The sequence below is a fragment of the Neoarius graeffei genome, chromosome 2 (genome assembly GCF_027579695.1).
Source record: "Neoarius graeffei isolate fNeoGra1 chromosome 2, fNeoGra1.pri, whole genome shotgun sequence".
Taxonomy (NCBI): Eukaryota; Metazoa; Chordata; class Actinopteri; order Siluriformes; family Ariidae; genus Neoarius; species Neoarius graeffei.
The window spans coordinates 97,151,007-97,223,095 of NC_083570.1; the positions used below are offsets into that span (position 1 = coordinate 97,151,007).

Consider the following 72,089-nt stretch of genomic DNA (forward strand, 5'->3'; position numbering starts at 1 on the left):
CCACCTCAACACTCATTTAATCATTTAACTGGGAGTTATGAAACACCAAGTTCCCATTGCTGGCTTTTGTAACCAACTAGAGAACTCTTGCTAAAAAAAAAGTTATTAACATGGTGATATTAAAACACAACTAATTAGATGAGAGAAGTGATCTGTTCCTCACTCCTGCTGAAACAGGAAGCACTAAGTCTCTGATGTGATGAGTCCATGCTTGAATTCATGCAATATTAATTCTGAGAAACAGTTAGATAGCAGCAGAGGTGGAAAGCATTTAGGAAGGTCGTGTTTTATCAAAGTATATTAAATAAAAAAAATACATGATAAATAATAATAACAACAATGTATTCTTCGGGCCCTGTGATGACCTGGCGACTTGTCCAGGGTGTACCCTGCCTTTCTCCCATAGTCAGCTGGGATAGGCTCCAGCTTGCCTGCGACCCTGTAGAACAGGATAAAGCGGCTAGAGATAATGAGATGAAATGAGATGTATTCTTCGACAATTACCTTTCCCTCAGACCTCTGAAGTTCTCACTGCAAAGCTCAAACATTAATTCTTGTCTTTACTTTATTTATTCATTATATTTCTACTACAGGGGTGGCACGGTGGTGTAGTGGTTAGCACTGTTGCCTCACAGCAAGAAGGTCCGGGTTCGAGCCCCGTGGCCGGCGAGGGCCTTTCTGTGCAGAGTTTGCATGTTCTCACCGTGTTCGCGTGGGTTTCCTCCGGGTACTCCGGTTTCCTCCACAGTCCAAAGGCATGCAGGTTAGGTTAACTGGTGACTCTAAATTGACCGTAGGTGTGAATGTGAGTGTGAATGGTTGTCTGTGTCTATGTGTCAGCCCTGTGATGACCTGGCGACTTGTCCAGGGTGTACCCCGCCTTTCGCCCGTAGTCAGCTGGGATAGGCTCCAGCTTGCCCGCGACCCTGTAGAACAGGATAAAGCGGCTAGAGATAATGAGATGAGATTTCTACTACAGTGCTGTTGAAGTCTCTTCTGATTGACCAGAGATAACGGCAGCTCTGACAGTATTTCCATCTTCCTTTCAAATCACTCGATGTACTGATTTATTATATCAGATATTTGAATGAAAAACTTGATACTGTGAAGTTTTCTGTGAAGGAGTGTTTCATAAATTTCAAGCATTTATGGAAGGAATCTCCAGTGTCAGCATTCACAGTAAGTGCTAAAGCTGTAAATGTATTTATTTATTTATTTATTTTTGATGCAGAGGGCTTTGCAGTTGCTAGGTAGCACACTTGTAAGCTGCATTTGTCGTCTTAACTTCAAGCAAGCGGTGTGGGAGAAGTGTGACAAGTGAATGACTATTTGTGTCTGTTATAACAAGTTATAACAGGAAGTAAATGTGTTTCTTGGGTGTTCCACTGCATTAAATGTAACTATAAATTCATAAAGTGTACATGCATTTGAGTAAATAAATTTAATTGCTCGCATTGGCAAGTTGCTGAGGTGCCAAAGGAATAAAACACTTCAGTACATGTCATTATGGGGTGGGAGAAAACAACAGAAACTCTGGTCCACATCTGGACGCCATCACATCACATCACATCACATTGTAGCATTCACTATATTTACAACCCCAAAATATTCCATTTTTTTCCCTTATTCCTACTAAGCTGTTTACATAGCGAATGAAAATGAATGTTCCACTAATATTCACATTTACGTGCAACCGTCCATACACCGATTGTTGTGTACAACACACAAAGCTAACTGTAAACAGGCAACAGGCTCTAAAAACCCCAAATAAGAAACATATTCCAAATGCACTGTATACATGTCCAAAGAATGCCCCTAAAACCCATATCCCACATCTTAATCAGAAAATGCTAAAACAGAATATGCCGTTTACATGACCCGTATCCAATCTTGTAGTACTCGAGTCTGACTCGTGCCCTAATTTTAAGGACTCGTTTCTCGACTCGGACTCGGACTCGTGCATTAACTGCACAAGTTCGGACTCATAAATTGGAGACGAGGACTTGGATTTTTTCTTTATTTTTTGTAACGTCATAATAATTAGGCATAAGATATTTATATCTACATTAATTCTGTAATAATTTCGTGCAAGGGTGTCATACCTGCGCACCTTGGCACGGGCATCAGATAGACTCTTGGACGCGCTCTGGACAGCGTGCATGCCAAGCAGACTCTCACACGCGTGCTGTAAACTCACACCTGCACAGGATTAAGGTGCAATCAGCGCGCCTATATAAAAACTGTGAAAACACACTTACTTTGCGAAGTATTGAGTTGCATTGCTGACACATTACCGAGCCTTATTTCCTTGTTTGGCTTCCTGATCCCTGATTTCCTGTTTCTCATCTTTGATCCTGCTGAGTCTATGATAGCCTGTTTGTGCCTCGCTCGACCTATTACCTGTTTCAATTTTACGATTTTGCCTGCTGTTCTGGATTGTTTACCGTCTTCACTTGTATTAATAAACACACCTTCTGCACTTACATCCATTTCCCAACCTTCTCTGACAGAATACTTCACACTCCCTGACAAAGAGAAGCGCATTCACCTGTTCATACGTCATGTTCAAGAACAAACTAATGTTAATGGCACTGAAACAGCCACCATCAAATGGGGTGGTTGGAGTGTTGGACTAGGACTCAGACTCCAATTAGACTTGACTCAAATTTTTTTTTTAATGACTTGGACTTGAACACTGGGGACTCGAGACTGGACTCAAGGTTTAGTGACTCGACTACAGCGCTGCCCGTGTCTAATTCTGAATATTGTCGTATTTGGAATAATATTGGGATATTAGTGTGCATGTTAACATAGGTACTGTTGATTATTTAAATAATATTGGCTGGTACTGGTATGGTATGGTAATATTGGGTACTGGTATGGTACTTATCTTCGACTCGTTCAATATCGTGCTAGCTGAATTAAATACATCCGATATACCATGAAAAAAGCCATCCAATATTATTATTATTATTATTATTATTATTGGGTGGCACGGTGGTGTAGTGGTTAGCACTGTCACCTCACAGCAAGAAGGTCCTGGGTTCGAGCCCCGTGGCCGGCGAGGGCCTTTCTGTGTGGAGTTTGCATGTTCTCCCCGTGTCCGCGTGGGTTTCCTCCGGGTGCTCCGGTTTCCCCCCACAGTCCAAAGACATGCAGGTTAGGTTAACTGGTGACTCTAAATCGACCGTATGTTTGAATGTGAGTGTGAATGGTTGTCTGTGTCTATGTGTCAGCCCTGTGATGACCTGGTGACTTGTCCAGGGTGTACCCCGCCTTTCACCCGTAGTCAACTGGGATAAGCTCAGGATAAAGCGGCTAGAGATAATGAGATGAGATTATTATTATTATTATTATTATACATACACATCCCTTTCAGGTATTCAATGTGTCTTTCACTTTCAAAATTCTCTCAAAATCTTCTGTATTTAACAAAGCAAACCTGGCGGCTATGTTTGTTTACAAATTGTCACAGTCGCTTGCTAGCACGGACGTTTTACATCTCTGATGTGTGATGTCATATTATCTTGACAACCATGCAATATCATAAACCATATTCAGTGTTCATTCAACATTGCGTAGAGTGATGTAATACACGTAGGATAAGCGATATGCTAACAATATGTCATGCTATCAAACCAAATGAATGGAACCTGCTAGAAGGGAATAGGATACATGTTTTTATTCCATCGAAAAGTATCCTGTATGTATAATAATCACCGATAATTGCAAGATCAGTAATGTTTTATTCCTTATATGAAATTAATTTGAGTATTCAATCGTATTTGGGCGACAACCAATTATCTTTCGGTAAGTACTGCTTATTCTTCTTACATTCCCTAAGTAAATTAATAAATAAATCTGATTTCATAATAATGAAGTTTTAAGAGAAAGTTTAAACATTAATCCTGCCTTAAATCGAATCTTAACCTTTATAACCTGTCCTACAAACTGAAGTTATAAATTTGTTTATGAAAGTAGATCACATGCAGTGTGTGGGTGCAATCAGTTAATTATTGAAATTAAGTGATCAATCTCATTAAATCAGTCTCATTAAATTTGAAGGTTAATAATTAAAATGAATCAATCCCATTGAATCGTTTACTTTGACTCATTTGAATTGAATCATACCATAGAATCAGTCTCATTGAATCATTCAAGTGAATCATTTAGTGAATCATACCATTAATCCTGGATAAATTACCAAACAGCTAGATTATGGTATATTTCCAAATTATTATTGATCACTTATTATATTACATAAATCTGCACCTTTTTGAATTCTTTGAGAGATTGGGGACTTCAGATATTGTTCACACCAACAAGATGAATACACACAGCTTTGATAATAAATGAATTTATTATACAAAGATAAAAATAATAATCAATATATACAAGCAGTGAGGTGTATATATGTGTGTGTGTGTTTATGTGTGGTGTGTGTGTGTGTGGCCTAGCTTGTTGCTAGCTAAAACAAAGGAATGTTATCGAAATAGAACAAAGGATTAGCTCTGTTGCTAATGTGTGCTTGTGTGTGTGGGAATGACTTGACCATGTGTTTAGCCTCGTGTAGCTAACTACACATGGTGGAGGCCTAGATTAGCCTTATGTTGCTAGTGTGTGTTTGTGAAAGGCCCTATGGCCTAGCTAAAGTGTGTTTGTTAGGCCTGGTGAGGCCTACTGAGCACGTGTTGCTAAAGACAAAGGGAAGCTGTAGCTAACCCACTAGCTCATAACCATACTGAATCCACTGAAATCTTGATGAGATCAAGATGTATAATAATGAAATTAAAATGTTAGTAAGAATAAGAGAGAGAGAAGCATGCACAGCCTGTCTATTAAAACAATTGAGATTAAAACAAAAACAGAACAATTCAACACGCTGCATGTTTAACAGTGTAACAGATAAACCTGGGTTTAAATTCACACTATTTCAATAAAAGCAAATTCCTAAGACTATCTTAATTATGCCCAAATGCCAAAATCTTACTTAATCCTGCCTTTAGCAAGATATGAAGAAATATTCGCCGGTGTAGTTTTGGGCCTTGCCGTTGGAGCACGTGAGCCGCTCGTGATGGAGGCGTAGAGAACTTTCTGGTCCAGCGGAGCACTTGGGTGGTTCCCGTGGAAAGCAGAGGATTCTTGGTCCGAACTGCAGCGTTCGTGAGGAAAAGTCTCTGATCAGAATAAGATGCACAGCGCTTTTGAGTTAAAAAGGATTCAATCGCTTCTTAACTTTTAACTGCCTGGGCTGCAGTCGTGACGTCACTTCTAATACGAATAAACTGGTTGTAACTCAGGTTGAGTTTAAAGATCGCGCGACTCTGGAGTTTACCTTGGCCAAGGGTAAGAAAGAAAATCGCGCTGAGTGATGGATCTTGCAAGAAAGAAAGAAAAAGATGTCTTTTTGGTGGAGAGCATCTCTTTTGTGCGTCTAGATTCCTTGAAATCCAGACACGAGAGACAAAGATGGAAGCATTGTCCCATTGTTTTATGCTTCCCTGTATGCAGCGGTGACCCCGCCCCGGCATGACGCAGGTCAACGCGGAAGTGGCCTGATGGGAAATGTAGTTTCTTAGTGGAATGTACCTACAAGTGGGAGAAATTTTTTTTAAATAAACACAATATCTAATTCAGTTTAAACAGTTTACATTTTGAGTATTTAAAATGCAGGTAATAACAACCTTTATTCAAGTAATTTTTTTGATACCTCTGTATATTAATAAGTTTAGACATGGAGATCATTCACAGTTCATCTTCCAGTATCAGACTGTATTAGACCTGAAGAGCAAAGGTACCAATGCAGACAACAAAACAGACATATTAAACACAAATCTTTCAGAAAAAGTTAATTCTGTTATTTTGGGACAAATTACTTCAAGTGAAAAATTCATAAGTGAATAAAAATCTCATATAAAGCATGTGCAAGTGCATCAAACAATACTAAAAAATAAATATAGTATGAGCATGCTTGATCATAAAAACACAAAAGGACAAAATAAATACACAACACAAATCTCAGATGTCTCTGCACAGAGTTCTCTTTGCTCCTCTTTTGTCTTTACAAAATAAACAGTGTCACAGTTTACAGTCTTCATCAAATAATGTGTGTGAGAATATGCTAAATATGAAGACTGTTCCATACACACAACAAGCACACACACACATGTCCTCAATGTGACATCTCCTCTGCAGAACCTGCACAGTCACTTTGTTCTGTTTTACTCTTCTCTTCATTAGAGTCTTTATGATCTCCATTCATGCAGGGTTTCCCCTTATCTGCTGCTTTCGTTTGTGTGTTTGAGCGGCTCTCCTGTATGTTCTCAGGGTTCTGTTCTTCACTCTTTTCCTTGCTCTGCTGTGCAGGGATCTGTAAGAACAAGGGCAGCGCCAATTGTTCTTTGGTTAATAAGCCACGCTGGTCATCAGCCCGGCTGCACTGTATGCGGGTCAGCATCTCCACCAGACCTGAAAGACGACAAGATGGTAGAGATTCAGCAACAGGGCACAAAGAATGATTTGTGAATTATGAAGGTTTCTACTTAGTCCATCACTAGGTGACACTCATTCCTCAGTGTCAGAACCTCACATCCTCAATAAATGAGAATGGCTGGTTATCTATCCATCCATCCATTATCCGTAACCACTTATCCTGTGCAGGGTCACAGGCAAGCTGGAGCCTATCCCAGCTGACTACGGGCGAAAGGCAGGGTACACCCTGGACAAGTCGCCAGGTCATCACAGGGCTGACACACAGAGACAAACAACCATTCACACTCACATTCACACCTACAGTCAATTTAGAGCCACTAATTAGTCTAACCTGCATGTTTTTGGACTGTGGGGGAAACCAGAGGACCTGGAGGAAACCCACACAGACACAGGGAGAACATGCAAACTCCACACAGAAAGGACCTCATCGGCCACTGGCCTCGAACACAGAATCTTCTTGCTGTGAGGCGACAGTGCTAACCACTACACCACCGTGCCACTCGGCTGGTAAGCTAGCTCAATAAATTCCATCACTTTGGTCATGATTCCTTAGCTTTCAGATGGCTCTTGTAATTTTGGTATCGGTTAAACGTGGTCTGGACAGTTTGGTGCCTCATTGCCTCTGTGTACTATCCATCTAGTTCTGCTAGCTTTTCTTACTCACTGTACTTGTTTGTATGATGTAAATCTCAAGTGATTGCTTTAAGACTACTCAGAAAGCCCAGCCTCCCAAAAAATGTCAGTAAAATGCGACAATGACCTTTAAGAGAAGAGAAGCGGCTTTGGGACCAAAAGGTCACTGGTTCGATTCCCTGGATGAGCAGAAATGGCTGAAGGGAAGATTTAATTTATTAGCTTTTGCCATAGCAATAGATAGATAGATAGATAGATAGATAGATAGATAGATAGATAGATAGATAGATATGTACATACATTATGGCTGGGAAAACACTACAGCTCGCACCAATTACAGTGGCCCCCATCTATCTATATAATAAACAGCAAAGTTTGTTTGTTTGCTTGTTGGTTTGTTTGTCTTGAACTAACGTCACCATTTCTCGATGGATTTTCACCAAATTTGGCAAGTAGGTCCGGGGATGACCCAGAATTTTTTTCAGATATAAACAAAATTCATGTACTGGCCCCAGGGAGGTCCCTGGGGGGGCACAACATCTGCCCATCCCCTCCCTCAATGCCTTTCATGTTACATTTATCAATACAAACTCTCGACAGAGCTTTACTAAACTTGGCACGCAGGTACAGGAAATAGCCACAATTTGGCAAAACTCAGAAATTCCATATTTGGCCCCAGGGGGTCCTCAGTGAGCCCCTGGGTGGTGGATGTTTGGATTTTTGTTTGTCTTGGGTTAACATCAGCATTTTTCGACGGATCTTCACCAAATTCGACATGGAAGTCTGGGGGCAACCCAGAATTTTGCAAAACCCAAAACCTTCTTTCTGTGAGGCAAAAGTGCTAACCACTGCACCACCATGCCACCCATTGAGCAAGGCTCGTAAGCATAACTGCCCACTACTCTAGGTATTTGTGCTCACATACCCAGATGGGTTAAATACAGAAAAAGAATTTCACTGTGCTCTAATGTACATGTGACAAAGGCTTAAAATTCCCCAATGAAATGTTTACCAATGTGTCTGTTTTATTCATCACTAGGTCATTCGCTCAGTACTTTAGTGAATCTAAATATCAAAATATCTCCCTGCAGTATCACACTCCATTGTCCGTCATCACATGGTTTCAATAGGCTTCAATAGCATATTCAACTATACTGTGTTTTAAATGCAGCAAAGCCAAACACTCATTGGACAATAGGCTTTTGAGCTTCACTGCGAGTCCAAGAGTGCTTCAGGGGTGGGTTTTCATAGCCAGTGTCAATCACTGCAACAGTAATGAACATGATAGACATCTCCAACTTAAACATATCAGCACCAGTCAGTCAACTGCAGGGACATGGATGAGGCTTTTTATTCTGCTACAGTGTTAAATATTGTAAACAAATTCTAAGTATAATGCTCAGTTTGATTATTTCAGGAGCTTAGCTGCTTTTTAGTGAAGGATGGCAGTCATTGTTAATTAGTGGTGAACCATGACTACCGGTACTGTATATAGCTGGCACTCCAGCTCAGCCAAAACTTAGCCAGACACACTAAAAAAGCAACAGGGCAAAGGATTTTGCAAGGGATTAGCGGCAGGCTGCCAGGTCGCTCCGCTGTATGTAGCTGTCAATTGATTTTAAAAGTAACTACGTAAATTACACAGGGAAATTAGTATTTAAGTCTGAGTGAAAAATACTGTGGTGAGCATGCATGGAAGAAGAGTCTGGAGACAGAAATCTTAGTTTCTCGGTCGTTAGCCTGTGCTACTTGCTCTCTATAGCACTGGCTTGACTGCTTTATTAGCATTCACTAACACTACTGATAAACACTACACAGTGAAGGTGACTTCACTGCTGCGCCAACGGCGCCGACTCATGGTTAAGTTCACGCTGGCCTTCAAGAAGGTGTAGGGTGATCATTTTTTGGTCCCTCCCACTATAAATCAAAATCCAATTGGTTAATTCATCTGTCACTTCCTACACAAACATACACTTCCATGGCCTTCTGTCCCAGCAATGAAGTCCTAGCCAATGAGTGAGCAGCTCTAAGCTCTTCTCAGCCTAGAGACAATATTTTTTTAATTTCCCTGAGGGAACCCACCCAAAGGGATCAATAAAGTTCTATCTAATCTAATCTAATCTAACAAACAAAAAAATCTCACTGGTAACTCTAATGTTTTCAGGACAGTCACCCTTTCATTTCTGAAGCAAATTTGAAAGAAAATGAGGCCGAATTAGAAGAGAATAATTATAATGAAATTATGAAAGAATGAAAGCAATTAAAAAATTAAAGAAATTAAATATAGCATTTGAAATGTTGATATGTGTGGGCCTTCTCTGAAGGCCTAGAAAGCCCTGACAGTTCCCCTCTGTTGTTAATACTGTTGACTTTAAATTTTTTTTTTAATGTTTTTTTAATGGTCTTACTTAAGAGGTGAGGGTGAGAGAATTAAACACTAGTGCAGAACAATGCCTGGGACTGATTTTTAATTCAGATGTCATTAAGCAAAAACAGATCCTTGCATCTGTCTTAGTATAGTTGATTGGTTGACTAGTAGTGCTGGGAATAAGCATATGTACCGCTGGTCTTGTCTGGGGACAGACAGCCATGCTTCTCCCATTATAAAAACCACCAGCTTCCTCTGGGTTAGTGCTGTTAAAATTCTTTGCTTTGCTTCCCCTAAAGGGCGCAAACAGCACTGGCTTCGTCTGAAACAATGACAACTGACAGGCTGATGACGTGACTCACTTCAGTGGACACTTTTTTTTCCCTTTCCCCCCTCAGCACATTTAGCAAGACCTGACTTGTATTTTGTGTCATTGATCAGCCAACTATGAAAAACTCAGACTACGGCAATGTATGCTAGCAGCAACTCTTCTCAATGCTAATTACAAAGAACCAAATGTTAACAGTCTCAATAGCAGCAGCAGAAACAATGTAAAGTCTATAGCAGCACAGTGGTGTCTTTAATGTTTATTTGGCATGTAATGAAGAAGAAGCCTTTATTTGTTACATGTACACTCAAATACCTCCTCTGCATTTAACCCATCTGAAGCAGTGAACACACAAGTGAGCAGTGGGCAGCCATGCTACAGCACCCAGGGAGCAGTTGGGGGTTAGGTGCCTTGCTCAAGGATACCATGATACAGAGGGAGGGGAACATGCTGTTCATTCACTCAACTCCCCTCACATTTTTCCTGCTGGTCCCAGGACTCAAACCAGCAATGCTGTGGGCCCAAGACTGTTTCTCTAACCTTCAGGCCATGGCTGCTACCCAATGATAAGTGAATATTGATCGTACTTACCTTCCATCTCATTTTTGGGCTTGCCACTCATTCGGCCTCGTTCTATAGCTGGACTTCCCTTGGCGTCACCTTCACCTGAACCGGGAGCAGCACAAAATAAAAAACACTCAGACAAGTGACACTTTACACCACCAGAGTAATGCTGATGAAACATGTACACAGACTTTATAGCATGAAAAATCTTTGATACATCAATATCCAATAAAAAAAATGACTCAGTGCCTAGTGCTGTTGGTCTAAAAGACTTTAGAACAGTTTTGAAGTAACTTTCCTGAAGGAAGGGTTTGTCGTTTACTCAAAAAGTAAGACCACCAAGTCTTTGCTTTTGCAGCGCACATTTAGGGATGAAGGAAGCTCATCACTGGATTTGGTGTGGAGAAGCCGCAGTGTAATTGGATGTTAAGGATCGTTACAAGTAACGAAGTGACGAGCCTGGCTTGCAAGATTAAAGTCAGGCATGAGGGCCTGTCTCAAAAAGGTGCAAGGGTTCTTTGGTTGCTGATTCTAGGTTCTTCTGTTATAGGGTTCTATATAGACAGATTAAAGGTCTCATCTCATCTCATTATCTCTAGCCGCTTTATCCTGTTCTACAGGGTCGCAGGCAAGCTGGAGCCTATCCCAGCTGACTACGGGCGAAAGGCGGGGTACACCCTGGACAAGTCGCCAGGTCATCACAGGGCTGACACATAGACACAGACAACCATTCACACTCACATTCACACCTACGGTCAATTTAGAGTCACCAGTTAACCTAACCTGCATGTCTTTGGACTGTGGGGGAAACCGGAGCACCCGGAGGAAACCCACATGGACACGGGGAGAACATGCAAACTCCACACAGAAAGGCCCTCGCCGGCCACGGGGCTCGAACCCGGACCTTCTTGCTGTGAGGCGACAGCGCTAACCACTACACCACCGTGCCACCCTGCAGATTAAAGGTTCCTCAGAGAAACCAACTTAAACTCTTAGAAGCTAGATGGAACGCTTTTGGCCTGTAAGGCTATGAAGTGCGTTTGTGAGCTGAACATTTACGCATTTAAAGATTTACAAGCTAAACACATGAAGACAGGAGAGCTGACGAAGAGTAAAAGACATTCAAACTGACCCCTTGCACATGACATCACACGTCACATGATAATTCTACCTGGGGGTCAAACAGACACTGTCTTTCGTGTAAGCAAGGCTTAATCTGTCTTAAATATGTTTCATTTTTGTGCCATTTTTGGTTGTTCAAATCGAGAAATAGATAAAAGGTATTACCGTCTCCCTGTTATCAAGAAAAATGTTAACAAAGAAAAGCAAATGCTTCAAGAAGAATGAAGAAATGAGTGGTTAAAGAGAATATGATGAGAGGAGCTAAGCCTGAAAACTCCAGTGAAATTCACGATTGTATTTAAAATGTATTTTTAAAAAATAGAAAGTCGGAAGTGAGGATGGAAGAGTTTACTTAAGAATCTCGTTTTATTTTTTCTGTTCGCTTTCGAGTTAGCTTCTTCATGAAAGTGTTTGATTTTCTTACAGGTGAAGCAGCTTCCTTATTCGACACAGAAAACCCAGATTGGTTTTAAACACCTTGGACATAACTCAGTAAAAAACTCAACAAGGGGCGACATGCATGATATATCCTGAAAGAACAGAAAAGATTAAGAGCAGAGAGCGCTGAAGCTTTGTTTCTGTTATCAGAGGAACACAGTCCTGTGCAAAATATCACCATGGAGCCAGAGTGTAGTAATGACCCTACAGTTCGAGAGAGTTCGACACAAACACACTGAACTTTACAACAGCTGCATGCATATGAAATGGAAATAAATCGACTGAGTCAGGAAAAACTGTTTTGGATAAAATTGTTACTGTCCATTACACACTGATCAACCTGTATGGCTCAGTTGTGCCTTTTGAATTGAGTATAAATGAAGAGGGAACTGAACATTAACCATTTATTGAAATTATTATTACAAGGGTGATTATAGTTACTATATGACTATAGCTACAACTGGAATGTGCTGATTCTGTTAGTGTTTGTAATTATTGGACCATCCGCTATTAGGTGAAATTAAAATTAAATCTTACAATATTGTTTCAAAGTTTAGAGCAAGATATTTTTTTATTTTACAAATAACACTTCAGATATTGTTTTAACAAAAATAAGTATCACTGTATAAATGATAGAGTGCAAATAGCTCTGTAACTTGATGTCCTTGGAGTTGCTGAGTCATGGAGGGGTGGGAGGGAATACCGTCCAGCCCACAGTTCAGGTTGGAGTCCTTTGAGAGTAAATACTTTGGCTTTCGCAACACTCTGTTCCCAAAAGCTGATGTCGGGAAAAAGTCTTTACACAAAGAAGGTTTTCTTGCTTTTGTAGGGTTTTTTTTTTTAACTGTTCTTGACGTGTTGGGACTCTTTGGGAAAAAGAAGGTATATTCCAACATGTACAGGGTCTTGCAAACGTATTCATCCCCCTTGGTGTTTGTCCTGTTTTGTTGCATTACAAGCTGGAATTGAAATGGATTTTTTGGGGGTTTGCACAGTGGCGTAGCCAGGATTTTTTACATGGGGTGGCAAAGGGGGGCCAAGGATATACAAGGGGTGGCCATGCTGTGACTAAATAAGGGGGCGGGGTCCTCCCCCGGGAAATTTTGAATTAGCTAGGTTTCCTGATTTCCTGTATTAAGCTGTATCTGGTGGCATATCTGGTGGCATATCTGGTGCCTAACTCATGAACAAAACCCATGTGAGCCAAGAGGTCAGAAATTAATGTATTAATTTATTTATGTAACATAAAGCATCTGCAAAACAAAGAAACCATCCAACTTGTTTGCTCTAGTTAAGCATCAGGATTTTAATGATCACTACTAAAATGCAAAAGTAAAAACTAAAAGATCACCTGTCCCAGGCACCTGGGAAGTAGTAAGGATATTAGTCAGGCTTGAATAAAGAGTGCTTTGCTCAGGAAAAGGAAAATACTTGTATACTTAACTCATACATACAACATATGTAAACACTTACAACATGTTGTGATATTGTCCATTGTAAGTACTGTACAAACTAAATGTGTTGAGTTACAAAATGTGTGTGTGTGTGTGTGTGTGTGTGTGTGTGTGTGTGTGTGTGTGTGAAGAAATGTTACATGTAAATACAAAAATGAAGTGCATAAGTTGTGTGTGTGAAAGAGAGAGTGTATGTTCAGTGTGCATGAGTGTTGTGTGTGTTGAGAGTGCACGAGTGTTGTGTATACCAGTCAGTGTGTTACATGTAAATATAGAAATGTAGTGCATCATGCATGAGTGGTGTGTGTGTATAAGAGAGGGTGTGTGTTGAGAGTGCATGAGTTGTATCTTATAGTGAGTGAGAGAAAGACATAGTGTGTGTTAAGAGAGTGAAGTATGTGTTCATATATGAGTGAGAGAGAGAGAGAATGTCAAGACAGTGCATGAGTGTTACATTTAAATATTTTTTTGCGCATGAGTTGTATGTCTGTGTTGAGAGTGTATGAATGTTACATGTAAATATAGAAATGTAGTGCACAAATTGTGTGTGTGAGAGTGAGATATACAGTGTGTTAAGAGAGTGCATAAGTGTCGTGTATGAGTGAGTGTGTTACATATAAATATAGAAATGTGGTGCATGAGAGGGGTAGGGGGAGAGTGTGTGTTGAGAGAATGCATGAGTGTTGTGTATGTATGAGTGTGACAATTATTCATCAATGTGTACCTCCACCAGTAACACACAACATCTCTATATTTTCATGTAACAGACAAACATTAACTTTAAAAGTTGTATTCTGTGGTTAGAGTGAGCAAAGTGATTCACAGACAGCTAACTTGCCAACGTAATTTTCTCTTTTGAGTCATACAATCAAAAACCACCGACGTTTTGCGTTCTATCAATCTAGTATCTATCTATCTATCTATCTATCTATCTATCTATCTATCTATCTATCTATCTATCTCTCTATCTATCTATCTATCTATCTATGTGTGCACACAGCACAAATCCCACTGTAGCCGGATATCTATAAAGATGCATATTTATCTATACGGTTGCATTTACATGTAAACGAAGGTTTCAGTCACTGAAAATGGATACTTTCGAAAACTCCGGGCAAAGTGGAGATTTCTGGAAACTCGGGAGATTTCTGGAAACTCTGAATTGTCTGAGGACAGAATTGTAACTGTATGTCTACAAAGTGAGAAAACTTGAAGAGAGTACAAGAGATGAATAACTTGCATCCCAAATTAATCGCACGTTCACGTAGTTCGTAGGTTGTTGTGCTGTCGGACTAGAGCATGACTATCTGATACCACCTGCTGCTTGAACACGCGAAATGTTTATGCGCTACGGTAATATGCATCCCCGCAGAAACCAAATAGGCGGAACAAAAATCCAGCGGGTGGAACTAACATTTTGTGGGACATATCGGTTTTATAAATTTTATTGTCCGGCCCTGGGGTGGCCAGGGCGGGGCCAAGGCGTGCCCTGGGGTGGCCACGCCCCTCGGCCACCCCTTAGCTCTGCTCCTGGGTTCGCACCATTTGATTTACACAACATGCCTACCACTCTAAAGGTGTACATTTTTTTTTTTATCGTGACACAAACAATAATTAAGATGAAAAAGCATAAATCTGGAGTGTGCATAAGTATTCCCTCCCAAAGTCAATACTTTATAGAGCCACCTTTTGCTACAATTACAGCTGCAAGTATGTCTCTATTAGCTTAGCACATCTAGCCACTGGGATTTTTGCCCATTCCTCAAGGCAAAACTGCTTCAACTCCTTCAAGTTAGATGGGTTGCACTGGTGTACAGCAATCTTCAAGTTATGCCACAAATTCTCAATTGGATTGAGTGTTATCATTGGTGTCTTTGTTGCATCTCTGATTAACGCCCTCCTTGCCCGGTCTGTGAGTTTTGGTGGGCAGCCTTCTCTTGTCAGGTTTGTGGTGGTGACATATTCTTTCCATTTTGCTATAATGGATTTAATGGTGCTCCCTGGGATATTCAAAGTTTGGGATATTTTTTATAACACAACCCTGATCTATACTTCTCCACAACTTTGTCTCTGACCTGTTTGGAGGCTCCTTGGTTTTCATGTTGCTTGCTTATTAGCATTGCAGAATCAGGGTCCTTCATGAACAGGTTGATTTATACAGACATCATGTGACAGATCATGTGACACTTTGATTGCACACAGGTGGATCTTAATCAACTAATTATGTGACTTATGAAGTGAACTGGTTGGACCAGCTCTTATTTAGGGGTTTCATACAAAAGGGGGTGAATACTTATGCACACTCCAGATTTCTGTTTTTTCATCTTAATTATTGTTTGTGTCACAATAATAAAAAAAAAAACAATTTGCACCTTTAAAGTGGTAGGCATGTTGTGTAAATCAAATGATGCTAACCCTTCAAAAATCCATTTTAATTCCAGCTTGTAATGCAACAAAACAGAACAAACACCAAGGGAGATGAATACTTTTGCAAGGCACTGTCGCTAATGCTAACGCTAGGCCACAAATCTGCACCATCACTCCAGTCATTTCAAGAAATTTTGTACAGATCAGAACCGCTAATAAACTCTAATTTCTGCATATATCTATCCTTTGCTTCTTTCTGACTAAGATTATCCAAGTAATCCGGTAGTAGAGCTTTTTTAGCTGTAGTTTTCTTCGGACAACAGCAACAGATGCCGGCCATCTTCTCTTGGCTTCAGTATTTGAATAGTATGTAAGCAAAGTTCGCTTTTCCCCCAGGTATAGGGTAGCGATGGTTGTTCACGTAAATGTGATGTCAATGCAACCAAAAACCAAAATATCAGTTTTGGGGTCTCTGATTTCTGACTCACTTTTGACTCGATCCAGACAGAGAGTCTTGTTGGCCAGGGGTAACAGACTGCCGTCCATGTTTAAGGGGTCTTTCGATCCACTCTGACAGAACGACAGAACATGGTTATTAGGCATCACAGGAAATGATTACACAATATAGAACTTCCAACAGTTACAGCAAGTGTAATAAAAAAAGTATAAAAGCAGGTAATCTGCAAATAAGGCAGAATTTAGAAAGCTCTCACAATACACACCACAGTGATGACGGCATCCTGTGGTCGGACATGGTGTTTCTGTAGGACAGAGGAAATGGCATCTCCCAGAGTCTTACTCGATTTGGCCACGATGCCAATCGTCTTCCCTGTGAACACGATCTCCAAACTACACATGCACACACACACATACACAAAGGAAATTATATCACTACAAAAAGCTAGCATGTGGAAATATTTTCAATACCATCAAATCTGTCCATTTCTCAATATGCCACAGCACTGTTGAATTCTTGAATCTGATTGGTCCATGGGTTGATTCATTTTCTACGGTACAACAGCAGCTTTTCCAGTAGTTCTGACTGAGTCTGTTCAATATAAACCTTACATTCTAATGCATTAGCATTTCCATTACATATACAGGGACTTCCAGGACAAATGCTCTACATTATCAGCTTTAATTTAGAAAAAAAAACCACACACATGTATAATTATTGACATGGTGAAGTTTTCTGTGAGGATATATAAAGCTGCATCTTTTCCAGTTTTCCCATCATGTCTTTGGGGTTTCTTCGAAACATGACAAGCTGGATTTTAGCATCAGGGTGGGGTGGGGGATAAGCGACTGCTGAGGGAATGACTGTTTATAGCTGCTATAGCACAAGTGATAACAGGAACTAACTTTAGTTCAGATGTTCCACAGTATATAATACAACTATAAATGTAAAAAATAATAAATAAGACATGATGTTCTTTCATTAATTTAAAAAGTCACATTGCTGTTGTACAAGAGGAATAAAACACTTTGGAACATGCTATTAAAAGGAAAATAAGCAACTTTGGGGTGTAAGATTTCAAATGTGATGCTGTTTTTGTTCTACTGGTAGACATTTTTGCTTCCTTCAAGCATGTACTTTTTAAATTAAATAATCCATCAATAGAAAAATGATTTCAAGCATGAAATAATTTTTTAAAAAGTCTATTGCCTTTTAATATATATATATATATATATATATATATATATATATATATATATATATATATATATATATGTGTGTGTGTGTGTGTGTGTGTGTGTGTGTGTGTGTATATATATATATATATATATATATATATATATATATATAATATCCACATTCACTAGATAAAAGCAATCACATGCTCTGATTGGCTCCTCTACTACTAGGATATCAGCTCATATACCATCAGTAGAGAAAAACAAAATGGCGGATTGTGTTGCTGAACCAACCGAGGATGAAATAAAAACTCGACTTGGAAACAAGACCCCGAAAATTACCAACAAAGCAACAAAATATGGAATGAAAGTATTTGATGGTAAGAATGTATCTTTTTTAATTTTATTTTTCAAGAATTATTATTATAGCATTTTTCACAAATTGCTACTGTCACTTTGCCGGCTTGTTTAGTTTCTAAGCGGAAATGATTTTGTCGGTGTTTTATATAAAGTTTTTATTTATCGAATTTGCAAAAAATAAAAGTGCTCCATTTCTCAAAATCCAGTGAATGTGGATAGAATAAAACAGTTATTCCACTCAATCTCATCGTACATGGCTTATAGACAACTTGCTGCTATGCACCTTGTTGGCTATCAGCTCATGTATGACTCGATTTCATGGAATAAGTGTTTATATATATATATATATATATATATATATATATATATATATATATATATATATATATATGACACCATGTTGGGATAGCCTTTGTGCTCCATGCGAATCAGTGAGCCTTCGACACCCATGACCCTGTTGGCTAGCGTTCATTCTTCATGTTCATCACTGAGCCTTGGGTTCCCATAATCTTCTTGCTGGTTCACCGGTTGTACTTCCTTGGACCACTTTTGTTCGGTACTAACCACTGCACATTGGGAACACCCTACAAAATGTATTAGTTTGGAGATGCTCAGACCCAGTCATCTAGCCATCACAATCTGGCCCTTGTCAAAGTCACTCAGATCCTTACGCTTGCCCATTTTTCCTACTTCCAACACATCAACTTCAAGAACTGACTGTTCTCTTGCTGCCTAATATATCCCACCCCTTGACAGGTGCCTTTCTAACAAAATAATCAATGTTATTCATGTCACCTTTCAGTCTTTCGGTGGTCATAATGTTATGGCTGATCTGTGTGTGTGTATTTATTTATTTACACATTTTTAAAATGTGATGCATCTTGGGAATATCATAGAAATATATTCCAGGTTCATGTAAGGTGTCAATAAACTGTGTGTGAGACGGATGGACTCACGTAAATGTTACTCTGAGTTCCAGGCAGACCTGCTGATCCTGCAGGATAGAACTGTCCTGGTCCAAAGAGAGAGGCTGTTGTTTGCGACACACATTCTGCACAACACAACAGGAAAACATTATTCAGCTGTTGCAAAGGCGGTAGATTACATCAGCCATCAGCCTGTACCCATATTACCAAGCTGGTTTAAATATAACATTGCTGAAGTCATTGGTTTACTCCACCTGATGTAATTTACTTGATAAAAAACAGTGATCACAACATCAATTCCATATATGTGCATTTATTTTCAATGGACATCAGACTCGTTATGTATTAAAATCAGGGCAGTGCGTGTGTGACCTTATCCTTGCCCTGTAGGTAGATCACGATGTCTTTCATGGGGAACCCTCTTTTCTCACACAGGCCGCTCAGCATGTCACGCAGAGTCAGACCGGCTCGAGCCGGTGCCAGGCTGGCGGTGCCATCGGGCATAAACACACAGCAGTACTTATCCGCCCGAGCAGATGAGTTCGGCTCTGAACCGACAGGGCTCCAGGAGCCGTCCTGAGAGCAAGATGATTTAAAAAAATAATAATAAAATAAATTGATCAGGCAATGACAGATGGAAGAATGAATAACAGAATTTGATTGTGGCACACTGCAAAAAAATATTGGAAAGTAAACAATATCCAATATCTCATGATGATATTATTATACAACAAATACAAGGCAATTAAACTTATTTCTAGACATGTTCACTAATAACAAGATTCAAATCTACAAATAAGCAAGATTATCTGCCAATAGAATGCAACAATTTGTTTGAAAACATATTCAAAATATATTTACATGATATCAATTTCTGCTGCACACTGATTTTAAATACACTATTTTTTTTACAAATATTTCAGAATTTCAGATATCAGATAAATGACACCATCCATAAAGTGTCTTAACTAAGAGGTCTTTAAGTCAAATACTTGTATTAATAGTAAATAAACAAAATAAAACACAATTATTTTAAAAACAGCCTATATTGACTATCTTGACTATTTCTAAACATGTCAACATGTCATGTAATGGCTATTTTAAGAGTGTTTTTTTTTTCCAGACAGAAAAGAAAACCATCAACCTTTAATGTAATGAAATTAATTACATTTATTTTAAGCCTGAGATTATTTAGCTTATAATTATTTATGCAATAATAATATTAAAAGGAGAAGTGCTCTGATTGGCTACTCTACTTCTAGGCTATCAGCTCATATACTGTGAGTAGAGAAAAACAAAATGGCGGAGCATGCTGCTGAACCAACTAAGGATGAAATAAAAACTCTACTTGAAAACAAAACCCCAAAATATACAAAAAAAAGGTCTAAAATCCTTCCCATGCCATGCAGTCGGGTACATTGGGAGGCGCTAATCTCCGTTTACATAGCCCTCGGCCTCTCGTCTATACAGCTAGGGTTACAGTGAGGGGCAGGTCCTCTGGTAACCACGAGAGTTTGACTCCCTACTCACATCTTTATTGCAGCGTGCCTTGCCTGATGGGAGTAGGTACCATTTGTATAATGTTCTTTGGTATGACCCAACTGCAAGTAGAACTCATGATCTCCCAGGTGAGAGGTGGACATGTTAACCACTAGGCCAACTCATGGTAATAATAATAAAAAAAAAAAAAAGCAAACAAAAAGAAAGCAACAAAATATGGAATAAATCTTACAGCTATTATTCCATCCACATTCACTGGATATGAGCGATCACATGCTCTGATTGGCTACTCTACTACTAGGATATCAGCTCATATACCATGAGTAGAGAAAAACAAAATGGCGGAGCATGTTGCTGAAACAACTGAGGATGAAATAAAAATTCTACTCGAAAACAAAACCCAAAAAAATACAAAAAAGCAATAAAATATGAAATAAAAGTATTTGATGGTAAGAATGTATCTTTTTTAATTTTTCTAGAATTATTATTATTGTATTTTTCACAAATTACTACTGTCATTTTGCCGGTTTGTTTATATTCTCAGGAGAAATTATTTTGTTGGACATTTTGTCTAAAGTTTTTATTTATTGAATATGCAAAAATTATAAATAAAAATGCTCTGTTTCTCAAAATCTAGTGAATGTGGATAGAATAAGACAGTTATTCCACTCAATCTCGTCGTACATGGATTATAGCCAACTTGGTGCTATGCGCCTCATCAGCTATCAGCTCATGTATGACTCGATTTCATGGAATAACTGTTAAATATGTTTTGTAATGTAGTTCAGTCTAAAATGAAAATGCATGCAATGCAATTGTAATCCAATGTTAGTTTCATAGCTCCAGTGCAAAACACACAAACTAAACACAGCATGTTAAACTTTTCTTGGCTGAAAAACTGCATGAATTTCAGTTTCACAGTTAAACTATTCTTTTAAAAAGATAACACTCCAATTAAAATCTTGAGCAGTTATTAGGATGTGGAGTGTGTTATACATGTGCGCACGCACACACACGCACACACACACACAAACACCTCTGATCTGTTGGATAGCGACCCCAACTCGACACTGCTGCTGGATTTCACCGAGATCTGAGACTCCTGCCTTGACAATGTGATCTGCCGGTAAGACACATCTGCCACAGACACACACGTCATTGTTATATTTAGCTTACTAGTGCTATGCAGAGTCTATAAAACGTGAGAACACAGAGTTACACTAAATCAGTCCTGCAGTACCTCCCCATGATCCTCTCTTCTCAAGCTTCTTCCTTTTGTTGGCTTTACTGTCAGATGATGGCGTTTTCACGTTTGCACTCTGCTCACACACACACACACACACACACACACACACACACACACACACACAGAGTGAAAAGAACATCAGGCCACATTAAATGTACATACAGTCGAGTGCAAAAGTTTGCATCCCCTTTAGTGTGTTTGTTTGTTTGTTTGTTTGTTTGTTTGTTTGTTTGTTTGTTTGTTTTTAATAGCAACAAGATATAAACACACTCCGTACAACACTTTCAACTTATATCAAATGTAATTACTTCACTGGAAACAAGATCTCCAAGCATGTGAGCACATTTCCAATGTAGCTTCATTTATCTAATATTTCATATTATGAGACTTATTTTTTTTAAATAAACAGACATAATATGATATAAAGCCTAAAAATACATCCTATTTGCAAGTTATTTTAGCTTCTTTCAATAAAAAAGCTTGAATTTTTATGAAAAGTAGAACTTGAGGCGATTCAAATATCCAGAACATTAAGAACATTTAATCTTGGTTTTATAATACATGATTTTTAAGCAAAAGGAACACATGAGCAATCAATGTTGCTAAAGATGCTAGTGTTCTGACTAGCAATGTGACATAGCTCCAGATTTCTCTCTTGTGGGCGTAGAGCAACTGTTACTGCTTTCTGTCGTGGGTGCGGCCCTTTAGACTATTTTAAGTTCTGGTATTTGTACATTTCCTATTTTGAGACCATATTAGTTTGTTCATTTGCATAAAACACTTCACAGAAGTCTATACAGTCTTGGTATAGGATTATGTAAAAGGTGTCCAAGACAACTTTTGAAAAAGTTATATTTATATTATTGTGAATTGCAGTATCTGAAGACATACAAATTAAAATTATCATACAAGGACGCTTTTATCAATCAATCAATGCAGCCTCAGCTGAGGTATATGCCTAGCGGCCCAGTCATCACGATTGTTGATGCACAATGTTAGTTCAGAGAGACTCTGAGCCCCAGTGTCCCTCATTAGTGTGTCTAGAAAGGTGGCTGGAAGGTGGCCCCTTCTCAGATGACCATGGGCTGGAAGCCACAGCACCAGCTGACTTGCGGGAAGGTCAGGGTGGTGATAGCCATGACCAACAAGGCCAAGCCTCCTGTAGCCAATCTTGTCTGAGATACAGGAAGGTCACTGTACAGCTCAGAATTGGTGATATAGTCTCTCCAGCTGATGTTAACTACCCTATGGAGCATGCACGTGTAGGTACCATTTAGGGATTTCTCCAATGCAGTTGTGAGAGTCCAGCCCTCGCAACCATAAAGCAAAACAGATTTGACAGTAGCTGAGAAGAAATGAAGCTTTAGTTGTCTAGATAGATTTGATCACCAAACATCTGTTGTGTTGTTGAGTGCTTTCCAAGCTATGCTTTTCCTGACCTTAATGTCTGTCTGAGATGAGTTCACCCACGAACCAAGCTACTTGAAACCAGAAACCTCAAGACATTGACCTTGGCAGGAGCGAAGTGGTATGTTGCTTGGAGTGTTACAGACTAAAACTTTAGTCTTTGCAGCATTAAGCTCAAGACCAATGCAGCTGCATTCCTCTTCCACACGTTCCAGAAGACTTTGTGCCTGGGAAATATCATTCAAAAGCAGTGTGATGTTATCTGCATAGTCTAAGTCTGTAAGATACATTTCAGGCTGCTTCCAGGAATGCCGAGGGGTAATCATGAAGCCAAGCTCTGATTCTCTTCCTTCAACAGCTTTCCTCAGTGCAAAGTCAAGGACGATGATGAACAAGAACAAGGCTAACGTGTCGCCTTTTTACCTTGCCCATGATGGAGTAAGCAGGGCAAGGTATTGTAATCAGTGCGGTTTGTTTGTTTGTTTGTTTGTTTGTTTGTCTGTTAACAATACAGCATCTGGACCAGGGGTAATCAAACTACGGCCTGCGGGCCGACTCCGGCCCGCCACCCCCCTTTGACCGGCCCCCCAGCCCCTCTGCCCCCCACCACTTGAACCGGCCCTATGAGGCAATCCCCAAAAGTGGTCATGGCCTATTTTTTTAAATTGCTTTTTGGCAAATAATAACATGTCTGCATCTTGTATTTTGTTGATTTTATCAATTAAAATTGATATTTAGTTATAAAATGAACTATTCATATTTTCCTAATTTTCGTCATATGCTCGCGATCAAGCAATGACAGGCAGCGCACGCGCAGAGAACTGTCAGTGTTCAGGACAGCAAAATGGCTAGCGGTCAGCGAAAAGTTGACAGAGAGTGCAGAGTTTTTAAAGAACAGTGGACCACCGATTATTTTTTTGTTCAGTGTAAGGACCGTGCAGTTTGTCTTGCATGTAAAGAAAGTGTGTCGGTTTTCAAAGAATATAATCTGCGTCGTCACTACGAAACCCGCCACAAAGAGTATGCTAGTTTGCGAGGACAAACAAGAGAAGACAGGATGCGGAGGATGAAATGCGGACTGGCTGCACAACAGAATGTATTCCTTCACCAAACCCAGATCAACCAGGCTGCTGTCCGAGCTAGCTATAAGGTAGCTCACCTACTAGCTACCCATGGAAAGCCGTTTACTGATGGGGACTTTGTTAAAGTATGCATGCTTGCTGTGGCCGAGGAGGTGTGTCCTAACAAGAAGGATGCGCTCGATGCGGTGAGTCTCCCCGCACCTACTATGACCAGGCGAACCGAAGATTTGGGGGACAACGTGTATGACCAGCTGAATGAGAAAGCGTCAGAATTCGAGTTTTTTGCTTTGGCCATGGATGAGAGCAATGACGTGCAGGACACAGCACAACTGCTGTGATCTATTGATCTATTGCTCATATTATTATAATTTCACTGTTTTTTAAAATGTATTTATTTTATAGGCCTATTTATTTGACCTTTATTAAGTGCTGCACACAATTATTATTAATATTATTAATAATATCAACAGGCCTACCTACAATTTATAATTTTCCACTCACCTTTACCAGTGTCAATCACCTCAACTAGGCAGATGTTTCTTACCTTGACAGCTTTGATGTTATTTTTATTAGAAAATAAATAAATGGAATATCTGTGGTATTTCAAATTAAAACAAAGTGTGAAGACTCGATTACTACTTTTGCAAACCACTAGTAAAGATAAACAAATATGTGCCAGGAATCAAGTGTTGATATACCGTAGTAGTGTGGATATAGTAGTGGGGATGGCTGTGCCACGCTAGTAATCTCTACTACACAATGAGGCCTGCTGGTGGTCATATTTGTCTGGGTCATACAATTCTATGTTATATAGCTGACCCAACCCCGGCCCCCCATCACAGTCAGGAACGACAATGTGGCCCCCAGAGAAAAAAGTTTGGTGACCCCTGATCTAGACGGTTGCACCGATTGACTTCAAATTTTCAAGGTAGGTGGGCAATTGCCTGTAGATTACCTGATTAAATTTTGGGGGTAATCAGGTCAAGGTGAAGGTCAAGGTCACCGAAAAGGTCAACCTTTCAGTCAAAATAGCATATTTTCCATTATAACTCAAAAACGGTTGCCGAAAGATAAATGTTTACTATTATGAGCAAATAGGAACTCCCATATGGCCTTTCATTTGGCACCATGATCTTTGACCTTGAGTGACCTTGAAAGGTCAAACTCAAGATCACGGCTTTTCAGAGGGTTATTGATTGATTGATTGATTGATTGATTGATTGATTGATTGATTGATTGATTTTTTATTATCCCAAAGGGAAATTTGTCTTGGACTCATGCACTGCATACAATGCTCAACAATTAAAAAAAAAACTTACAGGACAGACAACTCAATATAAATAACACATAACAAACAAACAGACAACCCCCCCCCCCCCCCCCCCCCAAAGATTGCACCCTTCCCATAAACACCATGGCACCATTGCATAGTGACTACAGCCTCAGGCAGCATCAATCCAACAATCAAAATCTCACAAGACAGACAACTCAGCATAAATAACACATAATAGACTGACAGACTGACACACACACACACACACCCCAGAATGCACACTTCCCGTAAACACCATGGCACCATTACACAGTGACCACAGCCTCAGGCCGCATCATTTAAAAGTTTGATGGAAGTAGGCACAAATGACTTTCTAAAGTGGTTCAGTTTACAGTGTGGAACTCTAAATCGTCTACCTGAGGGCAAAAGTTCATACTCTGCATATAGAATATGTGATGGGTCAGTCAATATCCTTTGAGCTTGCCTAAGAACAGATTGATCATATAAAGCTTGAAGGGACTGGTAATCCTTCCTACCCATAACCTTCATGGCAGTTTGAATCAGATGGTTGAGCTTGTTTTTCAGTTGCACAGTGAGGTTGCCAAGCCATACTGATATCCCATATCTAACCAAACTCTCCAATACCGCCTGATAGAATACAAACATAATCCTCTGATCCACACCAAACACTCTGAGTCTACGTAAGAAATATAGTCTCTGCTGTATTCGACAACAGAGACTCTCAACATGTACCTTCCAACGAAAAGTATTATCCAGGTGAATTCCTAGGTGCCTGTGTGTGCTGACCTGACTAATGTGTGTATCATGTATGACCACAGGACTGTGGTTCCCAACAGACCTGGGGTCCAGGATCATCTCCTTAGTCTTAGAGACGTTTAAAATAAGATGGTTAGCGTCGCACCACTGCACAAAGTTTCCTATTTCTGAGAAATAGGCTGAAGTACATGTGTCTTTATGCAGTAGGCTAAGGATGGCTGTATCATCTGAAAATTTAAAAACATAACTTGAAAACGGTTGATGGTAGACAGATATTTACCATTATCAACTTATACAAGGTATGTCAGAAAAGTAACAGGACTTAGTGTGCTTCTTCAATGTGAGGGGCATTGTCCACATAGAGTTCTTGCCACAGGGCCAGACGATCAACCAGCATGTCTACAAAGAGATCCTGCAATGTTTGCTTCGTTCAGTGCACAAGAAGAAGTGAGAGTTGTGGCAGGACAACTTGTGGCTGCTTCACCACGACAACATGCCGGCTCACAACACCCTGAGCATCTGGCAGTTCCTTGCCTAGAAGAACATTGCCGTGCTGGAGCAACCTCCCTATTCACCCAACCTGGCTCCATGTGATTTTTTTTTCCTTTTCCCCAAGATCAAGGGGGTCATCAAGGGGACCTGTTTTCCAGACATGGAAGCCATGAAGAGGGCTGTGATAACAGAGCTGCAGAGAATCCCGGGAGAATCCTTCCAGGAGTGCATGGAGGTGTGGCAGAGAAGGATGGGAAAATGTGTTAGACTTGAGGGGGATTATTTCAAAAGGGAAAACTTGTAGTTTGTAGTTGACATAATTTTTTGTGACCCCAGTCCTGATTCTTTTCTGACACACCTCATAGAAAATGCCATATGGGCTTTCATTTGGCACCATGACCTTTGACCTTGAATGAATTTGAAATGTCAAACTCAAGGTCATGGATTTTCATAGGTCTATAACCTGACAGTTGATGATTGAGAAATATTACCACTATCAAAATATAGGTATAAATTAAGTGCTGTCAGGCAAGGTTCATTTTGCCTGGCAACACTTGTAATATTATTGAATTGATTTAAAATTCATCAGAATCTCCATCCAGAATTATCATGATTATGTTTATATGCATGACACAAAACTCTTGAATCTTGAACATAACGGTAATATGACACATTATAAAATTATAGTGGGTGGCACGGTGGTGTAGTGGTTAGCACTGTTGCCTCACAGTAAGAAGGTTCTGTCTGTGTGGGTTTCCTCCGGGTGCTCCGGTTTCCCCCACAGTCCAAAGACATGCAGGTTAGGTTAACTGGTGACTCTAAATTGACCGTAGGTGTGAATGTGAGTGTGAATGGTTGTCTGTGTCAGCCCTGTGATGACCTGGCGACTTGTCCAGGGTGTACCCCGCCTTTCGCCCGTAGTCACGGTGGTGTAGTGGTTAGCACTGTTGCCTCACAGTAAGAAGGTTCTGTCTGTGTGGGTTTCCTCCGGGTGCTCCGGTTTCCCCCACAGTCCAAAGACATGCAGTTTAGGTTAACTGGTGACTCTAAATTGACCGTAGGTGTGAATGTGAGTGTGAATGGTTGTCTGTGTCTATGTGTCAGCCCTGTAATGACCTGGCGACTTGTCCAGGGTGTACCCCGCCTTTCGCCCGTAGTCAGCTGGGATAGGCTCCAGCTTGCCTGCGACCCAGCAGAACAGGATAAAGCGGCTACAGATAATGAGATGAGAGATTATACTTGGGCATTTATTGATTGATTGATTGATTGATTGATTGATTGATTACTTTATTCCGAACAATAAAGAAGAAAGATATAAAAATAAAAATAAAAATTTAAATAAAAAATGCAATAATCAAAACATCGCCATAAACAAACAGAATAGCGTAGCCACAAGGCAGTAACATAATAATGTTCAGAAAGGATTAGGAAGAAGTAAATAACTTATCCAATCCTAACCCTCTATACCACCACTAATCAAACGTTACTTTCCGCCATAATAAACTATATATACAAAAGAAAACAAAAGCAACAAACAAAAACATACCAAAATACCAAGACATACCAACATGGTATAATATCGACCAAATCAAATCATATATACAGATACTTATGTTATGCATATATATACACATACAATACATTTATACAGTACATACATATACACATACCTATAACTATACACAAAATACAAGAAGACCAGTCACAGACTTACTCTCAATTTCATCATCACCTATATAGTCTGCCTGTCCTCATTCTCATATATTTTTAGTAACATGTTTTTATATAATTTTTTAAACAGTTTTATGTTGGTGCTATTTTTGAGTTCATTATCCAGACCATTCCACAGTTGCACCCCACAGACTGTTATGCACATACTTTTCATAGTTGTTCTCACATTTACTCTCTTAAAATTTACGGTATTTCCCCTCTCAGGTTATACCCACCCTGCCTTTCCATAAACATATTTTGTACCTCACCCGGAAGAAGGTTGTGTCTTGCTTTATACATAATTTGTGCCGTCTTGTGTTTAACCAGATCCGTGAATTTCAGAGTGTGTGCTTTTACAAATAATGCGTTTGTATGCTCAAGATATCCCGTATTATTGACGATTCTTATTGCTCTTTTTTGTAATGTGCATAATGGCTGCAGGTTAGATTTGTAGGTATTACCCCATATCTCCACACAGTAGCTCAGATATGGAAGTATGAGTGCATTATACAGAGTATGTAACCGGTAGTGATTTATAGTCCAGAATGTGTCTTGATTTCCCCAAAATTGCAGTAATATTTGCTATTTTTGCTTTAACATGATTAATATGTGGTTTCCAGCAGATTTTATGATTAACAATCACACCCATAAATTTTATTTCATAAACTCTTTCTATGGTTATGTTGTCAATTTTCAATTCAACTTGAGGGTTCAACTTGTATTTTCCAAATAACATAATTTTTGTTTTACTCAAATTCAATGACAATTTGTTTACATTAAATCACCTTTTTAATTTATTGATTTCGGTTGTGATTGTCTCCATAAGCTGCTGTGCATTGTCCCCAGCGCAAAAGATGTTTGTATCATCAGCAAATAAAATGCATTTCATTATACATGATACATTGCATAAGTCATTAATATACAATATAAACAGTTTAGGACCTAAGACAGACCCTTGCAGTACTCCACACGTTATGGGCAAATAATCAGATGTGTGATCTCCAATTTTTACAAATTGCTGCCTGTTACTTAAGTACTCATAGCTCCTCACCCAGTCCAAACCAACCCCTCTGATACCATACCTCTCTAATTTGTTGAATAGAATGTCGTGATTTATTGTGTCAAACGCTTTCTTTAGATCTATGAAAATTCCCATAACATGTTTTTTATTGTCTATACCATTTGTGATTTTCTCGATAAGTTCCATTAATGCCAAGGTTGTTGATCTGTCTTTCCAGAATCCGTATTGACTGTCAGCTAAAAGTTTGTATTTTTCAATTTATTTATTGAGGAAAATGATCCAATATTGCATATCTGTGAGTGGCAAAAGTATGTGAACCTCTAGGATTAGCAGTTAATTTGAAAGTGAAATTAGAGTCAGGTGTTTCCAATCAATGGGATGACAATCAGGTGTGAGTGGGCACCCTGTTTTATTTAAAGAACACGGATCTATCAAAGTCTGATCTTTACAACACATGTTTGTGGAAGTGTATCATGGCATGGACAAAGGATATTTCTGAGGACCTCAGAAAAAGCATTGTTGATGCTCATCAGGCTGGAAAAGGTTACAAAACCATCTCTAAAGAGTTTGGACTCCACCAATCCACAGTCAGACAGATTGTTTACAAATGGAGGAAATTCAAGACCATTGTTACCCTCCCCAGGAGTGGTCGACCAACAAAGATCACTCCAAGAGCAAGGCGTGTAATCGTCGGCAAGGTCACAAAGGACCCCAGGGTAACTTCTAAGCAACTGAAGGCCTCTCTCACATTGGCTAATGTTAATGTTCATGAGTCCACCATCAGGAGAACACTGAACATCAATGGTGTGCATGGCAGGGTTGCAAGGAGAAAGCCACTGTTCTTCAAAAAGAACATTGCTGCTCGTCTGCAGTTTGCTAAAGATCATGTGGACAAGCCAGAAGGCTATTGGAAAAAATGTTTTGTGGATGGATGAGACCAAAATAGAACTTTTTGGTTTAAATGAGAAGCATTTGTTTGGAGAAAGGAAAACACTGCATTCCAGCATAAGAACCTTATCCTATCTGTGAAATATGGTGGTGGTACAGTAGCATCATGGTTTGGGCCTGTTTTGCTGCAACTGGACAAGGACAGCTTGCCATCATTGATGGAACAATGTGTATTGGAACAATTGAGAATTCTGAATTATACCAACGAATTCTAAAGGAAAAATGTCAGGATATCTGTCTATGAACTGAATCTCAAGAGAAGGTGGGTCATGCAGCAAGACAACGACCCTAAATACCTAAGTTGTTCTACCAAAGAATGGTTAAAGAAGAATAAAGTTAATGTTTTGGAATGGCCAAGTCAAAGTCTTGACCTTAATCCAATCAAAATGTTGTGGAAGGACCTGAAGTGAGCAGTTCATGTGAGGAAATCCACCAACATCCCAGAGTTGAAGCTGTTCTGTATGGAGGAATGGGTTAAAATTCCTCCAAGCCAGTGTGTAGGACTGATCAACAGTTACCGGAAATGTTTAGTTGCAGTTATTGCTGTCCAAGCGGGTCACACCAGATGCTGAAAGCAAAGGTTCACATACTTTTGCCACTCACAGATATGTAATGTTGGATCATTTTCCTCAATAAATAACTGACTAAGTATAATATTTTTGTCTCATTTGTTTAACTGGGTTCTCTTTATCTACTTTTAGGACTTGTGTGAAAATCTGATGATGTTTTAGGTCATATTTATGCAGAAATATAGAAAATTCTAAAGGGTTCACAAACTTTCAAGCACCACTGTACATCTGAAACTGTGACTGAATGTCATTCAATAAATGCAAGTGATAACCAGCGAAGTGCACGCGCACATTTCTGATGATGCTCCCATGCAGAAAAACACAAAATACATACACAATGCTGACACAGAAACATGCGAATCCATCGGAGTCAGTCACTATGTTTACATGGACAAAATATTTCAGAAAAAAAACAATATTCCTACTTAGCTGTTTGCATGGCTAACAAAAATGAATATTCCACTAATATTCTGGTTTACATGCAGCTGTGCATACTTCGATTGTCTAGTTAGTTTGTGTACAACCTAGGGAACTGACCTTAAACAGGTAAGAGGCTGTATGTTGTAAACTGCCATAAAAACCCTAATCAAGATGCATATTCCTCATTAGTTGTGTTACATATCCAAAGAACCTTCCCAAAACCTGAATAATATCAGCATATCTCACATGTCTTAATCTGAAAATGCAAATTCAGAATATCCAAATGGAATATGCTGTTTACATGGCTCATATCAAAACTCTGAATATTGTCAAATTTGTAATATTCCAGGAATATTAGTGTGCATGAAAATGTAGTGAGTGGCAGATGCTTGCACTGCAGTTCAGACCAGGCACACTGTTAGAAATAGGGGTACAGTAGGAGTCCATTTCTGTCCCCCAAGGTACAGTCTACACTAATGTACCCCCTAGAGCACATTATTAGTCCTCAAGGTAACTATGTACCTTTTTTAGGGCCAAAAAGGTACATATATGTTCCTAATCAGCATATAAAGGGTACAAATAAGTATCTTAGAGGGTCCTGCCCCAGTGACAAGCCATTGTACCCCTAAAGGTACAATCATGTACTTTATTTTCTGAAAGTGTACAGGTACACGTTACTCTTTCCCTTTTTGAAAGCCAAAACAGGAATGCTTATCAAAACAAAGACAATCCTGCCTCCACCCACCAATAATGCTTGCTACATTTAACAGTTATTCCATGAAATCAAGTCGTACATGAGCTGATAGCCAACAAAATGCATAGCGCCAAGTTGGCTATAAGCCATGTACGATGAGATTGAGTGGAATAACTGCTTTATTCTCTCCACATTCACTGGATTTTGAGAAACAGAACATTTTTATTTTTATTTTTTGCAAATTCAATAAATACAAACTTTATACAAAATGTCCAACAAAATCATTTCTGCTGAGAATGTAAACAAACGGACGAAATGACTAGCAAATTTGTGAAAAATGCTATAATGATAATTCTTGAAAAATAAAAAAAACAACATGTTCTTACCATCAAATGCTTTCATTCCATATTTTGTTGCTTTTTTTGTATTTTCTAGGGTTTTGTTTTCGAGTAGACTTTTTATTTCGTCCTCGATTGGTTCAGCAACATGTGCCACCATTTTGTTTTTCTCTACTCAAGGTATATGAGCTGATTGGCTACGCTACTACTCGTCTATCAGAGCGTATGATTGCTCATATCCAGTGAATGTGGATAGAATAATAAGCTGTGAGACTGGCAATCCACGTCATTTGTTCAACACCACTGACAATCATCTGACCAATCGCATCAGATGTGGTTGGAATTGTGGCTCCGTGGCGCACATTAAAGTGACACAGGTCACTTTATTAAAAAGATGAATAATACCCTGTGTAGCTAGAATAACCCCTAGGTACTTGAATCACATGCTGTATTGCTTGTGTGGCATGGTGGTGTAGTGGTTAGCACTGTCATCTCACAGCAAGAAGGTTGTGGGTTTGAGCCCAGTGGCCGACAGGGGCCTTTCTGTGTGGAGTTTGCACGTTCTCCCCGTGTCTGCTTGGGTTTCCTCTGGGTGCTCCGATTTCCCCCACAGTTCAAAGACATGCAGTTAGGTTAACATAGGACGGCCTTGGGCTGAAGTGCCCAAGAGTGGCGGCATGTACATATGCAGCGGCTTTGCTCTCCTGTGATGAACTAAATTTCATTGTACATTTGTGCAGTGACAATAAAGGCATTCTATTCTATTGCTGCCTCATGGTTATGAAGGAGAATGAACTGGAAAAACACCACATGCTAATGTTCACACTTGGGTACAGAAACAGCCAAAGTTTATCCTCATTATAATAAGATAACGAGTGAGGTCACAACAAACATGGCGGAACCGGGGGCCTCTGACACAGACTTGTTTGCTGTGTCCCCCCCCCCCCCCCCCCCTCCCTCTTTTCTGGTGCATTTTGCCTCTGGCAATGTCAGATACTTCCTTAAAATCATCATTCTTTTGTCTCAATTTAGGAGCCTTCATTTGATCTGGGCGATGTTTGCCATGGCTCCACGATCGTGACCTCTGACCCATGCATGAATTCATGTGACTTTTCCAAACTGGCTGCTGAGCGAGCAGTTTGTAAACAGACTAACACGTGGTTAGGACGCCCCGCATTAGGAAATAAAATATATTGAAACAAGTTGATGCATACCAGCTATGGGGATGGGTATCAGTTCTCACACAATTCAGAAAGGGGAGTGGATTAAATGATTCCTGAACCAGCACATCGACCTGTGTCACTTTAATTTAAATAAAACATACCTGTTGCTTTGCTGCTTGCTTGTGGGAATGAGGGTAACAGTATCAGTGAAGGATTGAATAGAAAATCAGTGTTACCTTCCTGCCACTGGTTGGAGTGACGCACTTATTTTGAGGCTCGAGGTCAGGCAGGGGTCGTCCCTCCACACTGGCCAGCATGCAGTTCTGATAGAGTGGAGAGCGCACGAACCGTGCGTAACTATCAAACTTCATCAACTTATAGATCTGCCCAGGAAATGGAGAGAGAGAGAGAGAGAGAGAGAGAGAGAGAGAGAGAGAGAGATCCAGTTACTTCATGATTACACAGACTATTTTATAATACAGTCCTACACAAGTGTGTGTGTTGTCTACCTGTTGCTGAGCTTTGCTAAACATTTCTGGTGTAGGTTTCTCCAGGTCACTCTTGTTAATGCGTGCCGTGTCATCTATGTTCACGGCATTGAAGGAATTCTCAGACAGATATAGATCGTAGATAGAGTGGGCTTGCTTCTTCAACTGAATGCCGAGAGAAAGAGGAAGAAACCAAACAAGCAGATGTGCACATCAGTATTACATTAATGTGAATGGATTTAACTCTGGACTTAACATATAATACCTGAAGACATTTTACTGATTTAATGTAGTGTAACATTATTATTAACATAAAACATAATATGGGGGGATCTGAATATCCAAATCAGCTACCGTGAGCAATAAAGTTAAAAAGTGTCTTGTAATGATACTGATATTAAAATCACCCATCATGTGATCATCACTTGACACTACAAATAATTTTCAAACAAGCAAACAAACATCACCACACCCCAAATTTAGGCACAAAAGCCATCGAGCTACACAGTGACCAGCAGAAAGAAAGAACATAAGCAAGCAAGTGAGTATGGGAGTCTTTTTTTCTTGCTGAGAAGGTAAGGCTTTTTTTTTTTTTTTTTTTGCTTTCAAACTTGACAGGAAGTTAATATGAGTGATCATCAGTTGATTTTTTTTTCTCTTTGTAGAACTACGTTTTCAACCACAATAGAAAACTGCACGTCCTAGATTTAGAAGACAACTTTTTACACAAGTGCTCAAAGGTTCACTGCTTCATTCACAATCTTCAGATATACCAGAAGACTTGGCTCATCAGAAAGCACATCGATATTAATAACAGAACATCCTCAGCTCTTCCTGTGTGTGTCTGCATAATTGGAGGTGCTCTTTTTTATGGTGCGGTTACCATTTGAGGTAAACCCTTGTTCTGGGCGGTTACACATTGCTGGATTATTTGTAGTAATTTGTATGTAGCAGGAAATCAACATCATTCATAGGCTAACTGACCATTTTATGAATCATGACTCCTAACAGGGGGATCTGAATAAGTTCAGTGTTCAGTTATGACTGTTTTTCTAATCTTCCTAAAACTCAGCTGATAGGCATATGTTAGGGGAGCTGGCAGCATGACTAGGCTTGGATTAGAATCCCTCATTTACCCAAACTCACATTGGATATAAACAGGGGATATAAAATCACAACACTAATGCATTTTAAATGCAATTTGGTGGACTACCATGCGTCCTGGAATATGCTAAAGCTTATCCGCATTGAGCTAAATGTTTCTCAGAGAAAGTCTCCAAATCAGTTGATTATGAAAATGTGTAAAACAAGAAGTCACTGACCGCAGTGACACACTTTCTTCATTTTCTCCACTATGTTGCATGACATGAGGAAGTAAATTAAAGTGGAGGGTGCGTTTATTTTGCAAGCGTTTGCATCCATTTGTCCCGTTAGAGGGGGTCTTCTGAATGATCATCTTGGATGAAACATTTCCACCCTGATGGTAGTGATCTTTTTCAGGATGACTCATTAAATGGTTTGATGAAAAGGAAAATCATATGCTATCATACACACCCAATGCCGAAGCAAAAAGCACGGCCGGCGCCAAATCAAAAAGCACGCCCAAGCCCAAATCAAAAGGCACGCCAGACCCCAAATCAAAAAGCACACCTGACCCCGAATCAAAAAAGGATGCCAGACCCCGAAACAAATGGCACGCCAGACACCGAATCAAAAAGCATGCCAGACAGCGAATCAAAAAGCACACCAGACGCCGAAGGAAAACGCACACCCAAGCTCAACTCAAAAGCATGCCCGACCCCGAATCACATGACACGCCAGACCTCCAATCAAATGACATGCCAGACCCCGAACCAAAAAACACAGCCGACCCTGAATCAAAAAACATGGCCAAACCTGAATCAAAAAACCCTCCCAACCCCGAATTAAAACGCATGCCCAACCCAAATCAAATGACATGCCCGACCCTGAATCAAATGGCACGCCTGACCCCAAATCAAAAAAGTACACCCGACCCTGAATCAAAAAAGCATACCCGAGCATGAATCAAAAAAGCACACCCGACCACGAATCAAAAAGCACGTCTGACCCGGAATCAAAAAGCACACCTGACCACGAATCAAAAAGCACGCCCAAACCCGAATCAAAAAGCACACCTGACCCTGAATCAAAAACACACCCAATTCTGAATCAAAAAGCACACCCAACCATGAATCAAAAAGCACGCCCGAACATGAATCAAAAAGCACGCCCGACCATGAATCAAAAAGCACACCTGGCCATGAATCAAAAAGCACACCCGATTCCGAATCAAAAAGCACACCTGACCATGAATCAAAAAGCACACCCGATTCCGAATCAAAAAGCACACCTGACCATGAATCAAAAAGCACACCCGATTCCGAATCAAAAAGCACACCTGTCCCCAAATCAAAAGGATGCCCCGACCCTGAGTCAAAAGCACGCCCCGACCCCGAATCAGACACACCCACCACTCAATCCAATACCCATCCAACTCAGAAAAAAATAAATGCACTTGAATCAAAATACACCCGACTCAGGTTCAAACACATCTTGCTCCAACTCAAATGTAAATGACCCAGGAAAAAAATAAATGCACTCTATCCCAAATCAAAACACACACCTGTCTGAGAATCAAACACACCTGATACAAAAACTTTACTGACAGTAAAAATTGAAGCAGTCTGAATAAATGACCTATACCAGTAGATGTCCAACCTAAAATACTTGCTGCTAAATTCAGTGTGATCAATGTGTTTGGAAAATAGCTCTGAAAATGTACAGATGGACCATGAAAAACAGTAATGAGTGATTCATACAGTATGTGTGTGGAAACATTCCTACCTCATCCAGATTAGTAGGTGGAATCTTCTGGAACTTCTCACAGGCCTGCCAGAAGAGGATGTTCTCAGCACTCACCTCCGAATTGAGAAAAGCCTGAGGACGGATTTATATCAGAAAACAATTTCAAACCATTTTCATGAATATAAAGTAGGGATTTTACAGCTGTGCTAAAGTGAAGTTAAAATATTTTCCAGCATAAACAGAAGTGTGTAGATTTTGTTTTGTTTTAAAAGCATTAGTTACATGTCTAAATGAAGCAAAGATGTTAAACAGGAAGCTGGCCATAATTTTGACTTGAGAGTGTAGATATTAATCTAATACCTATTTAAATAAGTACCTAACATCCGCAGACACTCTTTATTTCTGCTGCTAACTTCATTTAACGCCACTGAGAGAAATTATTTAGCACTGCAGGATGAGTGCTCCCTCTCTCTCTCTCTCTCTCTCTCCCCTACTTATAAAACTATAAAACTTTGCTTTCCAATGAATGTTAAGTTTTCATGCTCCATTTTCTGAGATAGATACTCATTTATATTGGAATAATATTCATTTATTTCAGCATTTTGTTGAAGTAACTGTGTAAATGTAGAAAAAAAGAAAAGTAGATTAATTATAAGTATTGCTAAATAACCAGATTATTGGGACACAACCAAGGTAATAATAATAATAATAATAATAATAATAATAATAACTCATATCTGGAAATGTTTCCAGAGAAATATTTCGCAAGGCAGCTGTGAGTTGGGGTGGTATGGTGGTGTAGTGGTTAGCGCTGTTGCCTCACAGCAAGAAGGTCCGGGTTTGAGCCCCGTGGCCGACGAGGGCCTTTCTCTGTGGAGTTTGCATGTTCTCCCCGTGTCCACATGGGTTTCCTCTGGGTGCTCTGGTTTCCCCAAAGTCTTTCCCCTCCAAAGACATGCAGGTTAGGTTAACTGGTGACTCTAAATTGACCGTAGGTGTGAATGTGAGTGTGAATGGTTGTCTGTGTCTATGTGTCAGCCCTGTGATGACCTGGCGACTTGTCCAGGGTGTACCCCCCCTTTCGCCCGTAGTCGGCTGGGATAGGCTCCAGCTTGCCTGCGACCCTGTAGAACAGGATAAAGTGGCTAGAGATAATGAAATGAGATGAGCTGTGAATTGGCTAAAGCAAATCATTAACCACCATCCTCCTCTGAGTCATGCAAATACACTGCACTATGGGAAAGGACAGTTTTATACTATATATATATATATATATATATATATATATATATATATATATATATATATATATATATAAGCAGCAAATTTTGTTTGTTTGTCTTGAGCTAACGTCACCATTTCTTGATGGGTTTTCACCAAATTTGGCAAATAGGTCCGGGGATGACCTGGAATTTTGCAAATATAAACAAAATTTATGTATGTGCCCCATTGGGTCCCCAGTGGGCCCCTGGGTGGTGGATGTTTGGATTTTTGTTTGTCTTGGGTTAACATCACCATTTCTTGACAGATCTTCACCAAATTTGACATGGAAGTTTGGGGGCAACCCAGAATTTTGCTATATTTTTTTTTCTTTTTTTTTCATGCGTGTTTTTCGTACAAGCTACATCCGGGACATTGAGAACCAAAACCGTGACATAAATCTCTAAATGTCACTCGTGAGGAGATCGATGAATTGTTTTGATAAGTTTTGGTACTTTTTTTTGTTTGTGTGTCTATATAATAAAAAGAAAATCACACACTGGCTTGAAGATATGAAGTTTATCTTCTCATGTTGAAAAACTCACATTTTTCATACGAAATACATCACAGATCTGAGTAACATATTTCCCAATATTTCACTCCCATGACATCACTCCGAGTGTTTTCCTGCTGACTAGATGCGTGTTGTCAAAATGACGAACCGGTTCAAAATTAAAATTCTTTTGATTCACTTGCAGGGTTTTTTTTTGTTTGTTTGTGGATGTGTCCATATATCCATATAATATAAAGAACATTACAGGGTAGCACAAAGATATATATGAGAGAGAGAGAGAGAGAGAGAGAGAGAGAGAGAGAGAGAGATCGAGATCACACACATACAGTACTGTGCACCCTATTTTTTCATACAAACTTTGTTATAGATTTCTATTGTATGACTTCTACATTATCAAGTCAGTACAAAAACATTTTAGAGTTCCAAACGTTTGTTTTCCAGCAAAAAATTAAATGTTACAGAAAAGAAATGTGTGTATCTGAGCAGCATATTACACATGAGATCACTTTTCAGATTAAAAAAGAAAACATAATGAAGGCTGCTGGGTTTTGGTGCAAAATGAAGAAGTGAGTGTGAGAGTCAAAGTATCCAGAAGAACTGTGGCTGGTTCTGTAAGATGCTCAGTAACATTACAGTACAACTGTCGCATTCCTAATATCAAGCCACTCCTGAACCAGAGATAACATCAGAAGCATCTTACCTGGGCTAAGGAGAGAAAGAACTGGACTGTTGCTCAGTAGTCCAAAGTCCTCTTTTGAGGTGAAAGTAAATTTTGCATTTCATTTGGAAATCAAGGTCCTAGAGTCTGGAGGAAGAGTGGAGGGGCACAGAATCCAAGGTGTTTGAAGTCCAGTGTGAAGTTCCTGCAGTCTGTGTTGATTTGGGGTGCCATGTCATCTGCTGGTGTTGGTCCACTGTGTCAACTGAGCAACGCCCAAATAGTTTGTTATGCCAAAAAGTTTGTAAAACTGAAATGGACCCACTTGCAAATGTGCGCAGCTTTCCGATTTAAACTGTTTTTTTCTCATCCTTATACTTCCTATGTTTCATGGACTGTAACGGATTTGCTTATTTAATAATTTTAATACAGAATTTACTTTGAAATTATAATCAGACACTCCAACGCCCCCCCTAAAAAAAAAAATTGGATCTGCGCAATTCAGCCGTGAAAAAGGCGGCATCCGCCAAAAGGCGCGCTGTAGAATATATAAAGTTGTATATATCAGACAGCCTTTAAAGTTTGATGAAGTCAGTTTCAGGCTTTGGAGCAGGCTTTGGCAGTTTCAGGCTTTGGCAGCCCTGCATAGTCACTTGTATCTTTGTCCACTTCGTAGGGGTCAATTCCCCCAATCAAGGCCAGTTTGGTTGCATACCGTTGTCGTGAGATGTCGTCTAATGTATCTATATACTTCTGTTTGCTTGATTTTGCTGACATTGATCTTTATTTTAGAAAACTGACTATATAACTTCATAAATTCGTCCGAGATAACGTAGCCGGTAATGGCGATGGTCCGTTTTGTTTGACCCACAAGATGGCGGCTGGAGGGCTTTCCCCGGAATGCCGTGACATCAGTGAAAACTATGTATTGCAGTTCACTGACTGAGTTAAAGGATCACGGACAGAGGTGACGATTTCTTCATCTGTTATGGAAATGATGGAGGTTAACGGTGTATTGTTGTCAGTGTCCACCCACTGACTCGGTCTGTTTTCTAAATATTCACTATTCAGTTCATTCATGTATTGCAAATCACCAATGATGTCAGCAGCCATTTCATCCTTTTATAGATCATTTGATCACCATTTTCAATAATTGTTCGTGATCAACACTTAAGCAAGACTTGTTCCGCCTTTGATTTATGGTGTCAACATGTATTGTTAACTTGAGTGCGGACTTCATGACTTATTGTTTGTGTTTGTCTCTGGGGGAAGAAGAGTGTATGGCTCAGTGATTTTTTTTTTTAAGACTCCGACTCATTGTCACTAAAATTGAGGGACACATACTTAGCTTGTTATATGTGAAAGTTCATATTAAAAGAGTTCATTATAGCAGGGTTGCAGTGTATTTATTTCTAGCAAATGGAACCTGCTTATTTAATACATTGCCAGCTTTTCAACATCTGGAGTTTTATTTATTTATTTATTTATTTATTTTATTTCAGTTTGCCCAATATTGCCCATTATTCAAGTGTGCTCATTGAAAAAAAAAAAGTTTAGAAGAAAATTAAAAATCAAAAACAAATTAAAATAAAAAAATAAAAAACAAAAATAGATCTTTGTATTTACAAACTTTATGAATGTAGGTATACTATTTTTTTTTGTTGGTGAAATAGAAACTGTAAGGAAGCCCAAACTTAGATTTGTCATGTTTATTAAATGTGTTTTGTTTTTGTGCCCATTTTGAGTGATCTGCCTATTCCAGTTCAATCAATTTATTCCATCCATCCATTATCTGTAGCTGCTAATCCTGTACAGGGTTGCAGGCAAGTTGGAAGCTATCCCAGCTGACTATGGGCGAGAAGTGGGGTACACCCTGGACAAGTCACCAGATCATCACAGGGCTGACACATAGAGACAAACAACCATTCACACTCACATTCACACATACAGTCAATTTAGAGCCACCAATTATCCTAACCTGCATGTCTTTGGACTGCGGGGGAAACCGGAGCACCCGGAGGAAACCCATGCAGACACGGGGAGAACATGCAAACTCCACACAGAAAGGCCCTCGCCGGCCACTGGGCTTGAACCCAGAACCTTCTTGTTGTGAGGCAACAGTGCTAACCACTACACCACCGTGCTGCCCCTTTTACTCCAGTAATAATAATAATAATAATAAAAAACACCCCACTACACCACAACCACACCACACATTTTTCTCTTATACCTATATCTTACTTGTATAGCATTTGACTTTTCAGTATTTATTTTTGTCTCATTTTCCACTTTCACAGAGGAATTCTTATGTGGATAAAGGATAAAACAAGCAACCATTTGAGGAAAGAAAATAAAGAAAGTGTGCGGTGAAAATTCCGGTATGAACTCTTACGGTAAAGTAGCGCACTCCAACTGGGTCCTCCATCAGGCGTTCGAAGCATACGGCCCAGCTGACTACCCTGCTGGCTGGACCATCTACTCCACTAGGAAGCTCTCCTCCAGCAGAGCTGCTGCTCAGACTCGGGCTGCTGCCTGTACCCGACAACCTCGACATGTTCAACTCTTCAGAGAGATGAGGAGAAAGCATGTAAAGCACAACGGTTTCATTTCTTTCCAAAAGTACAGAATCATAGGTTTAAAGATGCATCAGTCATATTTTTTACTGTCATTATTATTTTTAAGAATAATGGAAAAATCTGGGGAACATGAAAGAATCATTGCGTGTAATTGTACAGAGAAAGATGGTCCTGAGGAAACAACTCCTGGCTTGTGTTTACATTCCTCCTGCCAGTCATGTCAAAGACACATCCACTTTATAAAGCTAACATGGCAGAATTCAATGTTGTACACCAACATTGCGAGATACTGGAGTTGTGCGGAAAAGCTGGATGCTGCTTTTCCAAGATGGATGAACCTCCTGACTGACTGTAAAGTCAGACAGAGATTTGGTAACATTAATCCGATCTTTAAGTTAAGGTGAAAAACTAGTAAACTGCTTGGATTCACGACAACATGAACAAGTCAGTACACCAGAACGTCAAGGACGTAGTAGCTCATCTGGCCTGCCATCAAACCAATCATGACAACCAAAACATCAAATAGAACTGAAATGTGACAATGTGAGAAAGGACCAACCTCCACGATGAATTGTTTACAACAGGAAAATCTACAAAGGACTACATTTTGTTCCCCGAGGGAAGATCGACCCAAAACATCAACCAGAACTGAATTTGCATGATAAATGAGAGAGGAGATACGATTCTAGTCAGAAGAAAAATTGTTAAGTTACTAATTTGTTCGCAAAAAAATTGACAATACAAAGACCGAGTGTTGTACAGGAGGTCGAGTTCTTTCAAATAAAACAATCAGAACTGAAATCCATTGAGAACTGAGGGAGGGAGGAGATACGATTTAACTGAAAATAAAAGTTGTAAACAAATTGCTTACAACAAGCAAATCAACAAACAAATGACCAAGTTTTGATCCTCATGGGAAGATCGACCCAAAACATCAACCACAACTGAAATTGGATAAGAAATTAGAGAGGAGATACAATTCTAGTGAGAGGCCTGGGAAATTCATTAATTTGGCCTAATTACTAACTTGCTAGCAAAAAATTTGACAAAACAATGACCAAGTTTTGTGCAGAGTGATGAGTTGTTTCAAATAAAACAATCAAAACAGAAATCCATGCAGAATTGACAGAGGAGATACGATTTAACTGAATTGTGGACGACGGATGGATGACGGACACCATGGCAACAGCTCATCGGCCGTATGGACATAATGCTAATTATTTGGTGTTTGTGTTTATTGCTAATATTGTAAGTTGAAACGGTAGAATGCAATGTGTCTGAACTCTGCTGGCTGGGTTCACAGTTGGGCGGGGCTTTATGTGCATGGAGTTGAAGAGTAAACAAATCATTTTAATGTTTGTATTTCACTCTGCAATTTTGCATGAAACACTGATAGCCAATGAGCTGTTCATGAGAAATTGGTTTGAGATATTCTTCAAGATTCCAGGTTTTGAGATTTGGGACAATTCATCAGGACTCGGGTACATAATGTTAAAAAAAAAAAGGGTGAGATATTTTAATTCTTGCGTGGGCAGAGTTTGATGACTGAAACATGATCCACAACAACAGTCTGGTGAAATCTGTCACTATATCACTATATCAATATATCTTGTGTAGCTCAGGCTTAAGTATGCATGCAGTCAATTAATCATCATGTCCTCTTTCCTCATCCTCCTCCTCCTCTCCATGCTTGGCAGAATGCTTCCTCAGTGCCATCTGTCTGCTGCAGTGAGATTTTCCGCTGTTCCCCTTCACCAAACTCTTCCAACTTTAATATTAATATGCATATTAAATCCACACATCCATCACTTTCTCATGCTTTAGGATAAAAAAAAAAGCTTGGTGTAAAACAAATCCTTCTCATTTTCCCCTCTAAGCTGAACTCAAGAAATCCTGTACTTGTCCCAGATGTATGAGACGTGAAGATTAAACACGTCAATCAACAGAGAACAAAAGCAACAGTGCAACTTCAGAATTCAATTTGCACTTACCCCCATCCGAAACTGCCTGCGTCTGCAAGAACCAAAAACACACAAGAGAAAAAGTCAACCAGTGAAATCAACTTTAACAAAAGAACATACAGGAATGACAGTAAAGTCACGAGATGCCAACAGGATATCGTCTCCCAAACAGCTGAACAGTTTGCTTTTGCACTAAAAGGTGCTCAGTGCACACTGGCAGCTGTTACGCAGGAAACGGACGTTTCATCATCTCGGTTTTCGTGAGTGACACATCTGACATCATTCTCACAACTCCCATATGCAGGATTCTCAATGACACCCTCATTTCTGTGCCGTCAACTAATCCTAGTAAATTTCCCCCTCTTTCTGAAGCTCTTAAGTGTACTTTTGAATTGCATTAAGTGCAAAAGTTTGCACACCCACCTGGCTTTCATTTATATATATATATATATATATATATATATAAGTTTTTTTTAATGAAATGGAGCAAGTTCTATAACAAGACAAAATCAAACCCATATTAAAAGAACAAGTGTTGCCAAGCAAAACAAACCTCACCTGACAGCATTTATTTTACACCAATATGTTGATAATAGTCATATTTCTCAATCATCAGCTGTCAGGTTATAGTCCTATGAAAATCCATGACCTTGAGTTTGACATTTCAAAGTCATTCAAGCTCAAAGGCTATGGCAGCAACTAAAAGCCCATATGGAATTTCTTATATGTTATTAATGGTAAACATCTGGCTATCATGAACCACTATAGTCCTATGAAAACCCATGACCTTCAGCTTGACCTTTCAAGGTCACTCAAGGTCAAAGATCATGGTGTCAAATGAAAGCCCATATGGCACTTCCTATAAGTTGATAATGGTATCTGTCTACCATCAACTGTTTTCAAGTTACAGCCCTCTGAAAATCCGTGACCTTGAATTTGACCTTTCAAACATGATGCCAAATGAAAGGCCATATGGGAGTTCCTATATGCTCATAATAGGAAACATCTGTCTATCGGCAACCGTTTTTGAATTATAATGGAAAATATGTTATTTTGACCGAAAGGTTGACCTTTCCGGTGACCTTGGCCTTCACCTTGACCTGATTACTTCCAAAATTTAAGCAGGTAATCTATGGGCCATTGCCCACCTACCCTGAAATTTTTAATTCAATCGGTGCAACCGTCTAGACACTACATTGTTAACAGACACACACAAACAAACAAACCGCACTAATTACAATACCTTGCCCCATTTTACTCTGTCACGGGCGAGGTAAAATTGGCTAGAAAAGGAGATCTTGGTCACCAGAACTGATCATCTGGCAAGAGTTTTAACAGTTATTTCAAGATGAATGAGGAACAATTAGCCAAAACAACATGTCAAATTTCAAACACATAAGAAAAAATGCAAAATGTATACTGTTCTTACTCATCAGATGACATTGGGCATACCTAACAACCTGTGTTTTCTCTCTCTCTCTCTCCCTTCACTCTGTGTCCCTCTGAGTTACATGTCGATCCTGAGACCAAGATCCTGACCTCTTCTGCTCTTCAGACCTGCCTGATCCACCCCGATGCCCTACATCTGGCTGGAGTCTCATCACATCACTCCTGTGGAGGACGGCCCCATATGGACAGTCAAAAGTTGCTCTTGGAAGACGCTCTGGACACTTACAGTAATGCTTTTATGGCTGAGGACTAGTTGACTTGCTAACTTTAGGACTGCAGTTGTCATGAACAGTTTTGCACTCAAGTTTCCATCAATGAACAGTTTGTAACTTCAACGAAACTGAACTCATGTTAAAAATATAATGAATTTCCTGGTTACACAGTTATACTTTGTGACTATATCAGACACTGTTATAAAAGCAAATTATTTATAATCATGTTATCTGTTATCACCCAAATGAGGATGGGTTCCATTTTGAGTCTGGTTCCTCTCAAGGTTTCTTCCTCATGTCATCTGAGGGAGTTTTTCTTTGCCACCGTCACCACAGGCTTGCTCATTAGGGATAGATTAGGGAAAAATCAGCTCATGTTTAAAGTCTTTAATTTTCTGTAAAGCTGCTTTGCAACAATGTCTATTGTTAAAAACGCGATACAAATAAATTTGACTTGAAACATGTATAATGTTACTAAAAATCACTGGGGTTATAAAAGCAAAAAGGAGAGCAGACGAGCTATCGGAGATTATTATACATACAGGACACTTTTTCGATGGAATAAAAACGTGTTCTTTTCCCTTCTAGTGAGTTTCATTCATTTGGTTTGATAGCATGCAGTATTGTTAGCATATCGCTTATCCTATGTATATTACGTCACTCTACCCAATGGAGAATGAATGTTGAATATGGTTTACGATATTGCAGGGTTGTCAAGACAACATGACATCACACATTGGAGACGTAAAACTTCAGCGCTAGCAAGCGACTGTGAAAATTTGTAAACAAACATGGCCGCCAGGTTTGCTTCATTAAAAACGGAAGATTTGGAGAGAATTTTGAAAGAGAAAGACGCGTTGAACACCCAAAAGGAATGTCTACCGGTATGTGTAATAATAATATTGGCTGGCTTTTTTTCATCTTCGACTTGTTCAGTATCATGTTAGCTGAATGGAATAATATCTGATATACCACAAAAAAAAGCCAGCCAGTATTATTTAAATATTTGATGCACCACATTCAGAAAGGGAGACACAAATAGACATTTTCCTCCATTAATATACCTTAAAAATACACAATCTGACCTATTTGTTACTTCTGATGATGAAGGAACAAACCGAAAATCATTTGCTGGTACAAGTAAAATTTGCCTTGGGGTATACAAACTTTTGCACTGTAGTTATGGTAATGGGGAAATTTTTCCCTTGCTAAGTTTAGCTTTTCACACTTACTCGTGTTGTATGTCGGATGTTTGCTGTGATGCAACATATAGATTAATTATTATTGTTAGCCCACAGTGCTGTTGCATTCTTCAATCTGATTATTCAGAAAGTGTTGATTCATTTCCTATACCAGCAGCTTTGACAGTCGCTCTGGCTGCAAAGAAAACCACAAGTTTATATTAAAGTGATTGTTCTAAATTGACAAAAAAAAAAAGTTTGATGTGACGTTCTTCACTAAATAAGAATGTTCATGTTGGCTAGTGAGAAAGAGTCCTTACTAGAACTAGAAAATATGACCACATCACCCCTGTCTTATCCACACTGCATTGGCTCCCAATCAAATTTCGTATTGATTATAAAATACTACTATTGACCTTTAAAGCACTAAATGGTCTCGCACCACAGTACCTGAGTGAACTTCTGCTCCTCTATGACCTGCCACACCTACTTAGATCAAAAGGTGCAGGCTATCTGCTGGTACCTCGTACAGTGAAGGCTACATCAGGGGGCAGAGCCTTTTCTTACAAAGCCCCACAGTTATGGAACAGCCTTCGAAGTAATTTTCGGGAATCAGACACAGTCTCAGTGTTTAAGTCTAGGCTGAAAACATATCTGTTTAGTCAAGTCTTTTGTTAATGGTGTTTTATGAGGTAAAGGAGTAGATCTGGAGGGTCCTCAGACATAGAGTGTTTTGGTAAATTGGGATGTATGGATGCTGTCAGTCCCCACTCACTTGCTCACTCGAGTTTGTTGACGGTGTAGTGGCTGCTGCTTTATGTCCTGGGGCTCCCTCATGCCTGTGTTACCTTCTGTCTCTCCCCTTTTAGTTATGCTGTCATTGTTAGTTGCCGGAGTCCCTGCTTGTACTCAGTGCAATATGTATACTGTTCCTACTTATTCAGGTGACATTGGGCATACCTAACAACCTGTGTTTTCTCTCCCTCTCTCTCTCTCTCTCCCCTTCCCCTCCCCCCAAATCTGTCCCTCTGAGTTACATGGAGTCAACAGGAAATCTTTTGGTGGAGAGGGTGGAGACCTTGACTGGCTCTCGTAGCCTGCAGGGAATTGGCCGTCAGACATTCTGTCGCATGTCCCAGACCCGGTGAAATGTAACTGAATTGTCTTGGCCAGCCCTAAGGGTCCCATCTGCATCCCATCATTGCTGAGGAGTGTGCTCCCATCACCAAATCAAGCATCCAGCCAGAGCAGGTCATGATATTTTTTAACCATATTAACATGCCATTGTTGTGTATTATGCCTGTTGTCAGGACTCTCGTCTCTGCGAGCCTACCACACAGACTTAATACTTGTCATTTTTGGGGCATACCTAACAACCTGTGTTTTCTCTCCCCCCCAAAATCTGTCCCTCTGGGTTACATGTCAGTCCTGGGATTGAGATGCTGACCTCTTCTGCTCCTCGGACCTGCCTGATCCATCCTGGTGCCCTGTGTCTGGTTGGAGTCTCGTCACGTCGCTCCTGTGAAGGATGGCCCCATGAGGACAGTTGAAAGTCACACCTGGAGGACGATCTGGACTCTTACAGTAATGCTTTTATGGCTGAGGACTACAGTTGACTTGCTAACTTAGGACTGCAGTTGTCATGAACAGTTTTGCACTCAAGTTTCCATCAATGAAGAGTTACAACATCAACGAAACTGTCTTCATGTTAAAACTGTTAATATTATAGTCATGCTGTCTGTTGTTGCCCAAATGAGGATGGGTTCCCTTTTGAGTCTGGTTCCTCTCGAGGTTTCTTCCTCATGTCACCTGAGGGAGATTTTCCTTGCCACTGTCGCCACAGGCTTGCTCATTGGGGATAGATTAGGGATAAATTAGCTCATGTTTTAAGTCATTCCAATTCTGTAAAGCTGCTTTGCGACAATGTTTATTGTTAAAAGCGCTATACAAATAAACTTGACTTGACTTGACTAGTGTTGTCTGTGCCAGAAAAAGGAATGAACACACTCAAGGGCATGCTGTTATTGGAAATTAATCATCTTTGTGTGGTAACAGTAACTCTACTCTGTGTCAGGCTGCATCACACCACCCCGTCATTGATTATTTTCAACACTACAGCATGTCGCATCATGTTTTATTCTATACTTGTCATTCCTCTGTATGAACTGTAGGTTCTGGCTAAAAAGGCATCTTTGGAGCAATAGAAAGTGATCAGATTGGCATGTTTGTGCATGCAGATACCTTATGCATCATGTCTGCTTGCAGTCATCAGCATAAAAACTATGCGAAAACATACTCACTGTTAGTTTGCTCTAATTTGTGTCTCATCTTGTCAGATTTGTGTCTCATCTTGTCAGAGTGCAAACAACCACATCAGCAACGTTACTGTTATGAAACTAGATTGGGTTCTTTTTTTTTTTTTTTACTTTAAATGTGCCAGTGCAGCAAAACACCACATATCTCTTAATTATCAACATCATCACACCCACCACAACACTACCGAGAGCTGTCAAGACAGTAAAATATCTGATAAGCAGCAGCACTGTATTGTGCGTTATTGACTGAGGGAAATACTGCAGGATGTTCAGATTTTTTTGAAACTGATTTGAGAGAAAAGTCAAAAGAATGCAGAAAATTTAAATTCTTTTGCACACTATTGGCAGCGTGGGAAATAAGGCCAGACCGGCGGACAGTGACTGGTAATTTTCTCATTTGTCCGTCTGTATTTCAAAAGCATCACACTGGATGGCCCATGAAAAAAATTGTAAAGATATGTGTCTAATCTACTTCCAATTTTCTTCCAAATGTTACACTGGGTGAATACAGTCATGTGAAAAAGAAAGTACACCCTCTTTCAGTTACATGGTTTTACCAATCGGTGACACGGTGGTGTAGTGGTTAGCACTGTTGCCTCACAGCAAGAAGGTCCTGGGTTTGAGCCCAGCAGCCAGCGAGGGCCTTTCTGTGTGGAGTTTGCATGTTCTCCCCATGTGTGTGTGGGTTTTCTCCGGATGCTCTGGTTTCCCCCACAGTCTAAAGACATGCAGGTTAGGTTAATTGGTGGCTCTAAATTGACCATAGGTGTGAATGGTTGTTTGTCTCAGTGTCAGCCCTGCGATAACCTGGTGACTTGTCCAGGGTGTACCCCGCCTCTCGCCCATAGTCAGCTGGGATAGGCTCCAGCTCGCCTGTGACCCTGTACAGTGGTGCTTGAAAGTTTGTGAACCCTTTAGAATTTTCTATATTTCTGTTTAAATATGACCTAAAACAACATCAGATTTTCACACAAGTCCGAAAAGTAGATAAAGAGAACCCAGTTAAACAAATGAGACAAAAATATTATACTTGGTCATTTATTTATTGGGGAAAATGATCCAGTATTACATATCTGTGAGTGGCAAAAGTATGTGAACATTTGCTTTCAGTATCTGGTGTGACCCCCTTGTGCAGCAATAACTGCAACATAACTGGGCCATTGTCTTGTTGCATGACCCACCTTCTCTTGAGATTCCATTCAAGGACAGATGTCCTGACATTTTCCTTTAGAATTCATTGGTATAATTCAGAATTCATTGTTCCATCAATGATGGCAAGCTGTCCTGGCCCAGATACAGCAAAACAGGCCCAAACCATGATACTACCACCACCATGTTTCACAGAAGGGATAAGGTTCTTATGCTGGAATGCAGTGTTTTCCTTTCTCCAAACATAACGCTTCTCATTTAAACCAAAAAGTTCTATTTTGGTCTCATCCGTCCACAAAACATTTTTCCAATAGCCTTCTGGCTTGCCCATGTGATCTTTAGCAAACTGTAGACGAGCAGCAATGTTCTTTTTGGAGAGCAGTGGCTTTCTCCTTGCAACCCTGCCATGTACACCATTGTTGTTCAGTGTTCTCCTGATGGTGGACTCATGAACATTAACATTAGCTAATGTGAGAGAGGCCTTCAGTTGCTTAGAAGTTACCCTGGGGTCCTTTGTGACCTTGCTGACTATTACACACTTTGCTCTTGGAGTGATCTTTGTTGGTCGAGCACTCCTGGGGAGGGTAACAATGGTCTTGAATTTCTTCCATTTGTACACAGTCTGTCTGACTGTGGATTGGTGGAGTCCAAACTCTTTAGGGATGGTTTTGTAACCTTTTCCAGCCTGATGAGCATCAACAACGCTTTTTCTGAGGTCCTCAGAAATCTCCTTTGTTCTTGCCATGATACAGTTCCACAAACATGTGTTGTAAAGATCAGACTTTGATAGATCCGTGTTCTTTAAATAAAACAGGGTGCCCACTCACACCTGATTGTCATCCCATTGATTGAAAACACCTGACTCTAATTTCACCTTCAAATTAACTGCTAATCCTAGAGGTTCACATACTTTTGCCACTCACAGATATGTAATCTTGGATCATTTTCCTCAATAAATAAATGACCAAGTATAATAATTTTGTCTCATTTGTTTAACTGGGTTCTCTTTCTCTACTTGTAGGACTTGTGTGAAAATCTGATGATGTTTTAGGTCATATTTATGCAGAAAGATAGAAAATTCTAAAGGGTTCACAAACTTTCAAGCACCACTGTAGAACAGGATAAGCGGCTACAGATAATGGATGGATGGATGGATGGATGGATGGATGGATGGAGTGTTATTATAGTACCTATATATGAGTACCAGTAAGTTGTAACCAACTGGACCATCCTTGCCCCCCATACTTTTTTCTAGACATGGAACTGACCTGTGTGTATGACTGTTTTCTCGGGTATAACTTTAAGCAGGGTTTTTTTTTGAATCACCTGACATTTTCTTGCAAATTATATTCAATTTGTAGTGTAATTAGCAACTAATGTCTAGTGTAATTTGGCCTTTGAAGATCACAAAAATGTGCCTAGAAATAGCTGAGCAGCCATCTCCAGGCATCTAAAGCCCTTCAGCTTCCAGGGCCCTAAGGCAGGCCTCGGACCCCCAGCCGCATTGTTCCGGGCCTTTGGCCCATCATTCAGACAGGCTGAAATTTGGACGGACAGATAACATTTCAGACATGTCTCTCCTGTCACAGTCTGCTTAAAATTCCTTATTTCCCACACTGTATTGTCAGTATCTTAACTAGCTTCATGAAGTAGTCACCTGGAATGCTTTTCAATTAACAGGTGCCTCGTCAAAAGTTAATTAGTGGACGAGTTTCTTGCCTTCTTAATGTGTTTGAGCTTGAACAGCAAATAGCAAATAGTAAAAATACAGCAAATAGCCCTATTCAACACCACAACTCTAGCAATCCATATTATGTCAAGAACTGCTCAACTAAGTAAAGAGAAACGACATCACATCAAATGCTGAATTAGAAGGTGTGTCCAAACTTTTAACTCGTACCGTAGATCATATTCAAAAAGATAGGTGCAGACATGTAAACCAATAGTTAGCTTTTTTTTTCTTCCCCATACACAAAATATAACATACACTATTTGACCATTTTTATTCCTTGGGAAATCAAACACTAAATGTTGCTATAAAGGGTGCACAAACTTTTGTTTGCAACAGTATAGCATTATCAGATGATGAATTTCAGATCTCTTCATATCTATGCATTAAGAAGCACCATGTCCTGATCAGTGTTAAACATTATAATCATACAGTTTGTGGGGTTTTTTGCTTTGTTTTGTTTTTTTTTTTTTAGTCCAGTCATTCCATTTTCTTTTTCACATCCTTAAAATGCAACCATATGAACCAAATCTGTCAAGTTCCTGCTCTAACCATTTAGTTTCATCCCACGTTGGAGCTTTTATTGCAAGTAAGCAGAAATAAGTGCACGGACGATTGCCTGGAGGTTGACAATGCTGTCACAGAGAGCATCTTTAAATCCTTCAGCAGTGCCATGCTGAAGCAGAGACACCAAAACTGTAAACTCAAAACTGCTTCACAGCTCACAGCACTTCAACACTCCCTGTGATTTTTTTTATAATAATTTAAAAAAAAAAAGTTTCCATAATACAGGAGAAACTCAGATTTCCACTTACCAGATTAGACGCTGCCACTGTCAGAGTTTTTGTTTTGTTGGCCATGACTTGATCCAGCTGAGAGCGAGGACACCTCACCAGAAAGCGAGCACACCCTATGCTGTTACTTCACGCCCCGCTACTTCGCATGGCTTGTCACTTCCTGTTCCGAAGGGAAGTCTTACCATAGCAACACACCGCAAGGGGAAGTGGCTGCTCTGACTAAAACAAAACTTGTTCTTGACCTTGTTGAGCAACTCTGTGATATGAGCTGCAATCTAAAGGAACCTAAACATGTAACCACAAGCCAAAGTCAGACCCTCCAGGCACAGACATCACCACACACATACGCAACTTTCTGATTCATCAGCATGGATGTCCAATAGATGCGTAATATATTTTGGGAAAGGATGAGCTGTAAGGACCCTCAATGTTTTTACAGCACTGGCAGATTATTGTGCATCAAAAGGCCATACTGTATTGCTAATAACACAGCTGTGACTGTAAGGAAGAAAGCAGCACAGTGCATTCTGTTATACTGTAGGAACATCATCAATGATGAGGGGTGTGATACAGATCAGCGTGAAGCACTGTTACTTTTACCACCCCAGTGTTGATTAATTTCCAATAAAAGCACATCCTGGAGTGTTTTATTCCTCATATACTATAGCAATTTGTCAATGCGAAAATTTTTTATTTATTAAAAGAACAGCACATCATACTTTTTATCCATTTTTAGTTACAGTTAGCATCTGCTAAACAAGGTATTTCCTCCCTTACAAAAAAGAAGTTTATTCAAATGTGCTTCTAGTATACTTCTTTTAAACTAAAAATAAGAGAGTATGCTTTCAGTTTACTTTTTATTTACTTACCAGAGATATACTTAATAAAGTTATACAGAAGTATACTTGGCTTATACTGAAAAGTATATAGAAAAGTTTAATTATATTAAGCTTATACTTAAACTTTTGATCAAGATATATTTAACAAAAGTGCAATAAAGTATTAAAATATTTGTGCCTCACGTTTAAGTGGACTTGCCCTGTAGTTGTGCTTCAGCATTGTTGACTCTTAGGTATGTCTGTGGTTCCATATAAGGTTTTTTGTTTTGTTTTGTTTTTTTAATTTCTCTTGAGTGGGATAATTATTTTTTTTTATTTCTTTTTCTTTAAAGCTTGGATGTCAATTTCAGTTGTCATTGCCATGTTTTTATACTTTGGCATTTATTACAATGTTGCTTTAAATTTTGATTTTTAAATAAAATGAATATGTTCTTAATCCTGAGTATCTGTTGGTATTTTGTGAATTCTTACCTTTATAACTTTATTGTAACTTAAGGTACAAAACACTTAAGTTGTCTACTGGTAGTGTGCATGAGGTAAGGGTTAGGGCTAGAAAACTAATAGTATACCTAGAAGGGTAATTGTATACTTCAAAACTAAAAAGTGGACAAGATGTATATAACCAGTAACTAATAGTATATTTCCAATATGCTATAAAGCATACTTTTATAAACTAAAAAGTGGATTAGAAGTGTGTAACGAGTAAACCAATAGCATATTTCCAGTATATTACAAAGTATACTTTAGTAAACTAAAAAGTGGCCTAGAAGTATAAAACAAGTAAACTCACAGTATATTTCCAGTATACTATGAAGTATGCTTTTGTAAACTAAAGAGTGGATTACAAGTAGAGAACTAGTACAACCCCAATTCCAAAAAAGTTGGGACATAGTACAAATTGTAAATAAAAACGGAATGCAATAATTTACAAATCTCAAAAACTGATATTGTATTCACAATAGAACATAGACAACATATCAAATGTCAAAAGTGAGACATTTTGAAATTTCATGCCAAATACTGGCTCATTTGAAATTTCATGACAGCAACACATCTCAAAAAAGTTGGGACAGGGGCAATAAGAGGCTGGAAAAGTTAAAGGTACAAAAAAGGAACAGCTGGAGGACCAAATTGCAACTCATTAGGTCAATTGGCAATAGGTCATTAACATGACTGGGTATAAAAAGGGCACCTTGGAGTGGCAGCGGCTCTCAGAAGTAAAGATGGGAAGAGGATCACCAATCCCCCTAATTCTGCGCTGACAAATAGTGGAGCAATATCAGAAAGGAGTTCGACAGTGTAAAATTGCAAAGAGTTTGAACATATCATCATCTACAGTGCATAATATCATCAAAAGATTCAGAGAATCTGGAAGAATCTCTGTGCGTAAGGGTCAAGGCTGGAAAACCATACTGGGTGCCCGTGATCTTCAGGCCCTTAGATGGCACTGCATCACATACATGCATGCTTCTGTACTGGAAATCACAAAATGGGCTCAGGAATATTTCCAGAGAACATTATCTTTGAACACAATTCACCATGCCATCCGCCGTTGCCAGCTAAAACTCTATAGTTCAAAGAAGAAGCCGTATCTAAACATGATCCAGAAGCGCAGATGTCTTCTCTGGGCCAAGGCTCATTTAAAATGGACTGTGGCAAAGTGGAAAACTGTTCTGTGGTCAGACGAATCAAAATTTGAAGTTCTTTATGGAAATCAGGGACGCCGTGTCATTCGGACTAAAGAGGAGAAGGACGACCCAAGTTGTTATCAGCACTCAGTTCAGAAGCCTGCATCTCTGATGGTATGGGGTTGCATTAGTGCGTGTGGCATGGGCAGCTTACACATCTGGAAAGACCCCATCAATGCTGAAAGGTATATCCAGGTTCTAGAGCAACATATGCTCCCATCCAGATGACGTCTCTTTGAGGGAAGACCTTGCATTTTCCAACATGACAATGCCAAACCACATACTGCATCAATTACAGCATCATGGCTGCGGAGAAGAAGGATCCGGGTACTGAACTGGCCAGCCTGCAGTCCAGATCTTTCACCCATAGAAAACATTTGGCACATCATAAAACGGAAGATACGACAAAAAAGACCTAAGACAGTTGAGCAACTAGAATCCTACCAGTACATTAGACAAGAATGGGTTAACATTCCTATCCCTAAACTTGAGCAACTTGTCTCCTCAGTCCCCAAACGTTTACAGACTGTTGTAAAGAGAAAAGGGGATGTCTCACAGTGGTAAACATGGCCTTGTCCCAACTTTTTTGAGACATGTTGTTGTCATGAAATTTAAAATCACCTAATTTTTCTCTTTAAATGATACATTTTCTCAGTTTAAACATTTGATATGTCATCTATGTTCTATTCCGAATAAAATATGGAATTTTGAAACTTCCACATCATTGCATTCCGTTTTTATTTACAATTTGTGCTTTGTCCCAACTTTTTGGAATTGGGGTTGTAAAAAATACTGGTTGTATACTCAAAGTTTACTTCTCTTAAATGTAAAGTATACTTTTTATAAACTAAAAGTGGGTCAATTTAGTCCCAAGAAGTATTAGATTAGTTTACTTACAAGTATACTGTAAGTACATTGATATCAGTATACTTGGTACACAAAAGTATACTTAAGGAAATATACTTTAACTTTACTTAAGTACACTTATGTGGCAGCGGGGGCGTGGTCAAGCGCCGGTCTGTGACAGGAGGGCGGAGTCAGGGAAGGTAAGTGGCAGAATCACTACACCTGACGGCAATTAACCTGTGTTTGTGTGTGTCTTCCCAGTGACCGTGCCCTATTTAAGGAGGGAGAGCGAGAGCAGAGGGGCTCATCCCTGGACGAGACGCTGGTGTGTGTGTGTGTCTCTGTGTGTTGGAAACATATAGATTGTTAGACTGAAAAGTGTGACAATAAAGCCTCTGTTACACCTGATCTCTGTCCTGCCATCCTCTGTGCTCCACCCACACGTAGTGAACGATTACAGTGGTGCCAAAACCCGGGATCCAGAGTGGAGCACCAACCGATCAGCCCCATGGAGTCCTCCCCGTTCGCCGACCTGGTCCACGCCCTCACCACGGCCCAGCAAAGCCAGCACCAGGCGCTCGTCACCCTCCGGAAGGAACAAGAGCGGCGCTTCGAAGCCCTGGTGCTGGCCCAGCAGGAAGACCGCGAGGCATTCCGGCACCTCCTCGCATCAGCGGGGTCCACCAGCGCTCCGGCCGCGGGCCCGTCTCCCCTCACCGTCACCAAGCTGGGCCCGCAGGACGACCCCGAGGCATTCATCACGCTATTCGAACAGGTCGCAGAAGCCTCGGGGTGGCCAATGGAGCAGCGCGCGGCGTGCCTCCTCCCCCTCCTAATGGGAGAGACACAGCTGGCCGTGCTACAGCTCCCCGCCGACTGCCGGCTGGCCTACGCAGACCTCCGCCGGGCTGTCCTCCAGTGCGTGGGGCGCACTCCAGAGCAACAATGCCAGCGCTTCCGCGCTCTGTGCTTGGAGGAAGTTGGCTGGCCGTTCGCGTTCGGCCAGCAGCTCCGGGACGCCTGCTGGCGGTGGCTGAGGGCTGACGACCGCGATGCCGAGGGGATCATCAACCAGGTGGTACTGGAACAGTTCGTCGCTCGCTTACCCGCAGGAACCATGGACTGGGTCCAGTGCCTCCGCCCGGCGTCACTGGATCAGGCAGTTGAGCTGGTGGAGGATCATTTGGCGGCTGTTCCGGCGGCAGGACAGCAGACGGCGTCTACTCTTCTCTCCTCTTCTCTCTCTCTCTCTCTCCCCCTCCTTCTGTGTCCCATCCTCGCCCCATTCCCCCACTGCGGAGACAGGGGCTGGCACCACCCCAGCCGGCTCGCCACACCCGCGGTGCCCTCCCATTTCTCCCTTCCATGTCTGTCTCTCCCCCCCTCAGGTGAGTGAGCTCCAGAACACCAGTGCAGAGGGAAAGCCCGGGCCGGTTTGCTGGCGCTGCGGGGAGCCGGGCCACCTTCAACAACAGTGCACAACAATGGAAGTGGGCGCGGTGGTTCGGATCCCCGACGCACCAGAGGCCGCCCTCGATCGGGCCGGAGCATATCGCATACCGGTGAGTATCCAAGGGGCTACATATCAGGCGTTGATGGATTCGGGTTGTAATCAGTCCTCAATTCGCCAAAGCCTGGTGCAAAACGAGGCATTGGGGGGGAGCACAGGGGGTGAAGGTGTTGTGTGTGCATGGGGATGTTCACAGCTACCCTTTGGTGTCGGTCCACATCTTTTCAGAGGGGAAAAATTTATAGTGAAGGCGGCGGTTAATCCTCGCCTTACCCACTCTTTAATTTTGGGGACTGATTGGCCGGGATTTCGGGGGTTAATGACATGCTTAGTAAAGAGTGGGTCCTGCCATTTGACAGGGGGAGGTCCCGGTGTCGCTTTGGCGGGAGCAGCTGTCACAGAGCCATCTACGTCATCTCCGCGTCAGAGTGAGGAGCCGCCGGCTCCTCCTCTCTCTATTGGGGAATCCCTCGCAGATTTCCCATTAGAACAATCGCGAGATGAGACTCTGCGACATGCGTTTGACCAAGTGAGAGTAATAGATGGTCAAACGCTCCAGCCGAACGCCACCCCATCCTTCCCCTACTTCGCAATTATGAAGGATAGGTTATACCGAGTGACGCAGGACACTCAAACTAAAGAGTGAGTCACGCAGCTTTTGATTCCGAAGAGCCGCCAGGAATTGGTATTCCAGGCGGCTCACTTTAATCCCATGGCTGGACACTTAGGGCAGGATAAGACACTAGCCCGAATAATGGCCCGATTCTATTGGCCGGGGATTCGCGGCGATGTTCGTAGGTGGTGTACGGCATGCCGCGAATGCCAGTTAGTAAATCCAGCAGCCATTCCAAAAGCGCCTTTGCGCCCTCTTCCATTGATCGAGACCCCGTTTGAGAGAATTGGGATGGATCTCATCGGGCCATTAGATCGGTCAGCACGAGGGTACCGCTTTATATTAGTTCTGGTGGACTATGCAACGCGATACCCAGAAGCGGTGCCTCTGCGCAATATCTCAGCACGCAGTATTGCAGAGGCACTCTTCTGCGTTATCTCCTGAGTCGGAATCCCGAAAGAGATTCTGACTGATCAAGGCACTACATTCATGTCACAGACACTGCGCGAACTGTATGGGTTATTGGGGATTAAGCCGATCTGCACCAGTGTGTATCACCCACAAACGGACAGTTTAGTGGAACGGTTCAATCGCACCCTCAAAAATATCACTAAAAAATTCGTAAGTGAGGACGCACGTGATTGGGATAAGTGGCTCGAGCCCTTGTTGTTCTCAGTGCGAGAGGTTCCCCAAGCCTCCACGGGGTTCTCCCCGTTCGATTTATTATATGGGCGTAAGCCGCGCGGCATCCTAGACATGCTGCAGGAAAATTGGGAGGAGGGACCTTCACAAAGCAAGAACAAAATTCAATACATTATGGACCTGCACGCAAAACTCCACACGCTCACCCACCTAACTCAGGAGAATTTGTGGCAGGCCCAGGAATGGCAAGCCCGCCTGTACAACAAGGGTACGCACCTTAGGGAGTTCACCCAGGGAGATAAAGTACTCGTACTGTTGCCCACTTCGAGCTCCAAATTGATCGCCAAGTGGCAAGGGCCCTTTGAGGTCACACGGCGAGTCGGGGACGTCGACTATGAGGTGAGGCGAACGGACAGTGGTGGGGCACTACAAATTTACCACCTCAACCTGCTTAAACTCTGGAATGAGGAGGTCCCCGTGGCGTTGGTGTCGGTGGTTCCGGAGAAGGCGGAGCTGGGACCGGAGGTTCAAAAGAGGGCATTGGCATCACGCACCTCTCCGGTCCCCTGTGGAGACCACCTCTCCCCGACCCAACTCACGGAGGTCGCCCAGTTGCAGACCGAGTTTTCGGATGTGTTCTCGCCCCTGCCCGGTCGCACCAACCTCATAGAGCACCACATAGAGACGCCCCCGGGGGTAATAGTGCGTAGCCGCCCTTACAGGTTACCTGAACATAAAAAAAGGTGGTTCGGGAAGAACTGGAGAGCATGCTCGAAATGGGCATCGTCGAGGAGTCCCACAGTGACTGGAGCAGCCCGGTGGTCTTGGTACCCAAGGCCGACGGGTCGGTCCGGTTCTGTGTGGACTATAGAAAAGTCAACGCGGTGTCTAAATTCAATGCGTACCCGATGCCTCGTATTGATGAGTTGCTCGATCGACTCGGCACTGCTCGCTTTTATTCGACGCTGGATTTGACGAAGGGATATTGGCAGATCCCCTTGACTCCACTATCCCGAGAGAAAACGGCCTTTTCCACACCATTTGGTTTACATCAATTCGTCACCCTTCCATTTGGGCTGTTTGGGGCGCCCGCTACGTTTCAGCGGCTGATGGACAGAGTCCTCCGCCCTCACGCCACTTATACGGCTACCTATCTGGATGATATTATCATCTATAGTAATGACTGGCAGAGGCACCTCGAACATCTGAGGGCCGTCCTTAGGTCGCTGAGACGAGCGGGGCTCACAGCCAACCCAAAGAAGTGTGCGATTGGGCGGGTGGAAGTACGGTATCTGGGCTTCCACTTGGGCAACGGGCAGGTGCGTCCCCAAATTAATAAGACAGCAGTGATTGCGGCCTGCCCGAGGCCCAAGACCAAAAAGGGGGTGAGACAGTTCCTGGGGCTGGCTGGCTATTACCGTAGGTTTATCCCTAATTATTCGGACGTCACCAGCCCGCTGACTGACCTCACTAAAAAGGGGGCACCAGATCCGGTCCAGTGGACGGAGCAATGCCAGCGGGCTTTTTCTGAAGTGAAGGCTGCACTGTGTGGGGGGCCACTTGTACACTCCCCTGACTTTTCTCTCCCCTTTGTGTTGCAGACCGATGCGTCGGACAGAGGGCTGGAGGCGGTTTTGTCCCAGGAGGTGGAGGGGGAGGACCGCCCCGTCCTGTACATTAGCAGGAAGCTGTCAGTGCGTGAGGGGCGCTACAGCACGATGGAGAAAGGAGGGAGAGCAAGAGCAGAGGGGCTCATCCCTGGACGAGACGCTGGTGTGTGTGTGTCTGTGTGTTGGAAACATATAGATTGTTAAACTGAAAAGTGTGACAATAAAGCCTCTGTTACACCTGATCTCTGTCCTGCCGTCCTCTGTGCTCCACCCACACGTAGTGAACGATTACAACTTAATAAAATGAACTTGAAGTATACTTTTTGATAAGGGCTGTGATCGCTTATGTTATAGCATCTATAAATGGACGTTCCCTTACCAGCCTCTCTCTTGATAATAATAATAATAATAATAATATTTCGCCCATAGTCAGCTGGGATAGGCTCCAGCTTGCCTGCGACCCTGTAGAACAGGATAAAACGGCTAGAGATAATGAGATGAGATGAGATAATAATAATAATAATAATAATAATAATAATAATAATAAATGCAACTTGTCATTTTACCAGGTCACATGACTTACTTCTGGCTTTTACAAATCACCAACACTGGAGACTCCTTCCAAAAATGCTAAATAAACATCTCCTCATGGAAAACTTCACCATATTAACAATTACACACATTTTAAATCAGTTAACGTGGAGCTTCTGTTATACAGGTCTCTGTGAAGGAGTTGTTGCATCAGAAAATACAACAACACTGTGGTATAAATTGAGCTGTTGCCATGGCATGGCGTCCATCATCTGTTTACAATTCAGTTAAATCGTAGCTCCTCCGTCAGTTCCCCACAGATTTCCATTCCGATTATTTTGTTTGAAAGAACATCACTCCGCACAAAACTTGGTTGTTGTTTTGTCAATGTTTTTGCTAACAAGTTACTAATTAAGCCAAATGAATGAATTTTCCAGACCTCTCATTAGAATTTTTATCTCCTCTCTCATTTCTCATCTGATTCCAGGTCTGATTGATGTTTTGGGTCGACCTTCCCTTGAGGAACAAAACTCGGTCGTTTGTTTGTTAATTTTCCTGTTGTAAATAATTTGTTTACAACTTTGTTTATTTTCAGTTAAATTGTATCTCCTCCCTCAGTTCTCAATGGATGTCAGCTCTGATTGTTTTATTTGAAAGAACGAGACCTTCTGCACAAAATTTGGTCATTGTATTGACATTTTTTGCTAATCAACTGCTAATTAGGTCACCTTAACAAGTTTTGGGACTTCTCATTAGAATTGTATCTCCTCTCGCAGTTCTCAGCTGATTCCAGGTCTCATCGATGTTTTGGGTCAATCTTCCCTTGGGGAACAAAACTTGGTCGTTTGTTTGTTGATTTTCCTGTTGTAAATAATTTGTTTACAACTTTGTTTATTTTCAGTTAAATCGTATCTCCTCCCTCAGTTCTCAATGGATTTCAGTTCTGATTGTTTTATTTGAAAGAACGAGACCTTCTGCACAACACTTGGTTATTGTATTGTCAATTTTTTGTGAACAAATTAGTAATTAGGTCAACTTAACACATTTTCTTCTGACTAGAGTTGTATCTCCTCATTCATTTATGATGCAAATTCAGTTCTGACCGATGTTTTGGGTCGATCTTCACTCAGGGAACAAAATTTAGTCCTTTGTTGATTTTCCTGTTGTAAACAATCTGTTGTGGAGGTTGGTCCTCTCTCACATTGTCACATTTCAGTTCTGTTTGATGTTTTGGTCGTCATGTTTTGATAGCAGACCAGATGATCTACAACATCCTTGATGTTCTGGTCACTATCTTCAGTGTAAACTAAGTACCAAAAGCAACCAGTTTAAACTGGCAGGAAAGCTAGGTAACGTTAGCTTAGGTAAGGAGATAATGTATGCTAGCTCAGCTGATATTTTAATCGGAGGACATGTATAGCTATTTTTCTTGGGTTTTATTTTTGTGTGTGTTTTCACAATCAACTGATTCTTTCGCTGTTATGCTCATTGTTTATTTTCATATTTATTTTGCACTCGTTGCTTATTTTGGGATGTGATATTTCACAATAGGCGTCAAAACAATAGTATAATTAAAATATATGATATTGGTTCACTAGTTAATTACTGAACATATTCTTCATCCTGATTAGAGTCACAGCAGATCCAGAGCCAATTCCCAGAACACTTAGTGCAAGGCTGTTAAAAAAAAACACACCAAAAATGGTAAAATGGAAATTAAATCAACTTGCTTGTCACTGAATCGTCGTCATCTCCTGAATAAGCTGATGATGCAACTTCCTGTGAATCATGTTAGTTGATGGAGGTTTCAATGTTTTGCAATGGCATCTCCCATTGCCAAATATTTATCTGAACCTAAGAAACAACTCCTGGTTTGATCCCGAGATCTGATCTGAGGTCTGTGTGGAGTTTCAGTGAAAGCTCTCCCAAAGTCTGTGTGGGCGTTATCCAAGCCCTCCAGTTTCCTCATACATCAGAAAAACATGGCGGGAGGCAGATTTGTGATGCTAAATTGCCCTGAGGTGTGAATGTGTTTGGTGCCTTGAGATCGATTGGCATCCCATTCAGGGTGTATAGGGACAGACTCCAGATCCACTGTGACCCCATCCAAGATAAATCACTTACTGAAGATGAATGAATGGAACAACTAAACACATAAGAACAAATTATATATATGATATTACACGGTTGTGCGAAGATATGAAGTTTATCTTCGAGTGGTGAATATATTCACGAGTGAGCAAAGGGAATAAGTGAAACATTTTTCAGCACGAGAAGATAAATTTCATATCTTCATGCCACCATGTAATGTTCTTTATGTTATGCTAGCAGGTTACCTGGCGTTAGCTGGGTTTTGCAAAATTCTGAGTTGCCCCCAGAGTTCCATGTCAAATTTGGTAAAGATCTGTTAAGAAATGGTAATGTTAACCTAAGACAAACAAAAATCCAAACATCCACCACCCAGGGGCCCACTGGAGACCCTCTGGGGCCCAAATATGGAATTTCTGAGTTCTCCCAAATCGTGGCTATTTCCTATACCTACACGCCAAGTTTAGTGAAGATCTGTCAAGAGTTTGTGTTGATAAATGTAATGTGAAAGGCATTGAGGGAGGGGATGGGTGGATGTTGTGCCCCCCAGGGACCTCCCTGGGGCCCTACATGAATTTTGCTTATATCTGCAAAATTCCGGGTCATCCCCGGACCTACTTGCCAAATTTGGTGAAAATCTGTCAAGAAATGGCTCAAGACAAACAAACAAACAAACTTTGCCGTTTATCATATAGATGGACACATCCACAAAATAAAAATATGCAAGTTAATCAAAAGAATTTTAATTTTGAACCAGTTCACCATTTTGACAATGCACGTTAAGTCAGTGGGAAAACACTGGGAGTGATGTCATCGGAGTGAAATATTGGGAATTATTATACATACAGGACACTTGTGGAATAAAAACGTGTTCTATTCCCTTCTAGCAGGTTTCATTCATTTGGTTTGATCTCATCTCATTATCCTGTTCTACAGGGTCGCAGGCAAGCTGGAGCCTATCCCAGCTGACTACGGGCGAAAGGCGGGGTACACCTCCGGGGGACAAGTCGCCAGGTCATCACAGGGCTGACACATAGACACAGACAACCATTCACACTCACATTCACACCTACGGTCAATTTAGAGTCACCAGTTAACCTAACCTGCATGTCTTTGGACTGTGGGGGAAACTGGAGCACCCGGAGGAAACCCACGTGGACACGGGGAGAACATGCAAACTCCACACAGGAAGGCCCTCGCCGGCCACGGGGCTTGAACCCGGACCTTCTTGCTGTGAGGCAACAGCGCTAACCACTACACCACCGTGCCGCCCCATTTGGTTTGATAGCATGCAATATTGTTCGCATATCGCTTATCCTATGTGTATTACATCACGCTACCCAATGGAGAATGAGCATTGAATATGGTTTAAGATATCACATGGTTGTCAAGACAACATGATACCACATGTCACAGCTGATGCGAATATTCAATGAGAAAGTTTACTGTTGCGCATGTGCAGAAGCATTTCTTTGTTTGCGGGAAAGGAGAAAGACAGGTTGAACATCCAAAAGGCTACCAAAACTTCATTAGATATTCTTCACACATATTTACAAGAGAAAAACATACCAATGGACATCGACAAACTGGAAAAGAGAGCAATAGCTGAAATATTGTCAAAGTTCTACTTGGAGGTGAAGAAAATTGAGAGAAACTTTCACAAGAGGACTTCACTTGTGCAGGCATTAATTGTCATTTGAAAGATACATACAATGTATGTGTATGTATCATAATAATATTGGCTGGCTTTTTTCGTGGTATCTCAGATATTTTCCATTCAGCTGCTCGTCTTCGACTCGTTCAATATCATGCTAGCTGAATGGAATATATCTGATATACCACTCAACACCAACCAATATTATTTAAATATGTCACTCAGATCCGTGATGTATTTCAGATGAAAATGCAAGTTTTTCAACACGAAAAGAAAAACTTCATATATTTAAGCCAACGTGTGATTTTCTTTTTATTATATCGATACATTCACAAACAAAAAGTACTCAAATTTATCAAAACAATTCATGATTTCCTCATGAGTGAAATATAGAGATTTATGTCACGGTTTTTGGTTCTCCATGTCTCAGATGTAATGCGTGTGAAAAATACAAGTGGTGTATTTCCCAGTAAAACACTCATGTCCACTTATATATTTGTAGTTATGTGTTTAGTTGTTGTTATGTGCTTTTTTCCTTTATGAAAATATTTAAAAACACAGGCTAAGATCTGTATTACTCAAACTAGATATTCATAAAACTGGTTTTATTTGGGGGTGGCACTGTGGTGTAGTGGTTAGCACTGTCGCCTCACAGCAAGAAGGTTCTGGGTTTGAGCCCAGTGGCCAGCGAGGGCCTTTCTGTGTGGAGTTTGCATGTTCTCCCTGTGTCTGCGTGGGTTTCCTCTGGGTGCTCCAGTTTCCCCTACAGTCCAAAAACATGCAGGTTAGGCTAATTGGTGGCTCTAAATTGACCGTGAGTGTGAATGGTTGTTTGTCTCTATGTATTGCCGCTTTTCCACTACAAACGCGGCTGAGCCGTGCCGTGCTGAGTCGAGCTGAGCGGGGCTGTTGGAGTTGCATTTCGACTACAACCGCGCTGAACCGTGCTGGCTGGAAGTGGGTGGACACGTTGGGTGGAGTTAGCGAAAGTGGGTGGACGTCACGTGATGTCGTTAAGCAGCGCAAACAGTGACATCAGTGACAGTGGCGGAACAAGTCAGAGCCGGGCCGGGGGCGGGGCAAATGACCGGGCACTTTATTAAAGCTTATCATAACATCATTTTAGGCTACAAAATGTCCGCAACTGCGGTGTTTACCAATTTCAACACTACCGGGTGCAACTATGTTATTTAGTACATCAAGTCCTTCAAACGAACATGTAACTCAGAAACAAAAAACATTAGGATACTGTACATGGCTCATAATAAAACATCAATAGCCTATACTGCGCACATTATTTGAAGGGCATACGAATGAGTGCTCAGAGGTTGCAACGGTGACAGGAAGAGTCAGAAATAAAAGGAGGGCGGTGCAAACCTCACTGAATGCACTGTGTTTACCAATTTCAACACTACGGGGTGCAACTATGTTAGTTTGTACATTAAGTCCTTCAAACGAACATGTAACTCAGAAACAAAAAAACATTAGGCGACATACTGTACATGGCTCATAATAAAACATCAATAGCCTACTGTGCGCATTATTTGAAGGGCATACGACGAGCCTTGCGCTCCGCGAACTCGTCCACGATGCTCTGTATGTCACTGATTCAGTGATCTTTTAAGCGGTAGTCTCACGACCCGGATAGTAAACAATAAACATGGAGGACATGGAGTCGTTAGTGTTGCTGGTCTTGGTGCTGTGGCTTGTTGTCACTGGCAAGAGCGTATAGATGAGGCGAGGCGCATAAGGCTTCAGAAATTCTCGTAATTCGTAATTATTCTTCTTCCGGGTTTGCGGTGTTTACAGATCCCAGCGCGCTCGCGGGGCGTGTGTGGGCATGTGAGGACACTCCTCCTCACCAATCAGTGCACAGGGGAGTGTCTCCTCACGCCCCCAACCTCACTCGGCACAGTTTGGCTCGCTTCAGCCCTACTCCAAAACGGTGCGAGTTTTAGGGGCTAAGCAGGGCTGAAACGAGCTGAGTCGTGCTGGTTTTTGGTAGTCGAAACGCGAGCCGTGTCGGGCTGAAGTGAGCTGAAGCGAGCTGAAGTGAGCTGAAAAAGGGTAGTGGAAAAGGGCCATATGTGTCAGCCCTGTGATGATCTGGCGACTTTTCCAGGGTGTACCCCACCTCTCGCCCATCGTCAGCTAGGATAGACTCCAACTTGCCCGCGACCCTGCACAGGATAAGCGGTTACAGATATTGGATGGATGGATGGATGGATGGATGGTTTTATTTGTATTATATGGAGGTCAAGTTGAAATGTAATGTTTAGGAGGCACTTTTTTCTTCTGTATTTGTGCCTGAGCTGATAAACTGCGCATGTGCGATCTGAGTAAACAGTAGAAATGTGATAATGTTGATCGTCAGACAGAAGTGTGTACTCTTTACTTTTCTAAAGTATTCTGCATGGAAACACAGTACTTTTACGTTACACACTCTCAACAAAGTCTATCCCTTATTTACTTTGTCACTTTGGGGTTAAAATGGTAAAATAAATTGAAAAAATATTTGTAAAAGATTTCAACTCAAGTGAACTGTGTTACTACAGTAGTGTTGTGTTGTTTTCCCACAACACTACTTTTTAAAAGTGGCGTGGCTCTAGATTTATCATGAAATTATACCCAGTAAACTCACCTCATGCTCATTATGAAACATTTTAGTTATTTATTTAAATTTACTCTGATTTTTTTTTTCTTAATCCATGCCAACATGGTGCAGCAGGAAATGATGACAGGGGATCAACCCCTGACTGTCACCATATTGTCTCTATTAGAGGAGTTAATCAAAATAATACCACACACACTCTGATTTGATTTGCTTAATTGGATGATGAATATGTTTACTGACACTCAAAAGCAGAATGTTTCCAAACATTCTGATGGCAGCAGGTTCTTTAATCAAGTCTAATTAGCGACAGGAAATTGGTCTGTTTCTGTGAAATACAGCGCCATCTGCTGGACAACAAGAGCAATAGTCACATTGAGGGGAAACTATTACATTGCATTACATCAAATGGCATTTAGCAGATATTACATGCATTTCCTCATTGTAGTGGTGTTTTTGCCTGATATCAGGTATGCCATTATGCTTTTTTTAAAGTCATTTTACTGTTTCATTTAATTTCTATAACAAAGTATGGTAAATTAACATACCAATAAAAACAAATTTCATTAACTCACTCATTTTCAGTAACCACTTCATCCTGCACATGGATTCACATGATCATGGCCAACAAATTTCCAGCATCATGCCCAAATGAATGTTAGGAACGATAAATAGGCCTTGTAGTGTGACATTATCAAAGAACAGCAACGTGGTGTCTGGGACACCCCACGACACGCTGAAGAAAAGTCTAGCTTGTCAGAATTTTTGTATTTTCTCATCTAGTTTAACAACTCCTACAACATGTTCCTTGATAGCCATGACAGACAACTTCACGCAAGAATGTCAATGATGATTGGTTAGGGTCAAACTTGTCATGTTGCCAGTCTCCAGACCAAAACACAGCAAGACTGTATGACACCATGACTGTCTAATGTGGCATGGTAACCAACTTGAAAGACAAAAATTTTATGTAGTCTGATCCCAGCAGAACACAAGGCATGAGGAGGGGATACACGCTGAAATGGATGCCAGTCAATCACAAGGACCCATTCACTCACTATGAGCAATTTATCTTTGTCAATCCTCCTGTTTTTTTAGGAGGTGGGAGGAAACTGGGGAATCTGGAGGAAACCCACATGGACATGGAGTAGATAGATAGATAGATAGATAGATAGATAGATAGATAGATAGATAGATAGATAGATAGATGGGTTAAATTGGGATTGGTTATGTGGGGGGGGCTCTGCCTCGTACCCGCCCCTGCCGCCACCGCCCTGCCCCAATATACTTTTTGGAAAATAACCCTCTAATTTGATAACCATATCATATTGCACAGAGATATACACCTTATCTGTGTGTTGTAGGCCTATGTGTGTCTTGTAGTGCCCCCCCTACACATTATGGCAGTTTGAATGTAGATTGGTTGGCCAATGTAACAGATTGTACAGGTTGTTGTACATTGGTTTGAAGGAAATGATTAGTGGGGGGTCTGGGGGTCCTCCCCCAGAAGTTTTTTATTATCATACATGTTATTTGCTGAATTCTGGTGCATTTTAATAAGTTGTTAGCTGACTTTACAGAGGTAGGTTGAGAGCAATATCATGTTAAATCTTGTCACATGCCTACAGGTGAAAAATGTGAAGGAGAAATGTTCAGTGAGAAAATTTGAAGGCTTGCACAATCTTAAACCAAAACAGTTGATTTATTTTGGAGGATAAATGTTAAATATGCCAAAACACTGTCAGTCAAATTGTCAATCAAATATATTCATGCAGTGAATGCAACCAAATACAAACAACACTATAACATTGGAAGCATTTATTATTATTGTTATTATTATGTATTCAATTATTTATTTGGCATGTGGTGCTTTTTGTATTGTCTAGAACATACATAAGATGAGCATATTATAACAGCAAAATAGAAGCACAATCATTTGAATGCAGCAAAAGTTTTGCTGCATTCAAATGATTGTGCTTCTATTTTGCTGCTATAATATGCTCATCTTATGTATGTTCTAGACAATACAAAAAGCACCACATGCCAAATAAATAATTGAATACATAATAACAATAATAATTACACTAATAATAGGATCGTATGCAGGTAAAAGGGGAGACGGTGTACGGAGAAAATTATAAACAAGTCACAACGCTGAAACACAAGCCCAAAAACCCGCAAACCACGACTTCTGATTTTTTTTTAAAGCGAGCTCACAAAAAAAGAAACCCCAAAGTCGCTTATAAAAAGCGGAATTGGCAACCCACGCAGTGTTCCAGAAACCAGAATCTCTGATCGCAAGTTCTGTTCTAAATAGCTTTGACAGGTCGTCTTGTGGGCGGCACGGTGGTGTAGTGGTTAGCGCTGTCGCCTCACAGCAAGAAGGTCCTGGGTTCGAGCCCCGGGGCCGGCGAGGGCCTTTCTGTGTGGAGTTTGCATGTTCTCCCCGTGTCCGCGTGGGTTTCCTCCGGGTGCTCCGGTTTCCCCCACAGTCCAAAGACATGCAGGTTAGGTTAACTGGTGACTCTAAATTGACCGTAGGTGTGAATGTGAATGGTTGTCTGTGTCTATGTGTCAGCCCTGTGATGACCTGGCGACTTGTCCAGGGTGTACCCCGCCTTTCGCCCGTAGTCAGCTGGGATAGGTTCCAGCTTGCCTGCGACCCTGTAGAAGGATAAAGCGGCTACAGATAATGAGATGAGATGAGGTCGTCTTGTTATCAGGAAAACTATGATCTATCTCATAAAAGTCATGGGTTTATTGATTAATTAAACGATATTTAATTATTCAGAACTGAAAATCGTGAAAAGGGTTTGTTGCCCCGGACAGCCCCGGCCCAATTTAACCCCTGGATGGATGGATGGATAGATAGATAGATAGATAGATAGATTCTAAGAGGAGTGACATCATAATCTGTAAGATTGGCAATAAAAATGACAAAAAAAGCCTTAAAAAGTTAAGCTCAAAATTAATCCATTTTCTAACAAAAATGCAAAATTTCAATGAAATCAACAGTAAATCAGAGGAACATTTTAGAAGAAATATAAGCAAAAATTATTACCGTTCATATCCTTTACTCTCAATCAAATGATTCAAATTAAAGGAAAAGATAAATGACCTCACTTTTTGTCATGTGATTAGGCTGACTGGCTGCAATTCCTAGAAACATAAGCAAGTCAAGTTTTCTGAATAAAAGTGTTGATGAAACTCACAGGGTCAGAAAGGTTAAAAGTACCAAAAGTGCAAGCCTACCTTGAAAATACATAAATATTCATTATATTGCAGGCGCTCTTATCCAGAGCAAAGTACAACATACCCAGAGCAGCCTGGGGAACAGGTGCCTTGCTCAAGGGCACTTTGGCCATTCCCACTGGTTCAGGGAATTGAACCAGCAACTTTTGGGCCTCAAAGCTGCTTCTCTAACCATTAGGCCATAGCTTCCCTGTAGAGTTATTAAATTATGTTACATTACAGGCATTTAGCAGACACTCTTATCCAGCAAACATACAAGTTTAACAGTTTTTACCTAATCTGCAGGTTCAGTTTTTATTAGGAAGAACTGGTTCACTTTATTCATATTAAAATTATAGGATGACTTTATTCAATGTAAAACGTTCAGGCCCTAACCTAATAAATCATATTTAATGTCCTTAGTTCTACATGTTTCCTCTCACATTATTTATATGAATTATTTCCTAAAGTGGATCTTGAATGTGCATGGATATTGTAGATCTATATAACTCCCTGTACTTCCTGAATAGGTTTCTCTTGAAGAATATAATACGACCCATACAGAAAATAGATGTACTGAAATATACTTTTAAGTGTCATAAAATATATATGGAATATATTGTAAATATCAGTCAAATCAAGGTCCCTCTCACACCAGAATTTGGTCTTCCCAGACAGTCTCCTGTCCCAGTACTAACCAACTCTTTAAGGCGTATGGGTGCAGTGCCAATCTCCGTTTCGATAGCCCTCAGCCTCTCGACTATACAACTGGGGGCTAGTCCTCTGGTAACAACAAGAGTTTGACTTCCCTACTCACATCTGTATTGCAGCATGCCTTGCCAGATAGCATCTTTTTTTTTTTTTTTGATGGTCTTTGGTATGACCCAACCATGAGTGGAACTCACGATCTCCTGGTTGAGAAACAGACACACTAACCACTAGGCCAACTTGCAGGATATTGCAAACATACGACAATATATTTGCATTGTCGGGCAGCATGGTGGTGTAGTGGTTAACACTGTCACCTCACAGCAAGAAGGTCCTGGGTTAGAGCTCAGTGGCTGACGGAGGCCTTTCTGTGTGGAGTTTGCATGTTCTCCCCGTGTCTGCATGGGTTTCTTCTGGGTGCTCCAGGTTCCCCCACAATCCAAAGACATGTAGGTTAGGCCAATTGGTGGCTCTAAATTGACTGTAGGTGTGAATAATTGTTTGTCTCTATGTGTCAGGTCTGCGAAGATCTGGCAACTTGTCCGGGGTGTACCCCACCTCTTGCCCATAATCAGTTGGGACAGGCTCCAGCTTGCCCACGACCCTGCACAGGATAAGCGGTTATGGATGGATATTTGCATTGTTGTTCAGATATATTTGTAATTTTGAAACATAAAGTATAGGATGCTGAGTGTGAAATACTGGCTATTCAAAATATATTCAAATTTATTACTTGAACTGCAAAATATAAGACAATCTATGGCAGCACAGTAGTTTCCCATCCCACAGTTAGCGTGTCACATTCCAGCAAATAGGTTCTGGATTTAAACCTGCTGGTCAAATGGGGTCTTTCTGTGTGGAGTTTGCATGTTCTCATCCCACAGTCCAAAGACATGTTGATTAGGTCAACCGACTACTCTAAATTGCCCATAGGTGTGAGTGTGAACACAGAGGCTGGCTATCTCTGATTTAACCCCATGATAGACTGGTGATGTGTGCAGAGTGAACCCTACCTCTCACTCAGTGTCAGCTAAGATTGGCTCTAGCTCACACATGACCCACAGTGGATAAGCAGT

General features: G+C 40.8%; 1 protein-coding gene across 3 annotated transcripts; it reads right to left on the minus strand.

The window, feature by feature from the left end:
- Positions 1–4,341: 4,341 nt before the first annotated feature.
- rgs14a (regulator of G protein signaling 14a) lies at positions 4,342–52,589 on the minus strand. 3 transcript variants are annotated; one of them, XM_060915241.1, is made up of 16 exons: positions 52,461–52,546; positions 45,063–45,221; positions 43,641–43,662; positions 41,466–41,635; positions 36,681–36,773; positions 33,837–33,980; positions 33,564–33,710; positions 21,428–21,506; positions 21,224–21,324; positions 19,060–19,263; positions 18,718–18,812; positions 16,489–16,615; positions 16,255–16,336; positions 10,413–10,487; positions 5,711–6,468; positions 4,342–5,589 (listed from the first exon to the last, which is right to left on the minus strand). In XM_060915241.1, exons 4-15 carry the CDS (start codon positions 41,625–41,627, stop codon positions 6,173–6,175), a joined length of 1,605 nt encoding a protein of 534 aa, XP_060771224.1. In that variant the 5' UTR covers positions 41,628–41,635; positions 43,641–43,662; positions 45,063–45,221; positions 52,461–52,546; the 3' UTR covers positions 4,342–5,589; positions 5,711–6,172. The 3 variants fall into 3 exon arrangements, with proteins under 3 accessions (XP_060771224.1, XP_060771223.1, XP_060771225.1); XM_060915240.1 differs by lacking the exon at positions 45,063–45,221 and having other exon boundaries at positions 52,461–52,589; XM_060915242.1 differs by lacking the exons at positions 45,063–45,221; positions 52,461–52,546 and adding an exon at positions 46,504–46,603.
- Between the last annotated feature and the right edge of the window lie 19,500 nt (positions 52,590–72,089).

What these genes read in the sequence shown, in the direction of transcription:
- rgs14a (XM_060915240.1), bottom strand. Translation starts at nt 52,505, where the DNA reads ATGGCCAACAAAACAAAAACTCTGACAGTGGCAGCGTCTAATCTG. An exon ending in ACCTACAGGGCAAGGATAAG is followed by an intron (nt 18,813 to 19,059) that starts GTCACACACGCA and finishes TGTGTTGTGCAG; the next exon opens with AATGTGTGTCGCAAACAACA. An exon ending in CTGTCTGGATCGAGTCAAAA is followed by an intron (nt 10,488 to 16,254) that starts GTGAGTCAGAAA and finishes CTCCCGGTTCAG; the next exon opens with GTGAAGGTGACGCCAAGGGA.